The sequence below is a fragment of the Gallinula chloropus genome (genome assembly GCF_964237585.1).
Source record: "Gallinula chloropus genome assembly, chromosome: 1".
Classification (NCBI taxonomy): domain Eukaryota; kingdom Metazoa; phylum Chordata; class Aves; order Gruiformes; family Rallidae; genus Gallinula; species Gallinula chloropus.
The window spans coordinates 27,813,878-27,885,966 of record NC_140085.1 but is presented as its reverse complement, the minus strand read 5'-3'; positions in this window follow the sequence as shown (position 1 = coordinate 27,885,966).

The window sequence follows — 72,089 nt, the reverse complement described above, 5'->3', positions numbered from 1 at the left end:
TGAGAAAAGAAGACTTAGCAGAGACCTTATCATCATGTTCCAGTACAAAAGGTGGCTACAAGGAAGATGAAGACTCCATTTTTAGAAGGTGTCACATGGAAAAGGATAATGGGTAGAAGCTATTCTTGTGGAGATTCTAACTGGACTGTAGAGGAAAAATTTTCACAATGAAAACAACCAGCCATTGAATAATCTCTCCAGAGAACTGTGGATTTATCAACATTAGATACATTTAAGATTTGGCTGGACAGGGTGCTGGACCATCTTGCCTAGATAGTGCTTTTGTGAAGAAAAGTTGGACCAGATGAGGTCCCTTGCAACATGGTATTCTCTGATTCCTTGATTTTAGTTCTCTGGAAATCCTCCATTCCTTCAGGTTTTCAGAGAAAGCTGCTTCAAACAGCTTCCTGTATATTCTAAGGTGAACTAGACCAGTTTCACTTTTGTATAAACATCTGCTTTTTCTGAGTATTTCATATACTGATTGCCCATTGACTTGGATGATCCCTATGGGCACCTTCCAACTCAGTATATTCTATGATTCTATGATAATTTCCTCTTCCATCTAAAGCTTTTTTACATTTCTTGCTGTTGTTAGGCCACTAACATTGAAGACTCCATTAAATGGCACTAAAGGCTTTGACTTTCCTAGCATCATCAGCTATTGTTTCTCCATCTGGCTGAATAATACAGCATTTCTTTCTTTTGTTTTGCTCTTATTACTCCTACTAAACAATTTATTGTTACTCTGCATTTCCTTTGTTAGTATTGGCTCATTTGGTACCTATTAAGAGACTATTACATCATCACACCATAGACAAAAGCCACTATCTTTTTCTTAAGCAAAACATTAGGATGCTAGCAATTGCTATTATTATTAAGAATCTAACTGCACCTCTGGTACTTGTTGATCTCCTTTCTAAGGTCTCCATGCATAGACTGTTGTTTTTCCTCAGAAGGGAACACCATGTCTCTCCTACTCTCATAGACACAGCCCTGGGCTTCAACAGCCCAGCACTAATTGAGATTGTCTCAGCAGGTTTAAGTGCTGTTTTGCACTTCTGTTCTTTCCAGAAGCACTAACATGTTGTTAATAAACTGACCAGACAGCCTTCTTAAAGCCAAGTATTGTTTATTTAGAACCAAGGCTTTTCAGAGAAAATCAATCTTTATGCAATAAGCTGTCTACTCACATGTTTTAACTCAATGGTTGCCTACATATGGTGATCTTGATAGGTCTAGGTTCTCAACAGACTCTCTCAAGATCTGGGCACAGTAATGTATTCCTTTAGCTCAAGGATCAACTTCCTCTCCTTAGGAATAGAGACAAGTATTTTTTACAGAAAAACAGACTTTTACATCATCCTCTTTCACAGAGATGAAAATGCTTTATAAATATTTTCTCATAGCTTTTGATTCACCTGTCCCCAGCCCTGGCATAATGTTTTTCTAATTTTGGGAGATGCGGCACAGAAAGAAGCTGTTGCTATGGATCTGTCCCCCTGCCATCCTTCCCACTAGGTTCATTTGGAAGCAATTTATCCACATCCAGCTGTTGCTTTCCTGTTTGATTTTTTTCCAGTGGCCTTCTACTAAGCAAAATCAATACATTATTTACAGGATATGTATCTCATTGGCTAGATTATATATAAGGGACCTGATATTGCAGCATGGCACTTGTTCAGTTCGTTGTCTTACATTATTTCTAGTATTGTACATATTGAGATTAATTTAATTTCAGTAGGTTTCCTGCTCCAGGGAATGCATTGCTTCTGTTCCAGGAAACTTCTTCACTCTATTGCCAAAAATGGATCCACGTGAGCTAATAAGAGATGGAATCCTACTTTTTTCTTTTTTTTGTTCCCCGTTCTGCTTATGCACTTTTCCAACTGCCTGTTCAGGTACATATGGCTTCTCAAAGGAAGTGAAAAAGGTCACATTGGGATGTTATCAGCCACTGTCTTGAAAAGGGGGAAGACTTCTTCAAAGGTTTAATATCAGTTAGACAACTCTTAAAAGAACATCATTGGAATTTACTCTTCAAAAAGGATCTGTAGAGTACGTGGTGAAAAGGTCATTCAAATGTTTATGATTGTAATGACCCACCACATAAAAAGAAAAAATAAAAGATAAATCAACACATCAAAGCCGATACATCACATCAAATACAGTACTGGAATTGTAGTTGCTGTAGGAAGTCCGTATACAAATGCTGGCTGTACACTGAGACACAATGTGTGAGGCTCTGAGTTTTTATACCTGCTGAGATACTCAGAGGTGGTGTTATGGCTTTGCAAGAACTCCTAGTAGGTGTGGGTATAGGTGCAAGCCCAGAATATGGAGTGGATGATTATTGCTTAAAACTTGCTTTTTGGTTTGGGGGATACCAAAGTCATACAACAAGTGAATGAAAAGATTTATGGTTGGGCTGCCAAATTCATCTAAAAAAATGAAGTTTGAAAAAACTTAAAAATCAGGTTTTAAGCTATTAAGTGAAAGCACAGGGAGAAAATGGGAAGCCCAGAACTGCTTAGGATTCAACTGGGGGTAATGCTAAGGTTTTTGACACTCTTACCAGGCAACCCCTCCCTTTGTGCTGTGTCTTCCTTATAAGCATTAAGAAGGTTTTTTTTTCATTTTATTTTTTGTAGACTATAATCTTGATGCAGTAAATCATTCTCAATGCTCAGACATAACAATGCAGTGCACGTGGATTGTGCAGCCTTCTTGGGCTTCCCCTAATGCATCTCATTTACATAAATGAAGTATTGAAGTATTAAAAGGGACTTCCTGCTGACCGCATGAGGTTAAACAACTGCTACTTGTGAATGGTAATAGGCTATTTAAATATGAGGTGCAGGCAACATATGAAAATGTTAAAGGAAACTATAAATACTGGTCGATACCACTGCTTATCCCTAGTATTTAGGTTAATCTGAAGGTAAGGGCAAATTTATGTGGTAAAATTTGAGGATATTTACAGGTAAAAGCAAATACTGCTGCTGTCTAATAAAGAGTTTGGACCTTGAATTTAGACATATCATTTCCTTTAGTTTAAAAATGTTGCTAGCACTTAACAAGGTAGTGCAAGGTAGTCTTACTATGGATGTGCTTTTCTTTCTTTGTATTTGTATGGGATCTGGATTTCTATGACCCGGAGTGAAATATAATTAAGTGAGCATCACTGTGCAATTTCCTATTCTGTAAACTACAATTTGTGACCAGTAAAACCCTCATGTTTTACAACAGTAGGTCCTAATCTGGGAGGATGAAGGACCCATGCAACTTGTGAGATGTCATTGACAATCTGTCAGTCTAATTAAAGGACATATTAAACATATTTCCTGCTTTCTCTTGATCTAGAAAAGCCAATGGAGCCTACCCAGGAATGATACAGTGATGGCTGGGGACGGTGCAGTGTCTGTTAGACCCTTGTGATACAAGCCATGAGACGATCAGTAACATATGTTCATCTAATAGCTTATACATGGACCAAAAACTTGACTATAAAACTAGACCTGCTCACTTGGTGTTGTTGCAAAGCTCATACATCTAAAGCATTGGTGGCAGCTTTTTATATACAAGCAGCACTTAATATCCCTGGGTGGAATAAAGATCACACAGCAGCTAAGATGCTATTAAAGCTTAAAGAGCAAATATATGTTTGGCTTTAGTTTGCTTTTCTTGCCCTTGTTACTATGATCCCTACAAAGACAACTTTAAAAGATCAGTGTGAGAGTGCCATGGAAAATTTTTGTTTAAACCCCTGATGGGCTGATTTTTCTTACCAATAATCTTACCATTATGAAGCCACGCAGAATACTGTGCCCATTGTGACTGCTGAGGAAATACCTATGATAACTGCTGTTGTCAGAGAAGAAAAAAATCCCACAATTTATGCAGGATCAAAGTTAAGAGAGGTCACAAGTTGAAGTCGGTATGTTTTCAAACAAGCCAGAAAAAAAACACACAACATAATAAGAAAAGTGTAGAAATTTTAAAATGGATGTTTGGATATTGAGATTTAGATGTTCAAAAGTATCTATGTTAGTTTAGCAGTAAATTTTAAGTTTGCTCAATTCAAACCAGCTCTAATAGATCAGGTCAGCTTCATGCACCTTATAATAAGCTCTGTTAGTTCAGCAGAAAATAGCAGTAGTTCAGCTGTTCACTGATCTGAGGCAAACTATAAGTGAATTTGTGTGTTCCTGTAGAAGGGACACCTCTCTCCATCCAGGACCTGTAATAGTGTCAATACAAAACTGCCTCATGGTGGAACAAGACGAAGTGTTCTATGATGAATGAACTTTGTTAAGGTTGAGCACAACTTGTGGGGGCGACAAGGCCTTATTGATACAAGGTATGTAGAGAATTTATTTAAATACCATAGAGATATGAGAAGATTAATAAAACAAAGCCAAGATCATACTTGCAGACATGTCATTCTGATCCTCAGAAGTTAGTTTTCCCGAAGGCCACCCCAATTTTGTGGTGAAGAGGGATATCACTGGCAGGATACCACATGATTCCCTAGATTCGTTCCTCCAGCACTGCTTCAGTGGAAATGGCAGAGAGGGGAGTTATGCTGAACACAGGCATCCTTGGGTCATGGGCAAAACATGTTCATTATGTCTGTGTATAACCCCTAGACAGCAAGCACAAAACTGCATGGATCAATGTTGAGCACTCAGTGGTGGCTCCCTGGTCAAAATTAAATGTTAAGTTCTGCTGAGAAGCTAATAAAGAAACTGTAAGTCCTTGTTTGCTCCAGTCTTAAGGAAGAACCTTGTGAAGGTACAGACACTGACAGTACAAAGGGGAACTAATGTTCGGGTTGGACCTGATGATCTCTCGAGGTCCCTTCCAACCCCTACAATTCTGTGTTTCTGTGAAATACAGTGCCTGTAGGCCTAATGTAATTTTCTCCACATATGACTATGTTCATAAGGTAATAAAGAGATGCTCTGGCTTTTTTTGCTTCCTATTACTTTTATGTCAGTGTTGTTAGAACAATAACAGCCTGGCATGCCTTTGAGGTTGCACGTCATCATACTCTGTTCAGCTGATTGTGGTAAGATATATACATTCGTTTTACAGTGTGATTTGGGGGGGTTATATAAAGAAAAAATAAGAGATAAACTTGCATTTGGATTTGCTTCACCCTCAGAGGATTTATGAGCTTGTGTCCCTGATGGAAATTTGTCCCTAAGAGAGCTAAAGCACAGTTAAAGCTTCAAAATTAAATTTGAAATAGCACTTTTGTGTTCAAAATTCATACCTGGAGTGACTGGATCTTTCATATCCTGCCCAAAAGCAGTATAAGTTCTGAAACAGAAGTGACAATTTCAGCTGACGAAATGAAGAAGAATATGTAATTCTCCTTTGTTTAATTTCTTATAAGCCACTGTTGTGTGTTGAAGCTTATGTATGGCTCAGAAGTAAGCATATGATCCTTGTGGAATGATAGGTTAATGCAAACAGAGGAGATGCTGACTTCCTGCTCAATATTAACTTGTGAATATTGTGCCAACTGTTGCGATGAACATGTCTATAGTGTGAAGGAACGCCTCAGAGCAATGCCCTTATCAGCACACTGAAAAGGTTTCTAGAGCACACTTTTGTCAGTTCCTTGACAAAACTGTCCATCATACAATGCTCTTTTTTGAGATGCACATCTATAAAACTGACAGGAAAGAAAACAAATTGTCTTTATTCCCCTCTGTATGCATGCATATATAGTTCACTGTGTTCCTGGCAACTCTCCCATGCCATTTCCTCTTCTTATTGGTATGTCTGTTTTAGAGACAAGTACTACCCTGTGCTGAGTTGGGTGTTGTTATTTTTATTAAAATTATAAAAAGTATCTTACAATCTCTGATTTTTTTTTTCCCTGCCTTGATCCGAACACCTTGGTGTCTGGAGGCAGTAAGGGCTGGGTTTCTCTCAACAGACTTTGATGAGGTAATATATCACATATATTTCCAAACAGATCTAGTGTCAGGCTTACAGAGGACCTACAGTATAAATCATAACTCAGGATAAATTCCTCCTAGTCTACCAACTGGAGTCTGCAAAGTCTTTGCAGTCTTCTTTCTCATTTGCCCCATGATAGAAATTGTACAAAATTATTAAGCTTCCTTTTCTCTCAAAGGCACAAGAATCACCAGGGAAGTCTAAAATCTCTTTTGTTTCTGAAAACTGATTCTTAAGCTTTTCAGCTTCTGTAGGCAATGGCCACAAGCTGTGATAAACAAAACCTGCCTTTCAGATACTGAGTATTGGCATCCTCAATTCTTCTGCTTTTTGGTCTAACTAGACTATGCAGAAGATAAAGAAAAAAAAGCCCCTAAAAAGTAAAACCTTTTCAGGGCACCTGGTTGTTTTGATCTCAACTGAAAAAATGTCCTTTCTAAATCACAGGAGAAGCAGTGGGTCAGACAGCTTCTGGAAGCAATGGCTGAAAATTCCTGAGAATGTTTACATTATATTTATTTATATGAAATGGGAACTGATAGAAGGGACATAAAGTTTTCTTCCCTACCTTAAACTTGCATTTTGGCAGTGTGGCAGCCTTTGCATGTGGAGATACTTTCATTTCACTTCTCTGTACATTTTTCTGCTTCCTCATTTATAGCTTTATAATGCGTCTCACCTAGGATGACTGATTGAGATAACAATAATCCCATGAGAATGATGTGTACTCTGAACTGCCGCACTGCAGAAAGTATCAAGCTGAGCTAGTTAGAATATTTTAATGATTACATGGTATTATGTTGTTTGCCAAAATCAAAGCTACTTCAGATTCATCAGTTCTGATTAAGTTGAAGAAGGTCAGTGACTGAGGCTTTGGGATCTCTGGTCATTTCTGTTGAGAGAAAATAAGAACAGGAAAGCTTAAAGCCAACATTTCAAATCTGAAAATGGTCTTTTTCATATAGTTTCCTTTTGTTTGAGATCTTTAGGTGGACCTCATCAAGAAACTATTTTTCCTGATACCTCAAAAGCTTCCAACGTTGGATTTGGCATCCTTGCATAATCTTGGTTTTCAAAATCAATGGAAAAGTTCCGTAGACACTAATGGACTCTGAAACAAGCCCTCAGTGGAACAGGGCTGAAGTGCTATATAAAGATTACTTCTCTCTTGTATTTAAAAGCAGTTTTCTCAATTACAGTGCAAAATGAGTCAGTAGGATCGGATGGTTCAACATCAATGAACTATATTGCTCTGAAACCATTGATGAATTGAAATTCAGACTTTGGTGAATCAGTATAGGTTCTGAAAAAGAATTTGTTCAGCACAGAATATTTGAAGTTGTTGCAAAGGGGAAAAGGCTGTGGATTATAAAAGAACATCTCAGTTTTTCTTTTGCATGTTTTCTTCTTTTCTTTCTTTTTTCTCTGTTGTAGCCAGACCTAACAGAAAAAAAATTTGCAAAACACCTGCCCCCATAATTCTTTTTTTAACAAGTAATGGCCATAAGTCATTCTGTCAGAAGATCATAAGAGGAGTTAACTCTCTGTGATGGAGGAAAGCTGTTCTGAATGAACCGCTCAATTTGATGACTAAAATGTAAGCATGGGTGACACACCACTGAGTCCAAAGCAAGTCCAAAGGACAAACTGAAAAGTACTACTTGAGAAGGGAAAGCCTGACATAGGAAAGAGCTTGCTACCCAATGAAGGTGGAGCAGATCCAAGCATTGTGTAGCAGTGACTCTAGTGGAGGGGTTTGCTTGCCCTTGCCAGCCAGCTGGAGCAGGAGAAGTGTGTTTGCAGTGAGGATGTAGGAGACTGGGTGAAGTTGTTGATTGATGTGAGCACTCAGGCCTGAGTTTGGAAGAGTGCCACAGTCAAGGGTCAAATTCTACCCTGTAGAATAGCAGCAGCCTGTGAAAAGAAGGTTCCTAACTTCAGTTACCTTCCCTCACTCCAAACTCAAGGGAGAGCAATGGCATTGGTCCAGGATTATCTTTACAGGATCATTTCCATTAAAACCAAGTGAGAAAATTTTCCCTTCTTAATTCCTAAACTCTTCAGCTCCAGAAAATAGAACTAATCATGAATTTTTCTGGTGTTATTAAATAAGCAAGTATGTGGCTGAATGATACACTGCCTGTCATTTTATCTCTGTTTAAGACAAAATATGCTTTCTAACCCTATGACATCCCTTTGTGTTTTTCATAATTAGAAAAAATGTTGGCATTTAGATTCAGCACAGTTTTGGATATAAAAAAATTGCCCATTTCATGTAAAATATCTAGCTCACTAATTAGTTTCTAAAGTTGGAATCAGGTGTTTATAAGCCATTTAAGCAAAACAAATCAGTATTCTATAGAGACTACTGTTGGCCAGGCTGTTAACTGAGTTAAAGCACTGTTTAATAACTTTGCAAAACTTTAAAGTAGCAATTTTATAAATATCAGAACTTCTGAAAAAACATGATTTGATTTCTATTTAGTACCATCCCTAGGTCTGTTTTCCAGTATCTTTGAATAAACACCTCCTAATTATTTTTTATCCTTTCTTGCAAAGATAGTGTAAAAGTGATGGAAAAAGATGACCCAATAAATTCCTGGAAGGTATTTGAAATAAGCTCATTTATAGTAGAGTGGTCACCTAATCGTAAGGACATTTACCATCAGTGAAAATCGTAGGCATCTTCTATTACCCTTAGCTATCTAAGGCAGCAAGATAGCAGTTGTTGAGTGACACAATCACAATACAGTCTATTGAAGTTGCAGAAAACCCTGTATGTTTGCAGAGCTGGGATGTAGTCAGGCATGTCCTGTTTCATTTGACAACAAACACACAAAGTGAGTGTAAACTAGGCATAAAAAGGAATGGATCTGAAAAATCAGTTCTATACCCTGGACACTTCAGGTTTGTTTTGTCCAGGTGTAAGTAGCTATCTGGGACAAAAGAGAAGCTGATTCTTTAGGTTTGTTTAATAAAATTTGGTGATTTTGGCCTGTAGAGGACAACCATACTTTTTGTAAATGAAAAAAAAAGTCCCAAACTCATTCTTGTTTATATACATATATTGTGTCTATATCTCACAGGCCAAGTTCTCAGGCAGCTACAAGCCTGTGATCTCAGAGAAGTCAATGGGGTTGCTAGATATGTGTGGAGAAAGAACATGAAATTGGTGGCAAAAACTTGTAGTTAATTTGTTAGTTATAACATTCTGAGTCATACCTATACCATCAAAGTCAGAGAAAAAGTAGATTTAGGTGAAACAATATGGCCAGTCTTTTCAGAAGAGGTCAGTCTTTTTTAATATATTCTAAATTAAATTCTCACAATATATATACATTATTGCATGTGATGCGACCTAATAATCATTGACTGAGCTGAAATATCTGAATAATGTATCTGAATAAATTAAAATATAACATTGCTGGTACTAGTTGTTTGGGATGTGGTGAAGCGATGTGGCTAGAAACAATCTTCTTTTGAATTCCCAGATTTCTTCAGGCTTCATTGTCCCTGAAACTGTCAGTCAACCCACATATATGGTCAGATGGAATTCAGCTTGTACCTTGAGAAAAAAGTACAGGAAAGTTCTGCAACATAGAATCATTAAGGTTGGAAAGACCTTAAAGATCATCAATCATAACGTTTCCACTTTTTCCAGGGTTTCACTTCTTTTCACTTTCTACTGAACTGAAATAGGATAGAGAGGGTCTGGTTTCAGTCTTTTTATTTTGGACTTTTTGGTCCTACCTTAGCCGTTGGTCCTAACAGAACTACAAGAGATCTTTCTCATATTTTCGGATTATCGGTGGTGTAGAGGTGAGGACTTCTACCCTGTAACCATGAAAAAATTACTTCAACATGTTGACTCAAAGTTCTGTGGGAATAAAATGGCAGAATTTTCAATTCAGTGGCTAAGCAAAAACATATATATATACACACATATATATTGTTCAAGTCAAGCCAAAATGGAAATACTCTGATTCCGTTTTTTTAACCAAACCAAACCAAACCAAACAAAAAGCATTATATTTAAATTCAAGTTTAATATCGCCTTTCCTTTGGAGAGCACACAACCTTTTCTTGATTTCACAATGAAAATTCTTCTTAGAAGAAAAAAGCGCCTTAAATATTTTGGGATTTTGTTTAAAAACCTCAAAAGTTGCCATGAATAAAGATTTATTTTGCTGTTAAATATATGAATAAAGCTATCCTCTGACAATCTGTTTCAATGAGCAAAATTACTTTTCTCTGAGTTAAAAAGGACATCCCTAGCTGTCTTTTGAAAAGCAGTTTAGTGACTAGGGCTCTATCTTCAATGAACAGTATTGGAGGGATTTGTCCTTGCTGCACTTGCAGATGATTACTACCAGGAATTTCTCTTGAAAGAAATTGTGCACAACAAAGGAAAAGCAAATATATCTGGCCCATCTATTTCCTATTTCAATAACCCAGAACACACACTATTTCCAATTCCACCCGTTTCAAATACCAAAGGTAGATCATGTAACTTTTTATTTTACTGTCCAGTCCTCTGATGGATAGGCTTGCTTTTCTTCATCAGGATTAGCTCCCACATCTTTCACTACACTTGTTCTCCCTTCTTTTCAGAGAAATTTGCTCTTTTCCTTTCCCTAGGTGCATTTACTTCTCCTGGGAGAAATCAGCTTATTTCCTGACACGTAAAACTGCACTGTTCTTATCAGCATTTTTCTCTGTGAACATCCACAGGGAAATATTTTGTTGTAGGACTTTAATTATTCATTAGCTTATGGCCAGTTTATTCGTACAACTTACACTGTTATAATTTCAGCTGATACAATAATAATAAGCCAATACTATTGTGCATAAACCAGCTCGCCCACTAAAAAGGGATGGAAACAGATGCTTAGATTGGATGGCTGGCATATTTCTTATTTTAATTTTATTCCATGGAAAGCCCTGGGTAGACTTATACTCAGTTTAAGTCAAATAATTTATCTTGCTTTAAATTGCATCCCCTCTGCAATTTGATGCCAGGAAACCTATTCAGAAAAGTTCATAATTTGTCTAAAAGAGGAAATTACTTTTCCCCAGTGAGTTTCTGAAGCTTAAAAATATATTCCTGGAACAGACCCAGTAGCATACATACAGCATGAATTTTTCAATGCACTCATTGTAAAACAGCAAACGAGATTCTGTCATCTGTGCAGTGCACTCTACTTTTCTTCAAATCACATGTGAATATGAACTTTTCCATTTTGTTTTTCTGTGTGTTTGTTTAACAGAATCGTGCTTAAGTCTGAGTTTCCCAACATGCTCAGTTTTCACACCTCACAAAATACTCACTAGTGATAATTTTTCTGTCAGACTGTGTCAGTTCCCTTGAGCTTTCCGCTTACATTGCTCTGGTTTTGCAAGTTCCATGCTAAAAGTGTACATATGTATTTACTTTATATATATATATGCATGTGTGTGTGTGTATAAATATAATACATACATAGAAATGTACTGGAGGTTCTTATAAGCATTCCTTATCTTCTATGATAGTGACCTATTTGGCTATGAGGTAGGACTTCATGGTCAAGTCATGGTAATATCTAGATTAGTTTTCTTTCCAGCTTATGAAATACTTTCAGCAAGTTTAGACAAAACACATCTTTGAATGCATCAAACATTTTACTCTCTCATGGACTTCCAGTATATAAGAGGCCATTAGAAAGAAGACAGACTTTGGTTGTTTGCTGTGGGTAAGGGACTGGAAGAAATTGGTCTGACTTTGCAACAAATAGTAATCAGACTAGGTATTAGGAAAATGCTCAAAATAAATAGAGTGAAGCTCTGGAAGAAAGAAATAGAAATATTGCTAAAATTCCCTATTATTTTACAGAACAGGATAAGGATAATTTGTCAGTCGTGGCCCAGATAGATAGACCTGATCTTTTTTCAGGACAAGGAACTCCATGGTACACTGAATTTTTTTCAGAAACACAGTTTTGTGTGAATGGTCTACATTCATATCTATATTCATCTATGCTAACCACCATCAAGTCTCTGGCTTCTGCTTTTATGTAGAAAATTTCTTGTTTAATTGTTAATCATCCATAATTGATAATCCAAATTTAGAGTGTCGATTTGAAGAGTTCACTAGTTTAAGGCACATCACTGTTTGGGAGTTAATTTAAGCCAATTATCCTGTGTTTCTCAGGGAGATATCAACTGCTGAATTTGACGGGGCTTCTCTGGTAGTCCAGCCTGATCAGAACTTCTGAAAATCAAGGTCTAAGTGATACATAAAGGTAATACCTTCCATTAGAGACCTATTTGGTCTTAAATGCCTAGCTGATTTGTCTGCTGCTTTCTGGCTCTTAACAGAAGCCCAGCAGAAGGGACTCTTTCTGTCTTTTTGCCTGACTTTATGAGGCAGGTGAAAGTATGTGACAGAGCGCATTTTGAAAACTGGCATGTATTTTTCATAGGTAAATGAAGCATATTTGTATGCTTCAAAAAATACTAGCATATGACTGAAAAGAAGGAAGAGAAAATCTGGACAGACTGTTCAGGTACATGTTGAACATATAAATTTTATTGTCATCTGTTCAAAGGAGTTAAATGACCTGTACAGCTTATCACAGAGCATTGCATTCCTAGGAATATAAAAATATCATAAGAGAGTTAAATGGAAGAGAGAAGCCACTAGTCTTTTTGAACAAGCTGTTTTATAATTAAAAGTACAGCTCACTTAGGGGAAATACGTTCCTTAATCATTTCACGTCCTCTAATGATGGTCCTTTCTCATCCTTTTAATAATTTCATTTTCTTCCAGGCAAAAAACAATAGAAGAGCTGCATACAATGAAACCCATAATGCAGCCCTCAAGCAAGAAGGTCTCAAAGCACCAAAGAAATCAAAGTGCCTGTTGCAATCTGTGGCAATTCTGCTGTTTACAGCCAGTATGATCACTCAAAGCCTTATATGTCAACAGTATAATGACATGGTGATTAAGCAATAGGGATATTAAAGTTCAACAGATTTATTTGAATATGAACGGTATGAGGGAGTTATACTCCCTCTGATTCCTAAAAATATGGCTTCTCAGGTGATAAGATTAGTGACAAACTGGTTATACTTCATCATTGTACAAAAGTGGATGCCTATTGTTAATACAGCAGTCTGCTACTTCTCATTCACTATAATTCCAGTGATGTGATGTATGCTGTCTCTGCCTGGCATCTTTCTAAAGAGTCATTACTTTACAGGGGACACGATACCACAGAAAAAAAGCTTTCAGTTGTAAGTCAGCTGTCCTGAACCTAATTTCTATGTGATATTATAGAAGATTGAATATGAAAAGACATATTAGTTAATTTCCCAGATAAATAATTTCATTTAGAGAAAAGAGCAGAAGCAAAAGGAAATAAGAAAAAAGTAGGGAAAAGAGTCTTGCCTACCCCTACAATTATGAGGAATACTTACAAAATGCTCATCCAAAACAATTTTTAAAAGCTCCTTTCAATCACAGGTGTGCAGCCTAGATCACAAAATGCTAGGTGTATATTCATCTGACATAAATAGTCTAAGTACTACTTGTGCCAGGGAAGCACATATTTAAAACAGCGTATAGGGGTGGTCTAAAACTTGTTAAGATGTTTTGTGAGAATATCTCAATTTCCTTCACTTTCATAAAAAACCCTAATTTTCATTAAACAAATCTTTTTCTTTTTAACACAAAGCAATGCACAGTAAATATCTAAGTACATGGTCATTTCCTATAAAACTTTATATTTCAACAGAGCGTCTTAAATTTTATTAAATGATCTATAGTACTTGCTGACCACTTGGCTGAGTAATGTCTTTGGCTGTAGCTTTTTTCTCTATAGAATCAAATCCCATGCCTTTTTAAAACTTATATTTAAATATCAGCCAAAGACTCAACTTTTAAAAAATTCTCTTTGATGCTCTATTTTTTTTCCCTTCTGGTTTCTCAAAGTACACCCATAGCATTGAATAACCTCTAATAGGAGCACACGCTATAAAAGTGGAATATATGATGCGACAAGCAAATACTCCATGAGAAAGATAAGCTTATGGCTTGAGTTACACTTCTGTGTAAACAAGCAATTTTTTTCTTGCTCTCTAGCATAAGAGACAGAAGTGTTGCTGCCAGCAGAAGGAATGTTCCCAGAAGTGAGTGGTGTGTGTGGCCAGGTCTGCAGTACTTACAGCTCCAGTTGCTGCTAGTGCAATTTGTCCTGCTTGCGAATAAAGGAACTCAGCAGAGCTGAAAGACTGTAAAGAAAAGGACGTTTCAGAAGTGATTTTGTCATGCTGTGCTTGAAAGTATGTCTAATGGAAATAAGCATATAATTTCCACGTTGGTCACCAAATCAGTGTCTAAGAGGACTACTTCTCCGTTGGACTTCAATGTCTGAATAAAGTGTTTCTTCGTATTGAACCTCACTGGTATTGCATGCATATGATTAACAGATATTGAGGCTCCTGCAGCTCCTTTTCCATTATGTACTTCTCATCCCTGCTCCAACACAACCTTATAAACAGGTTTTCTTTTGCTATTATCAGCTATTTGTGGTTTTCTACATGAGAAGCTCTGTCACTACATTTTATTTGGGTTTTTTAGGCCCCTTAGTGACTTGGTTGCCAAAGATTATGAAGGTAGTGGTGGCAGATGCAACCAGAGTCAGCACTATCACATTATTTTACAGACTCCTAAACAGACGTAAATTATCTGATCAGAAATGGAAATGCAAAAAGTCCTGATGCTCTTCAGAGATATCAGAAACAAGTTAGTGATCGTAGTTTTGATTCAGCCAGATGAAAATGGCTGCCTGAACTGAGGAAGCACTGTGGTAAGGAGAAGGATAAACTTTTGGCAGTCATCCTAAGGCTGTAATTTAATACAGATATGAGTGACTAGAACGCCGTCAAATCACAGAAACTTTTTTAATATTTTCTTCAAAATGTCTTCTCGTACATTCAGTTTAAGTCCAGCAACCCTTTTTCCTCCCAAAGTAAATTAACAAGTTACAGAAGATATTTTAAAATTATATTTTCTTTTTGATCAACTCTGTGACTAAGTTAAAATGAACACGAGAAAGGAAAACCTTTTTAAAACTCTTGTTTCTTGTCCCTACTATAAAAAAAAAAGTAACATTTTGAATTACTTCTCTTCTTGAACAACATACACATATTTTTCTTTAAAATAGAGTTTTGTGACTTAAAGACCAAAAGGGTCTGCTGGAGAAGAGTTCATGACAGTCATGTTCAATGCCACCAGACTGAATAGAGTGTATCTTCTTTTTGCAAGCCCCACTTTTGGTCTGTGGTTTTGATTTTTGTATTAAATTAGTGCTATAATTAAGAAAGCCAACTCACATATAGAATTATAGAATCACAGAATATGCTGATCATTAAGTCCAACTGGCCAGTGTGAAATTGCTCATGGTGTACAGGCAGGTAGGGAGGAATTTAAACAGAAACTAAAGATATTCATGTTATTAATAATACATTTTTCACTTCTTTTTCCAAGGACTGGCAGAACCATAACTGTCTGCATACCTGAACAAGCTGTGTAGGTGCCAAAAGCACAGCAAACTTGCGAACCTAGAGAAAGGATGTAATCATATTTAACACTGCTTCCTGGATATATATTTCCCCCTGAAGAGCTTTCAAGCTGTCAATATCTTTCTAAAAATAAACAAGCCTATAAGCAATGCAGCAGTGCCTTTATAGTTGGTGATGAGAATGGGTGCCCAAAGGCAAGTGAACCCCATAAGCTACTGACACATTGCACTTCTAAATTGGTGAGAGAAGACACCTCCTTACCCTCCAAATTTTGACCCACAGGCAAAAAAGAATCAAATGTACTGTTTTATAAGCAGAAGTGACACTTCAAAGAATTGTGGACAAAACCACAACTCCTGAACAAAATAGTTAAGATGAAAGAATAACAAATTTATTAAAACAATGAGAAAAAAAAGTCTTTAATTAGGTCTGAAATGAATGTTGCATGTGGCAGATGAGATAAATCAGAATGACACATAAAGTACTTGTTGCACAGCAGACAATGACTCCTTCAATTTCAAAATGGTTCAACTCCATTTTAAAACAGAAAATATGACTGTTAGCAGGACTAGCTCCTGCAGAAGGGGATATATATATATTTATATATGTATGCTGTACAGTTTCTGAAACAGTGACATTACCTTTCTAATCTTCATATATGTTAAGACATAGCTGTCAAAAACTTTGTGGGAAAGTCATAAGGCAATTGGTGTGCAAATGAGGTGGGAATTGTCTGACTTCTTAGGATGCAGAGAATAAAATGGCTTTTTCTACCTATTCCTTCCCCCATGCTATTCCCAGAGGTCAGACTCAACCCTTTGATCTTTCAAGATCTTACTGAACGTGTCTCTATTCAAACTTCTAATCTTAATCTCTCTGGGCTGTTCACTGTTATTGCTTCCACTTTTAGAATTCATAAAACACAGCAATTCTCCACTACAGAATTCACCAAATTTTATTGGTTTTAATTTATTTTTGGCTTTAATACTGTAAATGGAGGCACTGTGTAAATAGTCCATAGAAGAACCAATGCCTCTTTGAATTTATTTCAGGCTCTGTCTTTAGACGACTTATTATTTGGAACACAAGAATGCATAAGTAATACCAAACAAAGAGAATTTCTTGTTCTGGTCATCTCAGAACAGTCTCTTCATGGAGGAGGCTACTCCTTGAATAAACTTGTATCTTTAGCCTATTCATCTCAGATGGTCAGCAAAAGATACTTGCTTTCTCCTCAGATGAACTCCACATTGATGGCTTTACACTACAAGTAACAGTTCTAGCTAGAGTTATTCATTTTAGGATAATTATTCTTCTCCTTGTCCAACCACCATTTGTTCAACAGCAGTGACCAGAGTATTTTCAGAAGAGACATCAGTTATGAAGTCTATGTTCTTGTGAGAAAAACCTTGGTGAACCCCTAAGAGTAAAACCAAGAGTTTAATTTCTAGTGTGTGTTGGTTTCTTGTTGCATTTAAAGATCAAGTAAATCTTGTCTACACAATAGAAATGGTATAAACCAGACATATTTATTTGGAATTTATTCATTTGAAATCCATTTTCTCATCTCTAGGTTTGACCTTCTTCTTCTTAAGAGGGTTGGACTTGATGATCAGTGGTTGGACTGGATGATCTCTTGAGATCCCTTCCAACCCCTACAATTCTGTGATTCTGTGATTCTTCATTAGTATAATTCATTTGACCTCAGCTGCACCTTGTTTCTAGGATGGGGTAAGAATGGCAGTTAGGGTTTTTTCCATCTCTTTTGCATGTGGATTAATCACTTTTACAATGACAAGAAAGGAAATGGTAACTAAAGATTCCATCCAATCCATGCAAACTTTTTTTCCAAAATGGAAACCTACATATTTTGCTTGTATAAGATAAAGGTAAGAGAACAGACAGGCAAAGCTGAGGACGAAAGCAAGGCAAAACAACAAGTCAAACTCCAAAGGAAGACAGCAGTGTGGTTACCCACAATGTAAGGAATTAATGAAGAGCAAACAGATGCTGGTACCACCTACCAATTGAAACAGCCTCTAGAAAGCTTAATTTTCAATCTAGTGGCAAATGTAGGTTTGTGCATGCATAAGTGATAAGTCAGATGAAAGTTTGGTTTCTTAGATCTCATGGATGTGATGTGGTTGTAGAGTTGTTAGTTTTAATTTTTCCAAAATTCCAAATATACCTGAATTTGTGTCCTGGTCAGCTCTACTTGAAACACATTCATGACTATCAATTAAGTCTTTGCTTAGCATTGAAATAAATTTTATTGAAACATACTGACATCATATTATATTGTTTGCAGCCTTTAATAAATCATGCATTAAACAGTGGCATTCATGATCTGTGGTCAGACTGCATATGGAAGTGCATTATCAGGACTGCATTTTTACAGTTGCAGTTATTTGAGCTTTTAAGCACAATTTCTTTTGTCACTTTAAGCATTGTTACTTGCTGCTTTTCAGTCCTACTATATCATGGGCTCTTAGAAGTTTTAATCATGAAAACAAGTAAAATTATTCCTCTTCACTTCTTCCTTCAATATTTGGATACAAAATGTTACACTAAGTTTCATATCTATACATGATTTTTCCTTTGTGACAGTCAGGCTGTTCAATTATTTAACAACATGCCTATAAAACTGGGATTTAATGATAACATATTTTCCTCATTTCCAGGAGGATAGTTGTCTTAGTGATGGGAGATTAAATAACAAACAGTCTGTACTGTGAATGGACCATATAGCCTTTGAATCTTTCATGTAGCTGCTAGGATGTATATCACATCTTAAAAGGTTGAAGGACTGAACCGACGTATTGTATCGATTCAAAGGGTTTAACTATGTGCTTGGCTTTTAAAGACAGTTCAATAATATATACCCTTTATAATAAAGGGTATTTTAGCAAGAAAAGCCCTTGGCAGTAGCTTCAATTGGTTTAGAACTGTAAATATTTGATAGATCTTCTGTTGGTGACACCACACAAGAAAAAAAGCTTCTCTGCTTTGAGTCTTCGTGGATTCCTGAAGAGTAAAGCAGAGACACTCAGTTCAGATCCTAAAAGTCAGGCAAAGATGGGACTTAGAACTGAATCTCTCATGCTGCAAGTTATAACCAGGTTTACAGGGCAGGACATTTATCAACAAATGTGGCACCACTGCACAAAATGGACATGGTGCTTCACATGCTGTTTTTACTTTGGCTTAAGCCTATTATGAAATGCAGTGGACCACTTCACTGGGAGCTACACCTGGGAATATCTTGACTGGATACACCACGTCATGCAACTAAGAATATTTGGTTAAAAAGAAGGTAATGAAAGAAAGAAAATCAGGTGACCTGAAAAAAATCTGAACCGACAGTAAGACTGTCAGAGTGTTTGTTTCTGGTTTGGACTAACCAGAATGACATCTCTATGGGAATGTTTTTGCAGAAGTCCAGTCTTCAAAGCCCATGGCAGAAAGGACATAATTACTTTTCTCCGCATTGCAAAAAGTCTGCTTTAAAGGGTCTCATCATGTCTGGTGACTTACTGCATTAGATTTAAGCTGTCTGTTCTTGTGTTCCAAGCTCAGCAAAATCCCACAGTGTCACCTACAGCTCTGATTCAGTTTAATTTCACACCCACTTCTTTGCTGTCTTCATTTATTCTTAAATTTCACTCTCAATGTCCCTTCTTTACCTACGCACTCGTTTTAGCTTAGTTTATTTGTGAATCATTCCTCAGAGGCTGTGTATTCTCCTTTTTTGATTGTGTTTGCAGTCGAATTTATACAAATTCCAATGTCCTGTCCTCTGGGTAGGGATCTATCTTCTAGGAAGCTGTAAAATGCAATGCAGCCATACAGATTTACCTCAAGTGATGACTAATACTAAAGAAATAAAGTAAGATAATTTTAAAATAGCATCATATTGGAACTAGAAGATTAACATCCAAGCTGCATGGCTGACGGAAATAAGTTAATGGCACCCAGAAATCAGTCCTTCTCAGTCTTCCACCTCCCCTCCAGCTCTTTAAATGCATTTGAGCTTGTTTCCAGACATTATGGCAGAAGTTTGTGTTTGAGAAGAAGTCATATGACTGTAGAAAGTGCTGAAGAAGGCAAATGTATGCCCTAGAGATACCAAGCAAGAAATCAAGTGGGCTTAATTTTCACCTTTGTTTCAGGTGCTGGCTTACTTCTGCATGGGTATGTAGAGACTTAGTCTCTATTCATTTCTGCTTACATCTCCTCCAGGGAGAAGGCAAAATATGCTAGGCTGGCAGGAGTAAAATCCCAAGCAGCTATTCTCAGGAATATGATTTCTGCAATCCATTTGTTAAGGCTTCACATTTTAGTCTCTGTAGTCAATTAGCCTATCCACATCTCCTCAATATAAACACCGTATGTTTCCCCAGTCGTTTAATATCTAGACACCATTAACACGTGGTTACTTTGTCCTTAGAAAGGAAAGATCAGCATAAAATGCCCAGAGCTATCTATTTATTTATCGTATCCTAATTTCACTGAATAGGCATAATTCAGAATTTTCCTCTGGGATTAAAAGTAGAGAGGAGAGAATATTCATTTCATGAGAATCAGGTTTTGAAAACTCACATATAAGTGTGTGGCTGACTGATTTGGAACAATGAGATTAACTGAGTGGGGCTGCTAGCTATCTCCCTATTTCAGCATCATAGTTGTGTAACACATTTTCTTTCTTTTTTCTTTTTCTCTTTTTTTTTCTTTTTTATTTTTCCTTTTTCTTCTGTTTTATATTTCCTTTTCCATTTTTCCTTTTGTCTTTTTCCTTTTCCTTTTTTGCTTTTTCCCTTTCCCTTGGTTGGAAAAACAAAACCAGACAAGCATTAATTAACCTGCTTTGAGATCAGTCTGAACAATTGTTTGTGAGGTCTTTCAACTGTGGACAGTTGAGTGTCAGTTCACCACTTGCCCACGTGTGGATTAGGAGCGCAGATAGATTAGGAACACATTATTAGCACAGGTGCACAGATAGAGAATGAGGCTGTACTTATCTTTTGCACATCAGCTAAAAGAACACTCTATTTAACTATTTGGCAACAGACGGCTGTGAATTGTGGTTTGTGAAGCATACCAAAATGATTTCTGTCTTTCATGGATAATTTAGCAGCTGACATGATTATATCTGAAATAGAATTTTGAAGAGATAATTCATTTTTCTCTGCCTACAGTGTAGATATTCTTCCAATGACACCATGAGCTCATACAAGCTATTTTTGGTGGTTCATGTTTAGGGTTTGTTTATTAAAAGAATTGAAAGTTGAGAGAGAAGACGGCTGTCACTGCAATTCTAGCTGTGGGTCTTATCCTCTGCTGTTGTGCCCATGATTTCTGGTCCTAACATGACAGCAGTAAAAAGTGTCAATATCAACGTAACTCCTATTGGGTGAGGAGCTGGTGCTTATAAGGGGCTGGTGCTTATAGGTCGGTGGGTTTTTTTCTTTTTTTTTTCTTTTTTCCCAAGCATGAGTCAGATCTGATAAAAAAGAAAAAAATAAAGTCTATTAAAATGTATATACTTCAGTTTTTTACACAGTGGTGATCAGATAAAACCCATATATGGCCCCTGAGCTTAAATGCATATGCCACTGGGGTCCTGAGACATCTCCCTGAGTAGATGAAGGTCAGGGGCTGTGAGGCAGAGCAGACCTCAAATCTGCCTACGTGTGAGGAAGGGTGAGGCTGCAGTGACCGCACTCACAGCTGCTGCTGAACCACTGCCACATCCAGGTACCAAATTTGTTGATGAATAGTACAAACTACCAGCAAGGAATCAATGACCTCTGGACAGGCCGTTTCCAAGCTTCTCATCCATCAGAGGGACCTTGAGGTGCTTTTTTGCCCAAACATGTCTGGTCCCCATGTGTCAGACACCTCACCAAATACCACTGAAATACTGAACTAATTAATAGTTGCCTACTTTGATACTCATATAATTTTCACTGTTGTGACAAGTGCCAAAGATCTTTCTATGTGTCCAACGACCATGAAAGCCCAGTTTTTTCCTGGATATCTACAGTAGCAGAAGAATTTCTCCTTCAACTTATTGAATACTACCTCTGCGTGAGAAGGCCCAGCAGCCTAGGGAAAGGACACATTTATACAGAGTTCTTGCATGTTTTGAAGCGGGTGAAGCCCATTGCCCAGCTTCTCCATGTGTTAAGGCACAACAGAGCTGAAAAGTCAGGTTTGAATAAGAGACCGGTATGTAACAAGGGAGCAGGGGGAGACCGGGAGTTTGGTTCAGTAATTTCCTAAGGTGAAAGGCTGTTACAAAGTTGTTTGTTCCGTGAACAACATGCTGGGCCAGACTGACACTGCTGTGCTTGGGGCCCTGTGGGTGGAAGTGTGCACTTTTGGCAAGGCTGTCACCTGTTGATGAAAATGATAAGGTTTCCTTAGACCATCATCCCAGTCTAAGTGAATGTTGCCTCTCAATTCTAGATATTTATTGCAAGTGGCAGTCTGGGTGACCTGACAAAGCAAGATTTGGGACTTAATTTTACTATGGTCAACACTTCGAAAACCCCAAGTTCCATTTTCTAAAGAAAGACAACTGGGAGACTTCTGGGTCTCAGTTACACTTAAAAATAGTAGTTTGCTTCATAAACGACATAAGCACTAGAGGTGCTTCCAAGTTGCTGGTTCTGTGAACGTCACATTAGTTTTCTTTTTTAGTTTTCTCTCAGATGAAGAGCTACGTCTGTGGTTCAGAACCACAGGCTAAATACCTACAGAGACAATGCAGGACTTCTTAACAGCTCTTCAAGCGTGAGAAGCTGTCCAATGGGATGAAGTCAGACTGTCATAAATAGATGCTGAGTGCTGTAATGTGACAGATCAGGTCAAACATTTTTATTCTGTCAGTTTGAATGATATTGCAAACCCGAAGTCTCTCGACTGGCTGAGTTTTAATCACTGAGGTAATTTTCTGTACGTGTGTCTTTGCAACACTGCTTTGGAAATTCCATGGCACTGAGCACTATGACAGATTCCATTTATGAGAAAAACCTCTGCCTAATTTAAGAGTGTAGCAGTTTTCCAGAGGCGTAAGGTTTAAGCTTGACTTCACGCTAGCGCCATGCACTGAAAGCATGCAGCCCTGGGAATTAGACAAATTCCATGGGATTTTAGGACCTCACTTATGTCTGACTCCTGAATGGGTCATACAAGCACAGCTATAATCTGTGCTGAATTTCTGCTTTAGCAAGGAGGATTGTGAAAGTTTCCTTGCTATGGTGATGTGGGGTAGTCGGTGACTGCACTACTGTACTTATCATCTCACATGAGAAGTGTGGAGGGGGAGTAAGAGGAACACAGCAACCATTAAAATACACAGGTGAAGTACCTAAATACACTCCTGAGTCAGAAGCGTGTGGTACTTTGTGGACCATGGAAGAATCAATCTTCTAATTCTCACAGAAACCTAGCTTTAAATGACTAGTATTTCTTCATCAGGAAGGTCTTCTTTTCAGATGGCTAAATTAAGTTTCTTTGAGTTCTCTTAATATCTGATTAGAAACAGGTAAGTTGCTGTATTAGAGTTACGACTCAGTACATCAACATGACAGGAATACAGGAGAAAGTACCTTGACACATGGTATGGAACTGCACTAAGAAGCAATGAAAACAGAAGGCTTGGGTTTACTTGCTGGTTATTATTCTTTATTGAGACCCTTATCTATTTTACTTTGAAAAGGGTTTTGTAAGAACAGACGAGTAACTTCTAGGTTTGCAGCCTCTCATTCATTTGCTGCACAGGATAGGCAATGTTGCAGAATGGCTAATGGTCAAGTGGGCTGAGAAGCAAAGTCAAATATTTTAAGGTTCACTGAAGCCTCTGTGCTCTCTTCCATCGGGAAAAATTTGGGGACAGTGTCTCTCTGTCTTGGTTGCACAAAATATAGGTGAAGTGACCATAGAAACACAAATCAGCTGGATCTCATGACTTATTACCAAATTCTACACAGCTTCATCCCACAAACTCAAGTGGATTAGATAGCTATTGACTTTTTCTATCAAGCCTTCAGAAGTTATGGTAAAATTAAAGCTTATGCAATTTTGATGGCTGATAAGTGGTCCATGAAATGTCAGTGAATTGCAGGCACCATAAACTGCTTTTAACACTTATTTTCATTCCAATTTGCATCAATTGCTGTGAGCAGTGAGACTGCTATTATCAAGCTAATGCAAGACCAGTTTTCTCAAACTTTGACAGGTCAATTTCTACCTCAAAAACACTCAGCATTTTTTCTTTTGTTTGTCCTTTTCTGCAAAAAATGGATTTTAATTCCTCATGGTGGACACTAGAATTTCTCAGAGCTCTTGATTCCAATCTTCTAACTTCAATGCAAAAACAAGCTAAAGTAACAGAAAATTATCTTCTCCGCTGCTTGCGTGCCCTAAAAGTCTCTGTGAGTGGAGAAGTAAGTTTGGTCACATTTACAATGGTTCTCCAGGATATGCAGCCTCACTTGGAATAATGGGACATGCTTGACATCAGGGGAATGCTTTCCCTTTTCTCATTACATGGGAAGTAAAGAATGTTTATTATTTGCTGTCATTTGAAAGCAGGTGAACAATTTAAACCGTGCAGCCAGCTCGGTAAGTTTATGGAGCACCTTTTTTTTCTTCAGCAACGTGGACTGAGCTGGGTGTATAGCTGAAGGACTAAAGGGCACTAACAGCGAGCTGTGGGAACTGTCACATGCAGCTGTGGTGAAGCTGTGCCTCTGTAATAAAAAAAAAAAAAAGAAAGAGAGAAAATATTATCATACCCCACGAAATTCCACAGTGCGGGATATGATCCAGCACTGGAAAGATAATCACAAATCAAAGTGAGGAAAACACACTCTTGGAGAGGGAATTGAATGCTTGGAACAAGGCACCTCAGCCAAAGGGGGGGATTTGATGGTGATTGTCTGGAGACTTTCAGGCTGAGGTTTTCAAAGGAGATATTTGACAGAGAACTGGCTTGCCCAACTCACTACCTTCCCTTCCAGAATGGCCTTAGGAGCTGTTAGCAGAAAGGTCCCTCCTGACCCACAGGATGGACATTGCACTATAGAAGAACATAGACTCACAGACGGGTTGGGGATGGAAGGAACCTTTAAAGGTCATCTAGTCCAACCCCAAATGCCCCAATGAACTGAGGGTCTTTTTTCTTTACTCTACCTTGTTCCACCAAATGAATGTCAGAGCCATCTAAACTCTGGCTGTTCTTGAAGATCATACACACAAATGCTCCTTCAAAGAAGTATTCCCATAGTAGCCAGAGAAGAAATGGGTATAATTTCTAAAACTCTTTCTGATTACTCCCCTAGGACATGCCATTTTTTAATATATGGTGAGATATTTCCTCCCTCATTTTCCTAAGCTTGTTTTCTTTTTTTATTAATTGTTTGTCATAATTTAGATCATTATTTTTTAAAATTTTCTCTTTCAAATAAACATTTTACCAATTCATTTAAAGAATACAGTAATGCTCTCATATCTCTTAAGAATTGCCTTCTCAGAAGAAGTCTTTGGACTTCAGAGACCTCTGTTCAAAAGCAAAATAGGGTGGGTTTTTTTGTTTGCTTTGGTTTAATGTCTTATACACATAAGTGCACTGTGCAATACTGTTACAAAGGGTTTCTTCAACCATTGTAAAGGTTATGAGAAGAAAAATACAGAGGGAAAAAACAAAAAAAAACCCCACAACCAAAAGTTAGAGGATATTCTCCAGGTGACAGCTGACTAATCTTTTCCTTTTGCTCTTGTCAGAAATAGGACAAAAGAAAGATTGAATATCATTGACAATCTGGACCAAATGTTTGAACACACTCTAAAAAGCCCAGCACAGTTCTTTTATGATGCTTTTACCTCTGTATTTTTCAGTCATTTCAGGTATCTGCAGGCATCATATAAGCCCTAAGACCCCTTCATTTCTTCTTCCAGTGTTATTGTATTCTGTCACCAGTATTAATACCATAAACCTGGCAGTGAACACAGACACATTTGATGCTTTAGAAATAATGAAATGTCACTCCCATTACAGAACAATGTGGCATTTAATGATTTAATGGGACTATGCAAAGTTTATTTGCATTATTATTCTACTGTAATGATTTTTCCTGGCAGTCAAAGCTGCCAAAAATATCACTGAATGTTAATTCAGATGAACTTTAAAGGCAGCCACATAGGGAGTGACCTGAAATCAAAGCTCTTGGTCCTAGCCTTCAAAGGACGCTACCCTGGAGGGTGTCATTAGAATCTTCCTTTAACCTCACAGGCTTCAAATCTGAGAAGAGGACATGGCAAAAAAGACCCCACACACTGAGCAGGAGCTGTATCATTCTCAGAAGCAAAAATTAGAGTGCCATAATTAGCTGGCAGAGGGAGAAATACCCTTGGATTTAGAGATCATTAACACAGCTAATTAAATATCAGAAAATGTTACATGAAAATATTCTGGGAAAAAATATTCTATTTCCCAGTGATGGCAATTTTAGTAAATTTAACTCATCTTTCAGAGTTAGCTCTACTGAACATTAGCAATTCTAACTGTGTTGATCCTTTAGCTGTTTGAGTGAAGGCTGTCAGAGTGTATTACTACTGAGCTTTATAGCCAGAACGCATTCTCATATACCAAATACAAATCAGCTTATTGGCAGGTATATGATGATTGTGGGTGAAAGATATAAACTAGTGACTCATCTGGTTCTCCAAATACATGTACACTCCAGAGGAGGGGTTCTGACCAGCGGCTTTTATTTAGTGGTCCTGTTTTAGTATTTAATGACTTTTGGTTTTTGGTTTTGTTTTGGTATCTCAAATACCTGTTAATTGAATGAAAAATGAGATTTTAAATAAAGAAAGAAAGAAAGAAGGAAAAAAGGGTTAATATGAGGAAGGGTCAGCATGTTCTGGATGTGGTAATTTTTCTCTGTTATTTTATAAACATTTTGATAGTTCACCTAGCTACAGCTGTTTTATAATCAAATTTTGCTAATGAAAGTTTTTCCCATGTAATTAAAAAAAACCCAAACCAAATCCTAATCCAATTTTTTGAACGACAGTTAAATTTAAATATTATTAAAAGAGGAAAAGAGGAGGGAAGGGAAGGGAAGGGAAGGGAAGGGAAGGGAAGGGAAGGGAAGGGAAGGGAAGGGAAGGGAAGGGAAGGGAAGGGAAGGGAAGGGAAGGGAAGGGAAGGGAAGGGAAGGGAAGGGAAGGGAAGGGAAGGGAAGGGAAGGGAAGGGAAGGGAAGGGAAGGGAAGGGAAGGGAAGGGAAGGGAAGGGAAGGGAAGGGAAGGGAAGGGAAGGGAAGGGAAGGGAAGGGAAGGGAAGGGAAGGGAAGGGAAGGGAAGGGAAGGGAAGGGAAGGGAAGGGAAGGGAAGGGAAGGGAAGGGAAGGGAAGGGAAGGGAAGGGAAGGGAAGGGAAGGGAAGGGAAGGGAAGGGAAGGGAAGGGAAGGGAAGGGAAGGGAAGGGAAGAGAAGAGAAGAGAAGAGAAGAGAAGAGAAGAGAAGAGAAGAGAAGAGAAGAGAAGAGAAGAGAAGAGAAGAGAAGAGAAGAGAAGAGAAGAGAAGAGAAGAGAAGAGAAGAGAAGAGAAGAGAAGAGAAGAGAAGAGAAGAGAAGAGAAGAGAAGAGAAGAGAAGAGAAGAGGAGAATGTTTTATCTTGAAAACTTGGTTTTGTTCAAAGAATAAGCACAGAGTTTTACTCTGCCAATAAGTAACAAAACAATATGCTGTTGTAGTTCTGCTTCAGTCCCATTTGTGATCCCTTGGTCTGTAACACAGATGACACAAAACAGTATTTAAACCATGTGTGAAGATGCCAATCAACATTCAATAAACCCAGTGTAACCAGTTTTCCACTCTCTGGAATAATTGTCTTTTCTTTTTAATACAACACTAGACAGAAAACACAAAACCAGTTTGCGAACAGTTGTGTTTATTCCTTTATCTTAGAAACCAATTAGCACCAGTCCTACCTAAAACCAAACCAAAACACATCCAAACAAACTTCTAAACAAAAGACAAGACTTTGTCTCTCCCTAGCACCTAGAAACTAAACAAATATTAGGAACATGAATCTGGAAATGGCATGCCACGATCATTAGAAAAAAGCACCAAAAATAGAAGAGGGAAAGTGTACATAAAAGCATGCCCTCTGCAATCAGATATCCATGTTCTTTCCTTTTTAGTTAATTTTCTTTTTTTTTTAAAGCAACCTCTCAATACCTTGGTCAGAAGGCTAATTAACCTAACAGCAGGATCCAGGCTGAAATCAGTTCTTTACCCACTGCAGCCATTTGGATCACTGTTTTCTCAGGGCCTGTGGAAAGCAGCTCATACAACTTGAGTCAGCTGCCCCATGTACATGCACGATGACAGCATCTATGAGTACATGCTTGAATGGTATTTTTCTGACTGGGACCATGTTGGACGTTGAATGGGATTTGGAAAAGGAAAGGAAGAAATAATTAACAGTGAGGCCTCTATCTCTTTTTCTGTGTATTTCTGTGTATTGCTGGCTGCAATAGGGAATACACAGAAAATGCAGCAGTGGACATCATGAAAAACTGATTTTATCACCCCCCAGTTGAGTGGGATTTTCTCCTTGTCCCTGCTCAAGTGGTAATGGCAACTGGCTCTAGGCAGTCCATCCCTAGGTGGCTATAATTCTGCTCTGAATCTTTATAGGTATCCACCTGAAACTATTGCTTATCCTAGGGGAGTGGGTTTGTGTTGTTTTGGGTTTTTTTTTTTTGCTTAATCCCTAAAATTAGGGTGCATTTCTTTAAACTAGCTATGGAACTAAGAAATCAGAATCATGAGACCCGTTGAGTCAGCAAATAAGTATTCACACCTTCATATGTGCCTGGGGTATCTACAGTCGCACTCTGTACTGAGAAATCAGTGGCTTTATACAGACACTTGAAATCAGAATTTGCAACTAAAAATGGAGTTGTGAATATTTTAAAATCTTTTTAAAAATATGCTGATTTGAAATAGATTACTACTATTCCGTGGTGTTTAGCATTGCAACAGACATTAAGATTCTTAGCCACGTCACCCCATTTTTGTGCCAGTGAGATTGATGCAATTAAGAGTGGTAAATAAATTTGTAGTGATGTCATTATAGATCAGACCCAACCCCACTGCATGCCTTTTTGTATGTCTAATATATGCAGTTAGCTGACAAACTACGTTGTTACATCAAAGCTGTGTAATTCAGATAAGCAATTGTTTCCTCTACAAGAATGAGATCTTACTATAGAGACTAAGGTTACAGCGTTATCAAAAGACATAGCAAAGAGTCAGATGAATTTGCAGACTCAAGATGGTCACTGAAGTCACTTCATCTAACCTTAGCCATTTAATAATTAGATCTTTGTAGTAGGAGTCAAGGCAACTAGGTATAGCAGATCTGTGCTTCCAAAGACTGATTAATTTCAGCTATTTTAGACACTTTTCTTGAGAGTGGATGTGTTATGCTCTGTAAATGCACTTCTGTATGCCCTGACTATAGCCGGGCCCAGATGACTAGATTGCATTAATCATCTATGTTTTCATAGTTGAATTTAGGTTAAATGATGCCTAAGTGCACATATCTTCAATGTACCGTAATGTTCAGGCAGAGCCTCTAAGAGAATGTCACCTTCAAAAGAATGAGAAAAAATTATTTTCTAAAATAGTCAGAACCTGACTACCTCAAAAAAATGTAAAGCAAAATGAACAGGAACTGCAGCAAATCCTTAAGTGGTTTTCCATCCTATGTTTTGTAATTAAGAACTTTTCCACAGGGCTGCTTGCAAAGAAACAGTGTTGCTATTATGGTTGGAAGCAATGGAAGCAATTTCATTTCAATTTTGAAAAGAAAAAAAAAAGAAAAAGAAACAGTGAATAAATCACAGGTCTATTTAATTAAATGATCCTATCACAGCTCTATTCAACTAAACTTTTTAATCGATGATTTAAAAGAAATTATTTCTTTAAATTGCAAAAGAGAGAGTATGAGAAATTCAGCAATCATGAAGAAGCCCTGAGTATTTTAGAAAATAGAAATCCTCCATATACAAAATATGTCAACATGCCATATAAAATTCACTATTTCTACTTCCAGAGTGTCTCGAGCTTGTAACGAGTCTATTGAGAACATTTTTCCCCCTTAACTGCTAAGAATCATAACACCACACCAAAAAAATGCAAGTTGTTTTCCTTGTGTTTTACTTCTACCGTGAAGAAAGCCTTCTTATTCAGCAAAACAAGGAAAACTAACCCATAAAGCACAGAAATGAAAATCTTCCATGGCGGTGCTTTACTTCTGGGAAACAAATTTAAAGCTAACACACAAACAAAGGCCCTAGCTACCACTGCAGTTGTGTCTCGGTTGGCAACATACATATCACAGTCATCCTCAGTTGTTTTGTTTCGGAGCTCACCAACAGAAAAATGAAAAGACAGGTTATCACAAAATGAGACTTGGTATATCTCCAGTGAGGTCAGTGGTGTTTCTTAAATTTACCATTAGAAAAACTGGCTTGGAAGTAACACCTTTCCTAACCGGCAGGCAAAAGCTTTTATGAAATATTATGAATCCCTTTAATAACCCACTGACTTATATTCTTATTATGCTCTGCAGTGGTATTAACCTCTGGAAGATGCTATAATGTGACCCAAAATTAGAATTTGACAAAGTAAGTGAACTGTAATAGGACTGCTGAAGTACAGTTCCCTGATGCCTAGGTTCTAAACATTTCAAGAGAATGATCAAGTACTGAGTTGCCTTGCCCTTTCCTAGTAATTGAAACCCTCAGAGGGTGGTGGTTGCTAACAGTAGAACTCCCTTTTGCGCAGCCAAGCACAAGGTCCCCGCATCACAAAAGACCCACATTTGCCAAATTTTGAAGACTGAAGTCAACTTAGTGTGGCATAGGGGCTTGTGCTCACCCCTTGTCCAGGAGAAGCAGGCATCATGGGAATGCTCTGACATATTTTCCCCACATTTTTATTTCACTGTAGTTTGGTGGGTATTTTGGCAGTCACAGCTGAAACCTACCGAAGAGCAAAAATCACTTCTGTATTCTGACAAAATTGTAAGTTACGATGGTACTTCAGTTTTGTACAGAAAATGTTCATACCTATTAGAAATGTAAAAAAAGAATTAAAAAAAGGAAGAACTTCTGTTTCAGATAATTTCATCAATGGAGATACCTATTCAGTCATCTGGCAAACATCAGTATATCCTCACATCACACTACTGAGAAACTCATAGATTATCACCTTCATTTTACACAGAGAGTCTGATCTATGTGGATAAAAGCTCAGGTCTGTCAGCAGCTACTTAGTGCCATTTGACATACTACCTGGCCTCCAGTTACTACTCCAGGTGAGTGTGCACCTTTCACAGCTGTATATTATACCAAACCAGTCCCACATACATATTTTTGCACAGATCAAGTGGAACTTGACATCAGTATGCAAACAGCTGAATCAAGCTGTAAGTGAATTTATAACAGATCTCTGACAGAAGTGGGAAATGCATTTCATGATGCATAAGACCAATCCTTGCAAATGTATACATGTTCTTGTCTGTAAATATTCTAAAATTCTCTATTGCTTTCAAAACTGGTGTAGTGTCTCATAATTACTGAAGTAGGGCATGGGATTTTGCTCCAGACTCAAACCTCTCTAGGCGTGTTTGATGATAAATTATATACTCTTCTCAGAGACAATGGGGTGCGCATGAATGCTATCAGTGGAGTCTAAAGCACAACTCAGCTCATGACAAAGCAGTTATTTGATCAGCTGATCTCTTCCCTATATTAGGGTCAGTGAAGCCAAGGCTACCGCCAATCTTCTCATCTTAGATCAGTTCTTTATTATTCGAGACTAAAGTCATCTTATCCATTACCTGCATCACAAATCATCCTTAGCATGCTCCACAAATATCCAGGAAGACAACCTTGGCCTTCTTGCCCTTCCTTCAACCCTGCAAAACCCCATAGTCACTGATGATGTGTTTACCTTCACCAATGTCATTGATGATGAGGGTGTATGGGCTGGAAAAACACATGTCAACTTCTGTATGACATCTCGGATCCAAATCCAAGGCAGGCAGCAAACCTTGGGCTGCAGCAGGTCTGATCAGTGGATGGCTGCCTCTGTCCCCCTCCCTACCCATGGATCAGGTCAGCCTCTCAGATGCCTCCCCCACCAAAACCTTTCCTTCCTCTCCTACTGTGATCTCCCATTCTCCTTCAATGAGTGCATGTCCAGCAGGAGTCAGAAGCTCCCAGCCACCTCCCTATTATCATGAGACCCCCACCCAGCACCCCCAGCAGTGGTCAGTGCAAGGGGTTATATCCTGTGACCTGTCCCCATTATTATGCTGATATGCTGACTCTTGTGGTCTTGTGAAGTTATGCAGTGACTTGGGGCTCACAGCATACCCTGCTCCATGCCAAAGGCCAAAACAACTCCATGATCCCACCCCTGCAGTCCCTGGTGCCCCTGGGTAGGAGGCACAAGGCTGAGCACAACCCCACTCTAACCTGCTTTAGAGGATCACCTGCGTGGCAAGCAACTGCCCGTGCTACCTTTTTTATCTCAGCCATGGTGGGTGTACCAGCTGTGCGGCTTCTTCCTGCAGTGTGTTCCGAGCACGGGCAACCGAGCTGTGGTCTCACACACGTAAGCAGGAAAGCCATATTTTTATGAAGATCACCTTGCAGACTAACAACAGATACATATGGATGTGTGATGTGACCAAGGGGAGTAAACAATGTATAGGATGCACTTCGTTATTTTCTTGGCTTTGGAAAAGTGAAAAATAATCAGCTATTTGGTTTTTCAAACGTGTTATTTTTACTCAGTAGTCATGGCACCTGAAGTTTTGGTTAAGTGATACTTCTCTGCATTGTGCAAAGAAACAAATAAACAGCTATTGCTGCTGTCTTCCTCTGAGTACTCCATCAGGCTGACAGAGACACGGATACATTTGCCGACAAGAAGACTTCCTGCTCTGTTTGGTCTTGGTGTTTTTGTTGTTGTTTCTTTATTCCCTGAATAGCAACCAGTGAACCTCAGAAGTGAAAGACAGGCATATTTATGCCATTTCAGCTACAGCAGAATAAGTAACTAGTTGTGACTTCTGCCTGTTTGTGCCACATTAACATGTAAATCTTCCCACACCTGAGCTCAGAATTGCCCTGGGGCCCTCGGCCTTGGTGTGATAAAATGAACATTCATTAAAAGAAAAGAAGTCAGCCTGTCAGCATCCATCGCTCTTTCTAGTGTGGCTCAGTGCTGTACTGCTTTAGTATACCTGCCTCTGAAGGGGAAGAGTAACCTCTGGGAAATGTGGTACGATGACAGCTTTGTATTTTTTTGTACTTTCATGCAAGGGTGTAAATAAATTACAGAGATATTGTGCATGCCCGCCCTCTAGGCTGTGCTGGGAGATAGCCACTTCACTTCTTCAGCATAACAATCAAACCAAATGAGGGTGACTGCAGCAGTCAAGATATTAACAGTATGTAAGTGAGACAAAGTTTCCAGGGAAAGGAAATACCCACTCCCTGAGATGCTCAGCCAATACTTCATAATGAATAACTCACATGAGACTTTTTGCCACATTTTCATCTTTGTGAGTCACCCCTAAATAGATTGACATTTTCTGTAGTGCATTAGTTAACTAAGCACTAATCTTAGCATTGTGTCTTTATTATTCTTCTTTTGTACCTTATTCACAATCAGTTGATTATGACTGTTTTTCTGTATTTCAATTACTCAGGTAATTTTGCATTTCTAAAATATTGATGGTTTAGGGATACTTGTTAGAAATTTAATCTTTACTTTCAACAAATATTCTTCACTATTTCTGTGCAATTATCAAATATTTTTGCAATGAAATATAGTTGTTAAAAATGTTAATGGAAAAAATACCCAGAAAACATACCTTCACTAAAAATTCTGGACATGGCCTTTGCTGCATATAGAACAGTATTTTAAACGAATATTTGAGCTACAGGGCTTTAAAAGTTTGGAAAGAGCAGACTAGTGGCTGAGAATTACACATCCATTCTTTCTTGCAGCCCTGTTTTGTCCATTTTTATGGTTTGGTGTGGTTAGGACTTTTTCAATTATTATGATTATTTTCCTTATTTTGTCCATTTTTTTTTTTTGTTTGTTATCCTGGCACAACAATATTTATTGCATTTGAAAAGAAATAGACAATTGACCACGTCATATTATTTTAAGTTTGCCCAAATTTTAATTCCAGCTGCAAAAACTTTACAGCCATCAGGTAAAAAACGAAAACCAAACAACAAAAAACTACAAACCCACAAATCCCTCAACAATTACTAGTCCTAGAAATGTTGTGATGCAGATATATTTGAGAATAGAAATTTTAGCTGAAGTTAATAATTTAATCAATGAAGAAAATATGCAATGAAGCATATGGACTCATTTTCTCTGGAAATATTAGTAAAGCATGATTATGAAAGAAGATGGAGAATAAAGGATCATAGAATAAAAGCCATTTTTTCTATTCATTATTCACCTGCAGTAGTTCTCCGACAGAAGGTTTTCAAGAACATTACATACAGGACATTTTCCACAGAATTGTCCAACTATACATGCAGAATGTGCATTTTCAGGTGTAAACTGAATTTGTAGACCAAGCTCACAGCAAATTGCAACTTCATACTGCAACTGTAAACTTTCCTCTTCTACATGGAATTGCCTCTGTCTTCTGGAGCACGATACAAAAATGCTCATTTTAGATGTCTGTGGGAAAACTTCTCCCTGGATGTGTTTTGGAAGAGATCGAATTACAGCTTAGTTAACCTCATAGTTTTTTGCAATCATCTAAGTGCCAAAAAAAAAAAGTAAGAGGATAGGTTTATATGCCTGTGCTTCTAAAAAAGGCTGTCAGCTGCTGCCATCCAAAAAAAAAAAAAAAAGAGAAAGAAAAAAAGATTAAAAAAGTCATAGGAATACAAGAGCAGTAAATGTGTTGTGTTGTCATGACAACTGCCATTTCTAGTCTGGAGAGCTGAGAGAGAAAACATGCATGCACAGAGGAATAGGAGAGAAAACTTCTAAGATGTCCAGGCCAAAATTAGAGGAGAGACAAACTGTCTCAAATGTTTCCAAGGAAAGATAGAAAGCATTTTTTCTATTTATTGATTGATACCAGAAAATGCTAAGAAACCTGCTAGTAAAAAGGAAAAATCACTGTCCTGAAATGTTAAGTACCTGTGGAGTGTTTGAAAGGAAAGACAATGGTGTGTTTAGAAGGAAAACTGAATGCAAGTTCCAGTTGTTAGTGGTTTCTTGAAAGCATAAGAATTTCCATGTTATTTAAGCTTAACTGAGCCACTGACACCATTGACATCATTGTCTAACACTTTTTTGTTCGGATAAATAACTTTCTTATGTTCCCAGAACTTTATTATATGCACAGTTTGGTATGTGCACTCGTCTTTGGTGGCTGGGGCTTTTTCCTTTGCCATGTTTCACTTGGGTGCACTAACAAGGAGATAGAACATTTGATGCCACAGTTCTCAGAGTTAGTCAACGTCATGAATGTTCCTGCCCCATGTCTGCCAGGGAACTCTTCTCAAACTCACAACACTGAGTCATCCTATTGATCACATCTCATACCATGAAAGAATCTTGAAAAGTGAAGATGAAGTCTGAGACATAGGGGATTATTATTTTTTTCCCCTCAGTCATTGGGTGTATTAAAATTATTCATACTTGGGAAACTTAGATTCTAAAGTTCAAGAAAAAGAAGCAGACCCAAAGCTCAAAAATTGGATATATGTCAAACAAGCCATATATCCAACTGCTGAGCCAGATAGTCTTGAAATGAGTAGTAAAGTGAATGCACAGTACAATATCCCATATTTTTGTCCCACTCCCAGAAAAGATATTGGGAAAGTCTTCATTCTGATTGTGCAACTTGCACATTTTACGTGAAATTCCATATGCTTCTTCAAACTGTACCTGTTACTGGTGGGGAAAGGAGAAAGCTGGGTGCCTTAATAATTAAGTAGAGGACCTCTGGAAGCAGGAGGGAGCCAGGAAATCACTGAAACTTGTTTCAGGATCCAGAAGACAATTAGAGCTTTGATAATAATAAAAGATTCATAAGCAGCAAGGTCTATAAAAGGCTTTGCAGATACTTGCAAAGTGAAAGGAAGAAAAAATAAAAACAGATTCATTACTTAATAGAACAGGAAACTAAGTAACAAGTGATGCAAGCCTATGTTCTCAGTGAACTCCCTGATTCAATTTTTACACAAAGACATTCAGATGGAACCAGATGCTTAATGCAGTTATATTAACAGTGCACAGGTGTGCAGATGGAGAAAAAAAAAATTGATAATTTCAATGTATTACAGAATTTATGGTAGGGGGTACTTTTGTGTTTCAAGGCCTGATGAAAAACATTGAGAGAGCTAGTTAAAACCTGAGAGGGCTAGTTAGAACAGACTTTTAAGTCAGCATTTTATTGTTGTTATTGTTGTAAGTAGGGGGTTTATTAAAAAAAAAAATCAGTATAAAGTGGGATGAAGTCTGAGAATTAAGATGATTCAGATTAACTTCACTAAGAGGAAATAGACTTAAATGTTTAAAAATAATAATATGTATGTAGGAAAGATGAAAGAGTAATTAAAAGAGCAAACCCTTTGTTTGAAAAGCAAATCAAATATTCATTTTAGCGTGATTAAAAGCATAAACATAGATGCAGCATTGTCTTAACTTTAGTAAGGCTTCTGATACCAACTCACAGAATTAGGAAATATAGTTTGGGTAAAGAAATATATTTTGGGAAAAATTGCCCTAAAATTGGCACAGTTTGTTGAAAAATTCTGCTTAGATCTAACTGTAATGGGTTTCTGTCAAAACAGGAGGGCAAATGAAATCATTCATAGTCTCTTCTATGCCTGAGTTCAATGCCATTATTTCCACTGATGATCCAGATGATGAAAAGGATAATATACTTATAAAATACACAGATGACTCCACAGAAGAACAAACTAAAAACTTTACAGAAGACAGGATCAGATTCTAAAATAATCTCATTAAAATGGAGAGATAGTCTAAAATCAAGGAGAGAAAATTGTATAAAGGCAAGGGAAAAATCTGCAAGAAGGACTAACAAAATGCATGGTTACAAAACAGAATTCAGGGCGACTCATTTGCAGTGTTGAAGAAAAGGTATGGTGAATTATAATGCATTACAAGCCAAATATGAATAATCAGTGTGAAACTGTTACAAGGACTTCCAAAAATTTTTCATTAAACTTAGATGAGGCTTTGCCTAGAATTATGTCTGTTTTGGAAACATGTTTGAGGAAAGATTAAAAAGAAGAATCAAAAAGAAGATTAAATATGAAGTTAGAAGGAGTGGTATTTTAAACATCTGGTTTAAGGGTAGATTTAGGTTGCTTATTAGGAAAAAAGTTCTTCAATATGAGGGTGCTAAACCACTGGAACAGGTTGCGCAGAGAGGTAGTGGAGGCTCCATCCCTGGAGATATTCAAGGTAGGCTTGATGGGGCACTGAGCAACGTGATCTAGTGAAGATGTCTCTGTTTACTGCAGGGGGGTTGGAGTAGATCACCTCTAAAGGTCCCTTCCAACCTAATACGTTCTATGATTCTAAGTCCAGTAAAAGGAAGATGAAGAGTAGCATGTAACCCATTTTCCAATATGGCTGTTGAACACAGGGAAGAACAAACTGGAACTATTTTCAGAAACATTTTGAATCACAATATAGAAAATATATCTACCCGTTAGCACAGTTAGGCTCTGAGAAAAGGGACTTTGGGAGGTGGAGTCTGGAATCCTGCTCCTTGCAAACCTGCTGCTACTACTGCTACTACTACTAATAGTAATAGTAATAGTAATATCCCCATTCAACACAACCATGTTGCTGTGAACCTGCCATACACGTTGGAGCGGAGAGAAAAACCTGGCCTGGAAGGATCTTCCCTGGGCAGCGAATGTCTGACTCCAGGTTAGCCAAGAGCCTTCTCTGTTTCACAGTTGTTAACAGGAATAATCCAAAGGGGCCTCCTACCAAAGGGTGGGCAGTATTAGTTCTCTGTGTCATCGTGATGGCACTGGGTACAGAATGTCACTTTCTTATTAATGTAGACATTTCTATAATGGGGAACTGCTGAAAAAGGCACAGTAACAATTAGTCAGGTGTTCAGATTTACTGATTTATTGGAATGGATTAAAGCTGTGATTCATGAAGATGCTTAAGCAGTGTGTGAATTGTCCATTTAAGTCATCTCTCAAATTCAGAATGTTTTATTACAACAACAAGTGTAGAATACAATGACTTCCATTAGGATCTGGCACATCCCAAAGCCGATGGTAGAACTATCTTGCCTTTTGTATGCAAAATTGGAGAAGGCAGAATTTCAAAAGTGACATTTAAATAAATTATCATTGTCAGGGAGCTGGGTCAGACTGCCAGGAGTATCTTTATCCACCTACCAGACTTTGTTCCCATGTGCTGTATTCACTTTAATCTTGTAATGCCTGTCAATCACCGCAAAAAAACAGTTACCATGCTGCATCTTTCCCTATTCTTGTTTGTAGAGGTATGTATGTATTCATACCTATCAACTCCACTTTCCTGAACCCCAATTCTATATTGGTTTTTTCCTTCCCACTCAAATTCAAAAAATTTGTGACTTTACAGTGATTAAAAACCCCAATGATTTCTTTGTACAATATAATGACAAGTGTTTTTAAAACTCTGGACAAGAACCAAATTCTTCTCACACATTCCAACTTAAATACACGTTTACACTTCTCCCAATTACTGGGTTTCATTTCTCACTGCTTTAGTTCTTGCTTAATCATTTGCCCATTTTGATTTCACAGTGTTTGACGTCTCCTTTGAACAAGTGTACTGACAACACGCATGGGGAATATATTCTACAGATAGAAGGCCATGTGAAGTGGTTTTAAAAGTAACATGGTTTATGAATGTGGTGCAAAGAACCAAAGCATGAATCTGCTTAAGGAATCGGAAAGGTTTGTTTATGTATTTGAACACAAAATGAAATTCTAACTTCAAACTATATCCTGCGAGATCAATGATAATTATGTTTGCTTTGCAAGGATAAACATCTTGTCTAATTTAACGTGCCTTACCTTTCATCTTTACTGCATGGAGTAGATTGAGGATCCCCGTATATTGGTTTTGTAGGTACCTGCCAACAAATAAAAGAATCAATGCAAAGACACTCTCTGAAGTATTCTGTAACACACAGGACTTACTGATGATTGTGTGTCACAAAATTCAACCCACTTCCTAAATACATAAAAAAAATAGGTTTTTTAATAAATGACAATTAAAAAAAAAAGGAACATCGTTTATTGGTCATGAGGAGGAAGAACAAGAAAGGGTAACAGTTCTCTGATTCACTGTGAATACACATACCTATTAAATAATCATGACGAATGTAAAAAGCAGACACAAAATTTTCACTCAGTTACCAAAATAGAATAAATTGAAGGTTTCTAAAGGATGAAATGAAAGAATAAAGTATTCAGATTTATGGCTCATACAGGATAGAAACACAAACAATCCTTAAAAATAGTTCTTTTTAGCAGGAAAAATACATCAGCATTCAAAAATTAGTATCTGACACTGAGGCATCCTGTGAATGAGTTGACTGTACTTTTCACTGGTCTGATGAATTTTTGATAATTTGAAGATAATTTGAAAGAATTAGAGTGTGACTTGACAGGTCTGTCATTAGGTTTTAGGACATAAATAGCGTGTTGTACATATTTGAGATGTGTAATTATCAAAGTATGGCTAAAATAATATAGAGCAGACCTGTCTCATGCAGCAAAATAAGTGCAGGGATTGACAGCTCCTACGTAGGGAGGCTGGTTGGAAACCAGTCAGGAATTTCAGTGTGGTACAAACCCTGTGTGACTGCTGCCATGCTGCTCTGAGGACCAAGCTACTGCCCATGTCCACTATGAGGGCGAGTTCCCTGGTTTGCTGGTGCTGGCTCAGGGTGGATAGAGTTACTTCATAGCTCAGATGTGCTTCTTGTACATCAAAACATGACTTCTCAAAGGAAGGAAAGTGGTGGTGCACCATTCCATGTGATCTCTCTGTTTCCTATGGGTGAAAAAAAAATAATTCTAGAATGCAAAAATGTGGAAAAAACCTTTTATCACAAAATGCAGGTGAAACCGTGTATGAAATTCTGTTCTGTTTTCTTAACTGGATTATTAGTAAGTAAGTGCTAAGTCAAATTCTCAGGTTTGGTCCTGATTTTCCAATTTCTACAGAAGTTCAGCCCAAAGAAATCAGCAAACTAAACACACTGTCTTAATATGACTTACCATAGTAGCTCCTACCCTCTCCTATGATGGCACTTTTGAGTTTACTAGAAAAACATGCGGATTTAAGACAGCAAAATTAACCTTCTGTGCTTATAGAGATGTAAAGAGTCACAGACTTCATGGATGGCTGAACAAATATAAAAATCTCTTGTTCTCCATCTTTGCTCTGGCAATACAAATTCCTTCAGTACAAATGGATGAGGAAATGTATAATTGTGCATATGTTGACAAAGCCTACAGAATTATGGAGAGTAGTCAAAAAGCTGAGATGGGAGAACTTTTACTTTATTCCGGCCAAAATCAGAAGGCCTGGAAATATAAAATGAAGAGCCATTGCTATAAACATTAATTTTCAGAGATCCATCATCCACAATTCACATAGATTTATTGAGTTCCAGAAATGCAAACAGCTTTTATTGGAATAATTTTTACTTTAAACACTGTTTAATAAATATGTGGAGAAGGCCCAGAAAAGAATTAACAGTCCCACAGTAAAAGCAATAACATCAGAATTCTATAAATTCTCAGTGTGAATGTTCTGTAGGCAGAAAGTACATTTATGACTAGGAGTAGAATGACATCCATTTGGTGCTGTGAAATGTGTTTTTATTTGTTGTTGTAATCTTATGTGGGAAGTAGGTACCCAAAATTACCGAATTATGCATATATATTATCACATCATACATATAATTTGAGGAGGGTATCTCATATTATATGTATTATATTATATTCTCATATATATTTTCATATAATTTTTGATGATGAGTAATTGTATAGTATGTTCTATGACCAAAAAAAAAGGCCTTGAAGATATTTTTTGTAATAAATAATTAGCTACATTGCCTTTTATTTAAGATTACAAATCTTAGGTGCAAGTTAATGTTTGATAATATAAAAACACTGGCGAGAACTATATTTACAAACTTGATTAGTGTAAATTAATATTGAGTTTACATGTAGAGTTTTAGTAAATAAAGGGCAGCATTGCTTTGAGATATCAGAAGGTCCTGGAGCACAAAATACAATGCTGGGTGGATTTTTTTGTTTTTTAGAATTATTTTTGCAACTTTGTGTAAATGTTAAATCCTAGGCTAAAAAGCCATTCACTTAATGAACTCTGGATCATTTTTCATAAACAACATAGTAATTGATGGTCTAGTCAAAGAAGAACAGAAATATAATGCATGGTAATCAAACACTATGTTATCAGCTAAAACAGTTCACTCCGTGAATTCTGTACTTGATTTAAAAAAAAAATCTCTATATAAAGTTTGCTCACTGCTTGCAGCTTAATGTAGGTTTTTTTTCTATATCAGAAGTCTTTACACCCTAGTATGATACACACACACAAAAAACTTAAAAGAGGGAATTTTGCACTGGTCCTTCAGTTAGTTTCATGAGTGGGATAAGAAGAATTCTTCCAATACATATTACATGACAGTGGATTCTCATTTCATTCTTCCCTAGAGCCAGAAATCTATTGAAGTCTGTGGAGTTATGTCAGTTTATATTAGTTGTGATTTTAATGTAGACGTTATGGTTTTAATGTAGAGACTTCTTACTGTAAGATGCATAGTGATCCTGAATACATTAGCATGTGCTGGGTGCTAAAATTTAAGCCTTTTTTAAGGTACTGAGGGTTAGACAACCAAAAGTTGAAGAAGAAAAAGCCAATTTAATAATGCACTGAACTGTAGTCTGTCCATCAAAAGTTTTGTGTTAAGGGTCATTCATCTTGTTTTGTGAAAGGAAAGTCGAAGGAGCCACAGGAGAAATCTAACAGAATTTAAGTATACTGCATTTCCATTAAGTAGTTCAGCACCAGCTTCTTGTCCAAAAAAAGAGCAGTGTGAAATGAGAAGCTCTGATTTTTCATGTAAGGAAATATTGTATGATTTGTTTCCATTATTGTTCCAATTCAGGCAGTCTTCATTAGGTAGCAGCCCCATTGATATCTGGGGGGAATTATATAATAACTCCTTTGTATGCCTTCTCTTAAATGTTAAAAGTAATTATCCTGTCCCTTCACAAAGCATTCTGCCATTATTCAGAAGACATCTCAAGAAGTCATGGCCTTATCATAGAATGAACTATGCTTTTTCAACAGCATAGCTATTATCTATGAGAAAAAAAGGTATAATTTGTCCTTTTGCCTAGGGTTTGTCAGCATATATTGCACAGCATAAACTCTGAGGGAGTAACTTAATTTGTACCACCCCATTTTGCCTTAAAAAAAAGAAGAGAAAGAAAGAGATGGGGTAAAATCTATATAACCTAAAACTACTCACTCACTCAGGCCTAGAGTGCATTCAAATCCCTCGTAAGTTAACATCTTCATACAAGACAAAGGTTTTCTTGTTATTAATATTTATATTCTGTTTCAATACAATTTTCTATGCTGATCTGATCTCAGTAGAGTTCTCTGCTTGGTCCACAGGAGTTCTTATACTTTGTTTCAATTTATTTTAAATTTATATGATTCTGAAACTTGCAGTCCAGCCTAAATACCAGTTTTCAATAGGGGAGAAAAAAAAGAGCCTAAGTTTATTATTCTTATATTAAAACTGCATTATTTTATTACTACTGCAATTATATTAATAACAATAAAATCTCTCCAAATTCTTGCAGTAATCTAAAGCATATTAAATTGGTTGTATGTATGTGCATGCGTTAGATCTGTAGTTTTCAACCAGAAGCCCTAGGGCACTCATGGAACTGTACACCGCTAATAAGTTACTCTTTCCAGGCAATGGAAAAATGAAAGAGCTTTAAGAGCAGGCTTAATTTTGCTAAATAATGGAAACCTCTGCAGATCCAGTAGACTTTTTTAAGGCGTCTACATACCAGTACTACAGCAGAATTTTGTAAGCATCAAAATGATGTCTGTATTTCTCAGCCTTAGAATTCTGGCATGTTTTCTGAAAGCTGACCTCTGCCACTGTTTTGAATGCCTAAAACACATTGTTTGTTAGACCCTATGCCTGACTTGTCGCATTATCTTAAAACAATTTATAGATCATCCCTGAAACAATGACAGGATAAATGGTAACATGTACATGGGCTTTCTTCCATTCTTGTGAGACACTGCATCATAGGTGTAGGAGACTGGTGGAGTTGATGCTCTGACCTCTGACACATGGGCCATACACCTGATAGAGGTTTTCATTACTAGGACTGACAGTGCAGTCCCCAGAGGAAATGGACAGTCCGTACGTCCATTTACAAGGTTGACAGAAAGGATCTTCTGCTGTGTTGTACTGTGAAATGGTCACCTATCTGCATAAAGCCAGGTTTGATGAAGAACACAGCCTGATAAATTTTTCACCTGCCTAAACTGTCATTCAGAAGTGCATATCAGGAACAGGGAGGTAGAGGTGAGCTCCAGAAGGCGTTGTTCGCTGGATATGGTGTATGGAAATGGGACCATGAAGTCCACATATAGTCCATAACAAGATTCCCTCCACACTGCATGACCATCATCAGTATGGATATCTAATACTGCCTTCCTGAGCTGTACTCTGCCTCCCTGTTCCTAAGTGGTCCTCAAAACTACTGCAGGTTCAGCACTGTAAAGGAGGGAGATTTTAGCTGGAGGTTAAGAAAATGTAGACACCTTCTACCATGGCAGGTAGCAGCTAGGCTCATTCTCCAGTGCTCAATAGATCACTTTCTGAGGTTTTCAAGAAACCTAGCTGAGAAGCATCAGTGTGGAATGACATCCAGTAATGATCTGATCTTCACTGTGCATCTGTAACACCCTTATTAGCTTTCACAAATAACTTCCATTTCTCTCACCAAAAGGTTTAGCAATAACTCTTTCTCTGATGAAAACTCAAGGTAAAAATCCATGGGAGTCATTTCAATTTTGAGACCAAAGTTCTGTCAGCTTTCTTGTGACAAGGAGGAGCATCAGCATCATTTACTACATGGAAGTAAAAGGCAAAAAGAATGCATGCAGCACTTGACCTCCGAGCTGAGCTTGGGCAGCCTCCCAATGTCCAGATTTCAAAGGCAAAGACTCTTCAAACTGTTTCATAAACTCAACAGCTATGTGTTGAATAAAAATGAGCATTCATACTCATTACAAATAAAAAGACAAATCTGAAGGAATTTAGGCACCAGGAAAAAACTAACAGTTAAGACAGTATTAGACTGTCCAGGAAGGTTGTGGAGAGGGCTGTCAGACTAGATAAGAGCACAGATGGATATTGCACAGTTCATGTCAGGAAGGTGGATTACATATCTTATCTTTCATTCTTATTCTGTGTGATATTTTTAGTATGATTTCAACCCACACAATGCTTGCATTTTCTAAACAGCTGCTTAACAAATTGCTCTGAAAGAAGCTGCATACCCACAGGACTGCAGATCAGATACTGTCACAGCAAGCGCTTTCCACTATTTTACTTAAACCTTGATTTTCCCAAGAAAAAATAGTCCCCAGAAGCATTTTTTCTAACAGATTATAATCTTATAGGTATAAATTATAAAAAACTTGCCACAGTTGCTCCTAAAATGCCCACAGACATTGTGCGAGATACTTTCTGTGATTGTTGGTGAAATGTTCTGTCACTAAAGAAAAGCAGAGCAATAAAATCTGTATATAGCAAGCAAAGCTTTTACTTGCTAGATTTTAAGCACGGAAGCGTGATATCAAAACATGTTACTTTCTGATCGATAGAAAAATTCCTCAGGGACTACGATTACACTCAGTCTACAGCTCATTTTGTTTTCTATCTACAGGCAGCATAAAAAGTAAGACAGAGCCTGGGTTAACATGACCTGCATTAAACCAGGTGCAAAAAGACCATTGGTTCTCCATTTACCCAGTGAAAAAAACAAAACCAGTGTTAGCAATTGAAAAATCACATTCTGGAATGTTTCGAGGTTATTTACTTAGAAGGAAACACAAGAGTGTAACTTTTATGAAGGGGCTTGGTAAAATGCTTTGCCAAAATTTTTGGTCCATATTCACATATAGAAAAGATGGTTCCAGATCAGGAGCCTTCAAGAGTGGAACAGGAAAAGGGACATTCTGGTTTTTTAAAGCATGTCAGAATTTTCATCGGGTACAGGAGAGTCCTGAAGTAGAAAAGCAAACTTCCCTAGGCTCCTTCATGTCCACTACTGTCTGGATGTCTCTTTGCCTGGTCATAACCACGAGGAGTCTGATAATCATCCATTGTTAATAATGGCTGCCAAGAGTCACAGTTTTTAATCCAGATTATGTTCTTTAAAGTATTGCAAAATCCCCCCCCGCCTTTTTTTTTTTTGGTATGTGTGTCTAGATTCTTCTCTAACACAGTTGACTTGATGTCTGAAATTTAAAAGGTTGGTTTTTTCTGATTTCTTTCCTCTTCTCAGCGATTGGGTTATATGTCATTTTGACTAGAACTAAATCATCAAAGCTCATATTTCAGCATTTTTATCTTCTGTTAGCTTCATTCCTCCATGTGTTGACAGAAATTTCTACATTTTTAAGATTAGAGTCTAATCTTTATACTCCTGAAACTGATCATCCTGAAAACAGTTGTCAAACATCATTTCACTTTTCCGGTAGTCTGGCAGCAGGTATTTGGATGTTACCAACTACCCCAGCAGTGTTTTTGCAACTGTTGACTCAACACTCAGTATTTGCTGTTTTAAATACCTCAGTGACAGGAACACTTTCAAAACTTTCAGAGGCAGCTTAAATGAACTGATGTTTACCAAATTCAGTGGCTACATTCCCAATACAGTGACTACAGCTGGGCCAGTCAGTATATGCATGATGTAGAAATGAGACCGTTGCTCATTTACCTTCAATTTTCATGCCACTGTAGTATTTGTTCTCTCCCCCCTTTGGAGTTTCCCCAAAGCACTCCTGGCTTTGAATGAAGTGTGATTTATTGTATTGTGTAGAAGAACATCACATGACAGTTCAAGATGGTTGGAAATAAATAATAAATTACAAATTTTGAAAGCTAATTTTTTAAACATTTTGCACTTGAAAAGAACTTCTAAAGTGCTTCATTATTAAAGTATTTAACAAGCATACAAACAAAATATGGTGTGCCTGGTAAACAAAAATGGTAACGTTGCTAATTATGCCTGCCTACCAGGGAATGGGCTTTAGTACATCCTCAATAATTTCAGAAGGGCCTCCTCTGCTTAAATAACTTCTAGCTGAAGGAAGAATAGACAGTCAAGCAGACAGAGAGCAAAGAAAGGTTTTAAGTAGACAGAATCCTTAGCAATGAGTTCATTTAAGGTGTGACAGAACAGAGAGACCTATATGGAAGAGAACAGGGAGAAAATTTTGTATGTAGGTGCTATGCTGAGCAGTCATAAAAATGCACAGAGTAATCCAAGGTTCCTTAGCGTATTATCTTTAAGGATAAAACCTTCATGTGGTAACAGCATGGCTTATTCTGTTCTCATGCAAACCAATTTTTCAACAGCAAAAATCCTTCCACTGTAATAGAATTAATGAGGTTGTGTTCATAACAGCAGAGTGTTGAGAGAAGCAAGGAACCCTTTAACAAAAGTAGCAGCAGTCTGCTGCATGATGTGGTAAGAGCACTGGGTTTAAAATATAAACACTCTGGATTGACTGCAGGTGTATTAGTTAAGCATTAGCAATACTGATTTTGTTTCATTAGATTAGTGTCACTGAAACAGAAGGTCTACGGAATATAATTGTGCAGTAAAGTCTGGGCTTTCTCCAAAGTCTTACCTAGAATAAAATTAGAATTTTGCTACCATCTGCAGCCATGTTTTTCCTCCTCTGTAGAACACTGCGGATACAGATGTTGGATAGAGGCAGAAAGGGTAATAATTCACTGCAGTGAATCATGATGGAGTACTGTCGGAGACTTTGACAGTCAATGAGAGATCAGAGGAAAACCAAGTCAATGATCCCGGAATCCTTCTCTGAAAAGGCTGAATTAAGAATTGTGTTGTCTGTTTGTTGATCTTTAAGAAAGTCACAATTATTTCCATCAATCAACCAGATTCTGAATGCTAAATTTTGCTGTCATACCACTATTTGTCCTTACTTGGTATAGAAGGGGCTAATTCTTGTTACATATTTTAGCCACATAAATCTCTTGTCAAAATGACAGCTACAGAAATGCTTTCTCACATGTTTTGATCCCCAAGGATTTGAGCCCAGAGCTGTCCTTCTGTTCTTCTACTCCCACCCAGCTGAAGACAGACCAAAGAAAAAGAAAGGACTTCTGATGGAACTAAATGATCTGTTAATACACATGGGAAAACACTCACCCACGCCATGACATGAAGAGTACATTTTTTTAACGTAAGAAAAATGTAGCCAAACCAACCTGCTCAGTGCTGTGGGAGGCTAAAGGAAAGGCTTTTTAGCAATTCAATATGATTTAGAAAATATCCAAAGCCTGCTTTAAATGCTTTAAGGTTTTGCTGCAGTAACAGAGTGTTCCAGAGATAGAGGATCTGTTCCCATATGGAGCACTCAATTGTTTAGCTGCAAAAGCCTTCCCTTGGTTGAACTCTTACAATCTCACCTCTACTGTGATGGCATTGTCATTCTGAGCACTGTAGTTAAAGGTGTGATAGGGTGGTACCATTCCTAGTGGTAAGAAGCAACTTCCCTTAAGGTGCCACATCAGACACAGGCTCCATTTAGAGGTACAGTGAATTGGTTGATCTAAGTTTAAAGATTCTTAATTAGCATAACCTATACACAGACTTTTTGTGGATACACCATCAGTCATCTTCCCTTAGGAAAGTAGAATTTACTCCTTCCTGATTCAGGATATCAGTGTAAGTTAATCAAGGTCAATAGGTACACGATGCTTCAAGATGTTGAGAGGACGAACTGGTGCTCGGTTTTACAAAGGTCAGCAGTAGCCTTTCAGGAAATAAAAATTCACTCCAAACTTGTTTCTCACACTGGATATCATCTAACTTTTCTCAAACATTAACTGTCTTACTCTGTTAATGCTGTTAAAAAATATGTGTAAAATATTTTGTTATTAATAAGATCAGAAAGTTTTTATAATGTAATAGATAAAATTGAATGAGATGTCAAATTGTGATGGGGAGGTTGGTATTAACATCTCTATTGGATCTTCTCCCTTGTCAGCACAGTAATATATTTGACTTCTTTCAATGACAACTAAAAATAACTGATTTAAGATGTCCTGAGTCTTCACACCTATGAAAACAGGTTAAGAAGAGACAGAACAGGTCAGTCATTCAAAAATACAATCAGGTGTTTCACAGAACAGTCTGTTTCCATTACCAGGCTCCTTAGGAATATTTCCTGCCATAGGCATGAAAGAAAATCATCAGAAAGAGACAGAAAAGATAAGCTGAGGTAAAAACATGGGTGAAGAACTACTCTTCTATGGCAGGATTTCCAGCAGGCTTATAGTTCTGGCACTGCGACACCAAGGCAGAAAATGGGTTTCCACTCAAGATCTGAAAAATATTTCTATCTTATGAAAATCTGGGTACAGAATACCAACTCTCTAGACAATTATATTTTCTTTTATTTTGAAATGAAGAACATTCATATTTAGATTATGACCAGCACACCGTGTTTGTCTGGTTCACTGCAATCACTGATTCTAAAATCCAGTTTTCTTCTCTCTGCTGTAGCTTGCCAGTTTGAAAGGAAAGCTGCCCCTGTTGCGTGGCTTGAAGGTAATTCCTGAGAAAGGTCTGTTTGTGTTTCCTCATTCTAATAAGTGGTATGCAATGGGAAGGTGGTGTTAGCAATGGCCGATCTGGTTTTTGTTTTCCAAAGAATATAATCTAATGAAAGTTTTTAGTAACCCTTTTAACTGTTTATACAGATTTTTAATTCATTTTTGCAAAGACTTCTTAGTAGAAGAGGTTCTTCCTCTGTGTGAGACCAAAACTCAGACTGGTCCTTGATCTGTTTTATTTCAATGACTGAATCTGCTGGACAGAGAAGAATTTGCAGGTTTAAATACTTAAAACTAGAGATGAACTATCACCAAGAAATTATAGCAACTTCTAGAAGACAAAAGGTTCAAGTTTTGAGAAAACGTTTTAATTATGATTAACACCTTGCCAGTGTCAGTTAAAGGTTACAAGACTAATATTTCTTGTAGTCACAAGGCAATATTCCCATGCTTAACTTTAGCCATGTAAGTTAGGTTACCTGAATAAGGAGTCTAGTCTCCTCAAGCTGCCCTGGAGCAAGGAGCATGAATGTAGCTGAACCTTGAGGGGTAATTCAGAGTTGAGGCATTACAGAGAGAAACTGAAATCAGGTGTCTAAATCAAGCAGAGTGAACATGCCACATTCTTGTGACTTGCTGGTGAGTAGATGGGGAGCAGGATGTAGTACTGTAACTCTGGCTTTCCTCAGAGTGAGTGTAGCAAGGTTTGCAGAGCTCTGTCCTTGCACTCAGCGGGCAGCAACCGCCGCTGCTGCAGTTGATGCTACTGCTTAGTGCAGTGCACTGCAGGGGTTTGAAGCCTGCTGTAGGTGACAGGGCACTGTAAGAGCTGCTCCCAGCGACTCCAGGACTGAAATGACTATGGATTATTTATGCCAGACCTATTTAAATACCTGGCAGAAGATTTAAAAAAAAAAAAAAACAAACCAAAAAAAAACCCCTCAACACAAAACAACAAAAAGTACAAAGTGAGAGAAAATTGCCAGTTCTGTAAAGAATCTTAAAATTTAATAAAATAAAAATAAAAAAAGCTAAGAAAGTGCTTCAAGGGGATCCAGTCATAAAACAGTATTATACTGGAAGTCTGAAGATTTTAATATTACATGAATTATAAATTATGAAATGTAACAGTCAAAAGATTTCCAGACGTTTCCCTGCTGAGGTATAATCTTCTATCACTCATTGTCACCTTGAGTTTACATCACCCTCTGAACCACAGAATTGGCTTCAGCCCACAGCAGTTAATGCGTTAAGTGCTTTTTTTACCTCAAGATTCAGCACAGTTGTAAGCAAAATGTAACAGTGAAAATGTGGTTTAAGTGAGACACATTTTAGCTGTAGCTGATCTCAACACAGCTTCAGCATTTCACCCATCTTACAACAAAAACATTCATTAAACAACAGCAAGAAACTCTTAATTTTTATGGCTATCAGCAAATTTTTACCGCTTGCAAAATAACTTGATTAACAGAGTAAAAGTAAAGCAAGTGTACACTTCTGATTTCTTTTGGTTTAGAACACAGCTTGTGTTAAATGAGTTCTTCAGCATGGTGACAGTTTCTATCATTGAGGGATCACCTTATGCTTCTTTTGGGTCCTCTCCTTCTGTTTCATTTACTTCAACAGAACTTTTGCTATAAATTTTTATCCTAATAAGTAGAGTCTAACAAACCCTTGTTTGCTCATCTAATGTAAATGCAATTGGTCTTTTGATCTGTCCTACTAGCCATTGTATAAATGACAGAAATGTACAGTGATGATTTTAAGTCTGAAATTTCCTGTCTCCCTTGGACAATAAATATGCCAAAATGTTGAAGTAATTTAGATCAAATAATCTAAACAATATTTTAATAGCCACCTACTCACTTACAGACAAATGAGTTCCATTTCCTTCTCTTCTTCCCCTCTCCATCTACTTCAAAGTAAAATAAAGTGGTAGTGCAGCCAATTATTTTCTGTATTTGCCTTTCTTTAATGAGTCCTATCTTTATTGATCCTCCTGAGAGCAGGGTACCATTTAGTCTGGGTAGTAGCCTATTTCATGGACTACCTTATGGTCTGATGTTTAATAGGAGTTCAATTAGAGGGACAGAGGCAATTTAAAAATCACATGTTTATGGCTCAAAACTTCAACCTCTTTTTGCGACTATGTTTGTAATGGTTTAGTTACCATGATGCTGAAAGCAGGCAGAAAATCATGTGAATTCTGCTTCTGTTTCTCTCTCAGCACGTCCAATTCCTCAGTAAGTTCCTTTCCCTCCTGGGTGGACGGAAACCTCCAGCAGATGCCGTGTGAATGTGTAGTATGGTTTGAACTTCAGTTGGAGCCTCCCTTGTGTTATACAGCTGCTCCTATACCTACAACTACCGCCACTACAATTTTATTCTTGTTAACAATCGCTTCACAGAACAGCACATAGAGAAAAGAAGTTCAGGGAAAAAGCCTAAATGTATAAGTTCTTTTGAGTCGAGTTACTGTGTGTGTTTTAAGCACCAAACATTTCAGGATTTACCCTGGTAGAGAGAGTTGCAGGATGGCCCTTAAGCACTCCATCTGGGCATAAATACATTTCAAACACATTAAAGAGGAAAACAACACTGTGGTACAACTACACCTAAATGTTACACCTATACCTATGTTTCAAAACAAGTGCCATCTACTTCAGCTTATCAGATCGGGTTGTATTCCGTTCCAAATCCCCAAAGGGAAAATGTGTTTTGTCTGAGGGGAGATGAAAATCTTTTAAACAATACAAACATGTAATAAAAAAAAATTGACTCACTGAGTGACAGAGTAATATTCTACTTCTTGTAGAAGCAACTGAGGTAATGAGGAAAAGACACTTTTAGTTCCTGTAGGCTTTTAGTCTTTATATGTCACTAGATGATGAAGTATACTCTTTTTTCCTGTATTTTAAATTAAGGTTGACTCCTCATCCATCTGATAACATATAGGATCTTGCACTGTTGTATCACTAAGATGAGAAACAGAAATAGCAAGCCTGGTACTTTCTAGTCTTAAACACACTTGTTTCCTCAAATGTGGCAGTAGCACAGCACAAGCTACCATGTCCAGATATTGCCACAGCTCCAGACTGCTGGAGCATGGATTTTGGAAAAGGAAGAACTGTCTTCAGCCCCTTTTCCATACTCACACAGTACCAATGGCACCACACAGCCTGTATGGAGTAAGTCAGAAGTTCATTGTCAGTTATCTACACTTGTCATCTGCATACCTCACATCTAATTATTTAGCTCATAGGTTAGGAATGAGTGTATCTCCTACTCTGGATATATCAAAACTGGTCTAGAAACAATCCTGTGCAACTGCTCTAGGGAACCCTGCTTTAGCAGGGGGGTTGGACTAGATGGTCTCCAGAGGTTCTTTCCAACCCCTGTTGTTATGTGATATACTCAGCTTAAGGCAAGCTATCGTTGGATGTATACTTGGGGTGTCACTGCAGCTATTTGTATACCATAACATTCACGGGTTTTCCTCTAGTTTAGCATTGTTACAGACTTTGATCAGTTCTACAATTGTTTAAGTGTCCATAGCTACTTGTTGGTGCCCATAAGGGTCAGCATGCGCAAAGTTGCTGTGATTCAAGATGCTGCTGTGATTCAACACACTGCTATTTTTTACAGACACTGCCCATAGCTATCTAGTATGACACAATTTCTTCAGAAATAGCAGAAATCATAGTGCTTGCTTTATGAAAGTACAACTGAAAATCTTCATGATAAGTTTTAGAATCGTTAAACACTAAAGAGCGTTTTCTGATGCTGCCTGAGCATCCCAGCCTCTTCAGAGAGCTCTACTTTGCTAATCTAGACTCTGTAATGTATTTATTTTTTATTTAAATGAAAATTATAAAAATCATTCACCCAATGTACTAATTAAATAATTTTTATGGTTTCTCAGACTCCATTTGAATTTTGTTTAGCTATCAGAAGGTTGTCTGCTTATCTGCTTCTACATCTGGTTTGGTCAGACCATATAGAGACATTCAGAAGAAACCAGAAGTATTTTGTTGGATTAGTCACACAATTACTTCTGCAAAAGAAAGCTAAGAGTCATTCCTGCTTTGTGCAGCTTCATTAGTCTGAAACAAACATGCTTTGTTAAAGAGCAGGGCAAATAAAAAGGGCATTTCTAGTTTCATATCCTTTTGGGAAAGTTCTGTTGGTTAGTGGAAAGACGGAGCAGAAAGGTTTTCTACACCAGAAAGTCCTATTGTTTGACCCAGGCTAATGTGTTTTGATCTTTGAATTGCCAGATTTTTTTACTGTATTGGAGTGAAATTACAATTGCAAAGACTTTGAATGAAATCCCTTGGAAGAGTGAGATAAAATGCAAAATTCAGGGAAATTACTAATATGCATAATTAAATACAAAATGCTTAGAGAATAATAAAATAGAGAATAAATACTGCTGCTTCTTTCTCTTTCTTCTCTCCTTTTTTTTTTTTAAACAGTCCTTTGTTCAGAAAAAAGCGTGAGAAAAAAGAATCAACAATATAGAAGAAATTGGACTGTCTGATCTGCACTGTTATCTCTGGAAAGCACTTTACGTAGAGGAAATGATCCAAAGATGTCAAATTATCTGCATTTTTTCACAGCTGTCAGTGATCTTTAGATAAGACCTCAATGTTATGCACACAGCCTTACCTGACACCATACGGATTTTAAGTAGTAAGACTCCAGGTAGAAATCCAGTTGAAATTACCATCAAAACTGTCATTTACTTCTGGGGAAAAATCTGAAATTTTAAATGAGGATGGTATAAACAAAAAAAAAATAAAGTTTTATAAATATATTCAGACATACCTGTAGCTGACTCTTCTTTCAGAACTAACACTCAGGTATTCCCTTTAATCACTTTTTTGCAATGTCTCCAATAATACATTTCTATCATTCCTGCTTAACTAATTACAGCTGTCACCAACATCGAGAGAGTACAATTGGTAAACAGCAGAGAGATAATAACAGGCTTTCTGGGCAGTCTTCAGGAGGTCTGGTGTGACTGCTTTCAAACATCTGGGTGAGCAATTAAACAGAAAGCAAGCTAAAACTGATCAAGGTTGTGTCCTTGTCAACCCTCTTGTTTTATTTTACCTCTAAAAAAATCAAAGAATGGGAGGTGCCAGGGTTTTGGGATGCCTTAGGAGGGGATGAATCAAGGTCAGCCTCCCACTGGCTAAGCTCTCACTGAGGGTTCCATCAACAGCCCTACACACAGCAAGAGGGAAGACAGGACCAAGGGCCACTCAGAAGGCAGAGGTGGATACTGCTGCTCCATGGCAGAGCTCTGGGAAGGGCTGTGATGACCCCTGAGGCCAAAGGTTCAGGCGAGGAGGGGCAGGTGAGTCTGTAGTTATGGCCTTTTGATACCTTCAGGGCTCTGGTAGGGGCTATGAAAGCCTCCTCACAGGATGTGTCCTACACTAAATTGCAATGTAGTGAACAAAGAAGATGCTAAGGCCAATTACAGAACTTTGCCTGACATCCTTACAAGAATCCCTACTTAATGTGGAATAGAACTTGGAACTTGGCAGGGGGGCCTTCAGTGTCAAAAGGAACTTCTGGGAAAACTGTCTAATTTCACTGTAAAATGGCACTTAGTCATGCAGACCTGACTTCCCCACGTTCCTGCCACTATTGATAAAAAATTCAGTTGCGTACAGATACATGTAAAACTGTGTGATGTTCAAGGACATCAAGGCAGATGGTGGCGAGAAAGGTACAGCATGGGCAGAGGGGTCCAGGGCAGCAGGACAGGGAGAAACACAGCCTAGATGAGAGCCTGTACTGTGAGGGATAAAAGAGATCTGATGAGTATAGGGCAAGGTCACCTGGAACATCAGTGGCCTCTTGTGTCCAAATCTGGGCTGACAATCCTTTGACAACTCTTGCCACAGAGGGCAAGCACAACTGTCCTATATGACCTGCCTCAAAGAAGGTGGTACTGCAGCTTCCCAGCCATACGAGCTTTGCCATCTTCTGTGGTGGCAGAATTGTTGTAGCCATCCAGGGGTGTTGGCTGCTTCAGGGGACAGACAGAAATGATGAAGTCATGAAGCTGTGATGGTTTTCCTCATGTTAATGTTGCGTACAGTACCAAGAAGTCAACACTTGCCCTCAAGCTGTGCTGTTCTCTATGCTTGCTATCCCGGAGTAGGATGCTTGGTTATGCCAAACAAAACAGGTGTGACCTCTATTCCAACAGCATAAGAAATGATACTGTTGGAATAGAGGTCATAGAGGGATGTTGTTCGGACTTGCAGAGATGGGATGAGGAAAGCCAAGGAGCAGATGGAACTGAACTTGGCAAGGGATTCAACTTTTAAAAGAGCAGATAATGGCAGGACAAGGGGGAATGGACTAAAGCTAAAGGAGGGAAGGTTTAGATTAGATATTAGGGGGAAGTTTTTTATAGAAAGAGTGGTGAGGTGCTGGAACAGGCTGCCCAGAGAGGTAGTGGATTCCCCGTCCCTGGAGGTGTTCAAGGCCGGGTTGGATGGGGCCCTGGTCAGCCTTGTGTAGATCCAGGCCTGGAGGTTGGTGTCCCTGCCTGTGGCAGGGGGGTTGGAGCTCTATGATCCTTGGGGTCCCTTCCAACCCAGACCATTCTATGATTCTATGAAACCCCATGTGGGTTACGGACTTCAGGGGTAGGGATAACAATGATGCTTTCCAGGTATTAAGAAAAATAACTTTAAACATCCCCCCCCAAATAATCCAGAATGAGTCCACTGGCAAGGCTGAAGGGTATACAGGAGACAAAGGAAAATGGCATACACACAACCTAATTGTGTTTTCACTTAATCCCCTGGGTGGTGGATCCCAGACATCAGTATATATACCTGATAGCTGAATATCCTAGCAGGACAGGCTGGAATTTTCTTTTGAATAAAAGGAAACTAGTTCAGGAAGGAAGCGTAGCTCTGTGCGTCATCCTCTGGAGACAAAAGCTGTGTTTAAAAAATATCTTCCTAGACCAGGTGTAGAAAGACAAGAGATTGTAGTCAAATCACTATGGAAAATTATGATTTTATGGTTTTTTAAAGTTTAGATTATTTTATGCATTTTTAAGAGTATAATGTTTAGCAGAATTTAATTTTATTATTTTGGGAAAAAATATCCTTCAGAGAACCAGCTGCCACTTTCACATTTTATGTTTTAGGAGTAAAAGAAAAAAGTGTATATGTATATGTATATGTATATGTATATGTATATGTATATGTATATGTATATGTATATGTATATGTATATGTATATGTATATGTATATGTATATACATACATTCTGAAATGGTACATGTTACCTAGAGACACTAAAAAAGACAGTAATTAATCTACTGGAGTGAAACAGGGTTGTGAGCCAAGGGTCATTTTAATTTCAAAACACTGTTTTTGAAAAAAAAACCCACCAAAATAATTATTCTCTATATAGAAATATGACTTGCAATTTTCTTTCATGCAGTTTCATACTAAAATATTTAACATCTCTAAGAACACTAAGATCCAGAAAAAACATTTCACCTGTCTCCAAATTATTTTTTTGCCTTACCTATTAACAAAAAAAATCTGTTTTTAATTTCCCTGCCTCAGGGAAATCCTTCAGCATTGACAGAAAAAAACCCAAATGAAGCATTGGTAGAACTTAATTCTAAATGAAATTTGAGGTTATTTTCATCCTACCTCCCTAAGAGTTGTTTTGAGCTTTACATTGGTGGATTTTACATGCATTTTAAAGACAGAAAATCCAGTATAAGTGATATAAATCATTACAACTTGATAGTAAACATGGGGTCAAAAAAGGATGCCACAAATAGTTCTGAGAAAACAAAGTATTAGAAGCTAAAAAAGTATCTAAAATGTTCTTCAGTTTAAAGGGGTCATGATTCTGGCAAGCGATTGTCCTCATTTAAGAATTCACCAAAGTCATTCATTTACAGTTACTAATCTCTCCTGTAGTTCAAGACTTAATTCATATCTACTTAAGGTATAATTCCTCACAAAATTTCATAATTAATTCATGCACACATTATTCTCTTTCATTTATCATACTTGAAGCTAATTATTTTATGTTTCTGTAAGGCCCTTAAAGGAACGGCTAATGCGAAAGAATTGTGGGGTTTTTGCAATGAATCAGATAAATTAAAGTGGTAATTTAATTAAAGTTTTGGGCCAGATTTTCATCTCAATTACGTCATGGTGCATGGCAGTTTTGTATAACCGAGCAGATAAATGAAATCACAACCTGGTCTTCAACAGCAGCACCTCAGTATTTTAAGTAATACCTTCTAGCACTCTGCATCTACAAATGCTTATTGATGTTACAAGGACAGCCAACTGTGGTAGCTTTAACATATCAACCAACTTCAATATAGTACTTCTTTGAGGATTAGAAAGAAATCCTCCTTTGTTGCATTTTTTTCAGGTGCTTTTATTTTTAAATGTCGTCCTGAACTAGTGATGCCAGAAATCACATAACTTTGCTTTTCCAGATGAATCAGACTAGAAAACATTGGTGAAATATCTATGACAATGTCCTATAAGGAAGAATTTGGTATTACCTACTCTTTGAAGTTAACCAATAGGCAGAACTGGCCAACAGTGAACATTCAATTCAGTGGCTGAGACATAAGAGTATCTTGTGTTGAAAGGAAGTTTATGATTTAAAAATTGTAGAGAAATGAAAGCAAAAAAGGTTATATCAACCTGGAACAGTTTGATCCAACTGAAATGTTTTGATTTATTAAATTTTTTAAAGTGCTTTTTCTCTTTATATGAAAACTGGTGTTTCAAGAAGAAAAATCAGTCTTTGATGCACTAGCCAAGCTTGCCCTAAACAAAAATATTTTTAAAAGATTGACATTGAATATTTGAATTAGTATTTCAAACAAATACCTTTATAGTTCTTAAACTAAGAAAAGAACTCTTCCTTTGTTTTTGTCACTTGATATGCCTTCCAAAAAGTTTTGAAAGTTTTGTTGGGTAATTTAATTTGTAAAAGGACCTTTAATTTTCATCTCCACTACCAATGTCATTTTTTTTTTCTTAAAATTTACCTGTTTTGTTTAAAACATTTACATGTTTTGTTTAAAAATGAACCCAAGGATTTGCACAAAACAACTAGCTTTTGTTGTTTTGAAATATGTTTTTGTCTGTCCTGACTACAGAGAAAAATTGAATAAATGAATTATAAATTCTCCACAAGTAGAATAAGAAGAGGATAGACGTTGACTCCATTGTCTTTTCAATCTCAGATCTAGAAATCACTGCCTGTAACTTTGGAGATTTGACTCACAGTTCAAACATTTGCAGCTGACCCCGAGTTGCAGCATCTGGAAAATAGTACTCAGTGGCAGTAGACGTACCATGGCAGTCTGTAAGGACAATTCTTCTATTCTTCCAAAAACTCAGAGAAAAGATTTCCGCTGAACAGAAGTCTTCTCAATTTTTGTTTAAAATGTATTGCTTAGCGATCTCTCTGACATCACTTTCACTTTTCAGACGAATTTCTAGGTCAGGCTTAAAGACAGGGAAGAGATTTTGGAAAACTTTGCTTTGTTTCAGACACGTATCAACACGTCTGAGGACCTGGTGTTTGAGTATATGAACAACTTCTAGTGCATGCTACGCTAGTTAGAAACCGTGTCAATCTTCCAGGCTGATTTATTGAGTAAGGCCCTCGGCTGCATGCTGGCCCTATTTGCATGCATAAAAAGGCTAAAGCAGCACGCAGAGGCTTCCAAAAGCCATTATTTATTCAGGACTGTCACCTCTGCAGCACCGGCAGTGGGGGAGATAAGCTTGCAGGAGTGCCTCTCATGCTCTGCTCCAGAGCTTGTGCCAGAGAAGGAGGTGTGCAGCAGGAAAAAGCCTTAGCTTAGGGTGCCGGCACTGTTTAAATGGAGTTGTGGTGAGCTCATGGATACAACAGAAAAGTCAGGGAGGCCTGAATGTCTGGGTAAAGAGGAAGAGAAAGGTGGAAACTCTCTAGCTACTAGAGCAACCCAGAAGTGACAGTGCAGTAATGATGGACAATCATCTTCACCACTCCACTTCGGTGCTGGGGACTTGAATGGATACATCACACTCATTCTTCTGGGGTATGGAGAAGAATTTTATCTTCTTTTTTTTTTTTTTTCCCAGAGGACATGGACTTTAATATACATGCAGCTGCAGAAGAAAACACAGGGCTAGAACACCAGCAAAGCAGCCCGGATCTGTTTTTTTTCTCCAGTGAGAGTTTTTCTGACTCATGACATCTTCATAAAACACATGCTACAATTAAAAAATTATTATCAGTGGTATTTAAAAAAAAAAAAAACAAAAAAAACCCAAAAAAGCCCCAAACTAAAAGAGATGGCAGCTATGTGTGTTTGTAATACCTTTCTATCATATATCTATATTCTAGTTTCATACTGAGGAGAACTTACAGATTCACCAAGGAATCAATTCACATCATATGCTGCAAATTAAATTCTCTTTGAAATACATCAGTGGTATAAATGCTAAATGTTTCTTTTCTGTCCTAACTTGTATTAATTCCTTATAATGCATACTGGATTCACTAATTGACTAGTATTTCTTGTGGAAAAAGTATTTATACAACTTCTGCATATCTTCCAAGAACTAATTACGTGGATACATGTAAGTCTTTCTTAGAAAACACATGGTTTAAAGGAAGCTCCTCTTCTTTTCGGGATACAAAAGGTACATGAGTTATAATTGCTTCGTTCCGAATTGTTCAGTCAGCTTAAAAAGTAGTATAAAATATGAAGGGGAAACCTTTCTGTTAATTAGTTATGATTAAGGACTTTTTGCTTAGTTTCTAATTTCAGCAGATTTAAATGGATAGTATCTCCTACATAAATATTTTACTTATCTATTTAGTGCCATTTTAGCTTTGTTAGCATAACATTGCTACATAAAGAAGAAGTAATTTCCTTCATGATTATCCTGTTAAAAGCCCATTTCTCATGGGAACCCATCATCAAAGGTCCTTAATTTTGACCAAGGCAAGCAGCACTCAGCAAGAAGATTTTAACAGGCCCTTGCAGGTATGAATATTGTCTGACCATGTAAAGCTTCTCCTGGGGACCAGGAGGTTCACCTCTGTCACAGCAGACAGGCTGCCCCGAAAACACTAAGCACTTAGTTCTGACATGGAGGGAGCACAAACCCCTCCATCTGGGCAGAATTTCAGACAGCAGGAGGAACTGGAGCAGGAATTTTGGAGGATGGAAGCTGCCTTCCCTTCCTTGTTGTGTCAACTTCCACAGCAGCTGCCCAGAAGCTATGCAGGACAACTACAGCACGAGGAGGGATGCATGAGTGTGGACTCCAAAAAAACATAATTTGAAGTGAAACCTTGGTGATAAAAGTCATAAAGCTTGGTACTCCATGGCCAATTTTACTATTTTGCTAGATAAAAATAAATAAAAAAGCCATTGTTTAGATGTGACTGTTGTGTCAAATTCTATGTAAAAATGGATATTCTTCTTGAGGTTAAATATCGTCATGTTAAATTTGTCATATCAGAGTGAAAATAAGAATTGCAGCTTTTCCATCTTAACTCTTACAAAAGGATGCAGGCTTCCTGGAAGCATGACACTGTCTTTAGGAACACATAAAATTGTCTAGGGCTTATTGATATTATTTGGATTGTAGTTAGGATTAATTTAATATTCTTTAGGGACCATGGGGTGAGAGAGAAGGGGCTGAGTCTGGCCCAGTCTGATGGATAACGTGGGGATAGAGAGATATATGATTTCTATGTTTCCCCAACAGAAAAAAAATCAGCTCAGGAATCTTCTTTCACAGACACAGGAATACCCCCACATCTGTGACACAGCAAATGTGACAAGACTGTGGATCACACAGATGCAGTGCAGTTTAACCTTTTCTAATTTCCCTCCTCAAACTTTCAGTGAAGGGGAAAAGCAAACAAGACCTATTACGGCTGCAATAAGAAAACATCATGAATCTCAGGGTACGACCCAGCTTAGATTTTATGTAATGGCAGTGTCTCATTAGGTGAAGGAAAAAATTTATGATCTTTTCTTTGGTTTTAAAATCCCCAGTTCTATGAAGCTTTAGACTGGCTATATTTCAATTTGCATAGGAGAGGCTACTATGGTAACCCTCTTTGTGTTGCTAGGGCAACCATTTAATAATAATTAGTTCCTTTAAAACTAATTCACCTTTAATGGAGCATTAAAGATTACACACAACACTTCCAAGAGGTGTGAACTTTCTGTGGGAAGGAGTCATGCTACCATTTACAACATATCAGAAAGGCAACCTTTTTTCCTTTTTGCTAATTTTAAACAGAGAAGCATGATTACTCCTCCTGCCTCATCCACATATATTTATGTGCCTTGCAGTCTCCACAATGTTTTTGCGCTTGGAAAAGATGCGCTCAATATTATAAAATTTCAACAGGTCCACATCAGTCCAGGTCTCTCAAATTACTGAGAGTCTTCATGTCCTTATGGCCTTCTACTCTAGCAGAAAACTGCGTGCAGGAAACCTGTTTTGGTAACATCCTCAGTAAGAAACAATGAGGTTTGTTACTGTGAATGGACACGTGCTATGCTGCACCATGTATTGGAGGTGCCCTGGGTCAGATATGGCCATGAAATCACAGCAGGAGATGGTGTGTAGGGGGACTATGGCTGGGCAGGGCTGCGGGAAGCTGGAGCTGACCTGCTGTGGCATCACTGGGGCAGTGGCTGACAGCCCTGGGAGCTGAAATGGGATCATGTGCAGGGTTGGGGAAGCCCCTCAGTTCTGTGACTGAACCAGTCACTTTGAAGCAGCTTTCAAACTCAGGAAAATTCAAATTCAGGTCTAAGCTGCGCATCTCAGAGGTGAACTTCATAACAAGGGAAATTTCACCCTGCATATATTCAGTTAAACGTCAATCCAACAGTTGTGAAACTTGAACCTGAATCTTCCTCCTTAATTTACACACCAGGAATACAACTTTTAATGAACAATATTCCCTATTTGCCTCACTGTTCAACAGGGTTTGGAAGTTAAGAGTGAGAAAACCTTTGCAGTGATTACTTAGCAATACTTATCACCGCAGTATAGTAGCCAACATTTAACGAATACACTTAGAACCCTGAACTTTCCTCTTGGTGCACTGGAACCATAATACCTCCCTTTAAGAGACTTACCTGAACTATCCTTTTTAATAACCAGGGGACCTCACTGCAAAACCGATAAGGGCTTTACACTGCCCTGCCCTCCCCTTCCCACAGATCTTGTGTGCAAGGCGGTTATCATTACTCGCTTTCAGGGGTGAAACTCAGTCCCCATGCTGGGGCTCTGTTACCTGCAGAAAGTCAGATATTTCAGAGCGCCCTGACATTTTGTTTCAGATAACCCCAAAAATCGTGCATAGAATTTCAGATTTCAGTTTTGTCTGCTTTGTGATGTGAGATTCTGTTTGGAGCAAACTCAAATGATGCCCAGCACTGCATGAGAGTGCTTAAAAGCAACATTTCTCCCTCCTCAGCCACACTCAAGACCACAGACAAGGAGAGGAGAGCAGTGCAGAGGAAATGGCACTGAAAGGAGAAGTACAGCTGAGACACAGCCATTTCTTTTATGTGTCTTGGACACTGCTAAGCCCTTCCCAGCCACAGGGACACTACACAGGTAAGCAGACTTCCATTCCCCACAAGCCAAAATGGCTAAAACCCATATAAATCTGTCCTTGTTGTAACACAAGGCTGACAGAATTAGCCTGACGGTCTGCTTTTTGATGCCTGTGGCTATTACTGAAGACATTCCTTTGAAATATAACCAGAATAATAGTGAGAATGCAACAATTTCCTAATATCATTGATTTATCTGGCTTTTAATCTATCATAAAATATTGGGTAACATCTGGTAAAGAACACTATTTTTTTTCTTTCCCCTCCAGCACTACTTTTAAAGCTGCATGGATGAATCTGTCTGACATGGGGCTGTAAAAGGAAAGCAGATGGCACACTTATCACCCAAAAACCAATCCCACAACCTTGTCCTTTACAAGTGTCTCTGGTGAGGAGGCAACTTGCTAATGACAGCAATTAGCATCATGGAAATACCAGGAAGGCCAGAACTTTGCAGAGAGCATTTCTGATAAATTCAGGGATTGATGTTTTTGAAGTCATCCGGACAGGTAGAAACCATTAGTGTCTAATGTTAATTCATCACAACTAATCAGGTCCTGTGGGTTTTTACTTTGGTGTAACAGTAGCTTGGTAGTAAATGCTAAATGAAGGAAGAAAAAAACAGAGATCTTTGGGTTTTGCCATAATACAGGAGTCCCATAATTTTGCTTATTACTGTCACGCTATACGGATGCTCAACATCAAACTGTCCCACGTATAACGTGGCTGGGTGAAAGTCACTTTGCCTTTCAAGTAACTTTTTCCACAAAAGGATAGAAGAAACAGTTTTCAACAATTTAGCTGAATGAACCTTATGCACAGCAACTAATTTCAATATTGGTCTAGCCTCTAATTTTATTCTGTAATTGCAGGACTCCTCCTTGAGAAGGGTGCAGTGATAGGAACAGAGGTGCCTGGTAAGAGCAGGACAGGGCTTGCAAGCATAGCCATTTGTAGAAGGCTAATTCGTGATTGTCCTTGCAGCAACCTACATAAAAATCACTTTTCTTCATCTTGTTGCATTAAGATCACTGATCAACAAAATGAAGAAGATGCAACATTTGCAAATAAGTTTCATTATAAACTAATTTTTTTGCACAACTCACATTTTGATCAAAAAACTGGTAAACTGCTTTTTTTTCCCACTGAGAATGAGGAATTCTGTCCATTCCCTAGCGAAACATCTCTCTCTTTCAGTGCATTTCTCAGCCTCAGTGACTTACCACCCTTGTAGGTGATGTGGAAAGAAGTATGATTAAATCTTGCTTTGACAAATGACCCTGGGTTTTGCCCTGGTAGCTCTCAATGGGATAAATTTAGAAAAATCATAATTTTAAAGATTGTCTCAAATTCTTAGCGGTTTGAATGGTGAAAGGCCCTAATAAGCTTCAAGAAGGATTCCAGTCTATTGCTGAGAACTCATCTTCCTCTCAAAACTGAATAAAAGTTGATCTCTGTGCAGCTTTATTACACATAAACTCTACAACACTCACTCAGAAAAATATTTGTCCAATGAAATTTAAACGTATCAGGGAAATATGTTGTGAATTCAACTGCAAATGTTTGTGTTGGAATTTTCATCTGCAAGTTACCTTTATAGCAATTTAAGAGCCTTCACAGATTCATTTTAACCTGAAAACCTGGTGTTTATTTCACTAAAGCACATATTTTACAGTTGCATTGTTCCCCATTTCTGAAAGTGTGGCTAAGGGAAAATGGATACTTAGACACAAAGTAGCAAACAGGTATATGTACAGACACAAACATATCCGTGCATATATGTATTTTCCATTTCTATTCAGTTATTTGGGTCTTGGGGCAGGTCAGCAGCCTGTGGTGGTACTAAAGTATTGCCTCATTCATGTTTCTGACAGAAATTCATCAGCAGGCAGAGAGGCTCTGGGATTATCAAGTACCTGGGCAGATAAACCAGGGACTGCAACTGAACTTCTGTTTGATCCCTCACAGTGATCCCTCTGGTCAGAAAAGTGCTACATTAGCAAGGCAACATCTGGCATCTCACACTGTCACATTTGTTCAGAAGATCAATGGAAGACCTCTGTTCACAGGGCAGTCAATCCGTTACTTTTTATAAGCAATAAATTCACTTAGCAAAGCATGAAGAGCAGGAATACAATAGACATTCATTCACTTTGATCACAGCCAGATCTTGACATTTAGTTTCTACTGTAAGGACAATGAATCTGAATGGTTTGATGTTTTTCCCCTCCTGAGCTATAACACTAAAAATCAATGTTATTAAATGCATGAATAAAAATCAGTCTGATTTCAAAAATATGAAAATCTAGCCATGTCTCTGGACTTGTTAAGCCATGCTTAATGCAGCTTTCATCTTGTTCACTGGTTGGATGGGCTCTTTAAAAGGCTGTTTTCTACCAATAATCTAATTAACAAATTAAGCACCTTTATAAACATTACAGTGGCCTATAGCTAGTCAGTAAAACTGACAATATTGTTGTTTACCTTCAGTCAACACAGTTTGCAAATCAAGACTACTGCAGTTATGAACAGTAGGACATAGTTACCATTGTGGTAAAACAGCAAGAAACTCAAATTGACACGAGATGAGAGAGGAGACGCAAAAAAAAAAAGATAAAATCCATTCTCTGTGCTTGTCTTTTTCTCCTCCTCTTGAAAGAATACCTCATAATTTAAACACCATCCCCTTAATTCCTGAAGTGGCACTACCATTTAACTTCGACATGGCTAAAACAAGCCAGCTATAGCTACCTATCTTTTCAGACAAGTGCCTGCCCTCTTAATAAAGAGATGGTCCTAGTTTAGTAACCACACATAGTTCTGACACAATGAGAAAGAGATGTTATTTTCCATTATTATCTTGAGGTTAATTCTGGTGCCTTAAGTACAAAACATTCAGAATAAGAATATTATTTCCAGAAAGCTTATTTTTTTAAAAGGAGTACTCGCTCAGAACATGATGCCAGTTTCCTCATGGTCTGTGGAATGTTTGGGTTGGGTTTTTTTTTCCTCTTTCCTATAAGAAGGATTTCATGAACAGCAAATAACTTTAATGGAATATTAAAACCTATTCTTTGTCTTTAGCTTTTGTTTTATGAGGATTTGTGGTTTTGCAAATCCATGTATTTCAGCTGTAAATTAAAATGATACCAATAGCAACCTAATAGCAACTCAAGGATCTTTTGCATTCACCATTTGAGACTGCTCACAATTCTAAATGAACATACTCTCAACAGGAAAATGCCTCTCCCAGAGCTATACCATAGAATTTTAAAGAGTATCTACAAGCATCTCAGACTTCCCCAAAGACTCTTTAATTTATCGTTCCAGATTTAAAGGCAGTCTACATAGTCTAGCCAGTTTCCCGTTTGCAGTTGCTTACTCCCAGAGACACTCTGTACTTCCCCACAACTCCAGTTCAGAAAAGGTCAGGGCATGTCTTCTATTTTAATTTATTGTCTAGCCAAACTCTTGCAATCCCTTCATGTCCCTGTCCCTCTCCCTCCCTTTGCAGAATGCTCTCTCAGCCTTCCCATGGTGTCCTGGTTCTAGCCAGGCCAGAGTCAACCTCCTCAAGCAGCCAGCCCAGGTGAGCTGAGTTAGCTGGGACTGTTTTCCACACCACCTGACATCACTTCCCCATAAAACAGGCTCGCTGGGGAGGGGTGATGTTGGGTCCTTCCAGAGTGGTCTGAGTGTGGCTGGTGCCCTTTTATTGGGCTGGTGCTCAGTGTTATCTGTTATTGTTAGGGTGGTAAAGTACTCTGTGTTATCACCTTGTGTGAGTGAAATTTGCTGTGGCTATTATTGTTCCCCTTTCTTGGTGCTTTTGTCAGTAAACCGTCTTTATCCCAGCTAATGAGGGCTCTCTCTATTTCTCCTCTGTCAGTGAGTGGCATGTGGTGCTTGGCTGCTGCTTGAGGCTGAACCAGTACACAAAGTCAAGCTTAATCTCACCTCTCCTGTTTTGTAGTCCCAAAGTCTCATAGGACAAAGACCCCATGTGCTTCATTTTCTTCATTCTCAGCTTTCTGCATAGTATTTACTGTACTATACTTTTATTTTCTTTTTCTCAGGTGTTTGAGCTCAGTTCTCTCCCCTACTGCCCAGTTCACTGTGCACAGGCTGCACACCTTTTATTTCTTCTCTCCTTGATTTCCAACCCTGGACCTAAAGTAGCTTCTTAACAAGCTGCTTACTGGGAACTCTTCAGCCAAAAAAGCTCCACATTACCAATTGACCCTATTTATACTGAAGTCTTTAGCTCAGCTGTAGCTCTTTAATTAAGTCTCTTGTAGCTGAGAAACTGAGTATTTATATAGTAACCCTTTGTGGCTGGCAAATACTAATGAACACTGCTGACTTTAAGAATAATGAATGTAACTGGCTCATAGATGATCTTCAGTTTAATTGTCTATCTACAGTTTAAATACTTGTGTGTTTTCTATATCTTCATCCTGAGGACAGGCTGAGAGAGTTGGGGTTGCTTAATCTAGAGAAGAGAAGGCTCTGGGAAGACCCTACAGCCTTTCAGTACCTGAAGGGGCCTAGAGGAAAAACAGGGAGGTACTCTTTATCAGGGAGTGTAGTGATAGCAGATTTAAACTGAAAAAGGGTAGATTTAGATTACGTACTAGGAAGAATTTCTTTATGCTGAGGTTGGTGAGGCCCTGGCACAGACTGCTCAGAGAAGCTGTGGCTGCCCCCTCCCTATGAGTATTCAAGGCCAGGCTGGACGGGGCTTTGGGCAACCAGGGCTAGCGGAGGGTGTCCCTGCCCATGGCAGAGGGTTTGGAATAGGATGATTTTTAAGGTCTCTTCCAACCCAAACCTGTCTCTCATTCTGTGATTCTTTCTTTTTTATTTCTCTCCTCAGATCAATAGCCTATGGCTCATTAGCACTCTAAAATGTAGAAGCTACTATGTCCAGCCCAATCAGTGGTCTAATTAAGTTGCAAATGCTCAGATTTGTGACTATGGCCTCGCTTCAGTCAGCAGTGAGAATATAGCCATAGAACTCTGGGAATCTCATCTAGCATAAAGAGGAACAGTAAATCTCACAAAACCTTATAGCAGCTTGATTCGAGGCATGTATTGTGAATGGGTTTCAAAATCATGATGTAAACAGTTTGCCTTTCAAGTACTGCATGGTTGATTAGCCCATAGTTTTCCAACATATGGTGTCAGACTATGAATATTTTGTATACATATAAATATATATCTAATAAAATATATACAATGAATTCCAGACTCTGTCCCAACTGTCTGCCACAGTTGCAGTTCATGTTTCTGCTTTGATTCCAAGAACATCTGGCAGAAACTGTTAGTCAGCAGCTTGTGAGGTAGGTAACACTAAAAACCAGATCAATCAACAATTGAAGCAAAGTTCACCTAACAGCAGGAGTGACTTTAAGGCTGCAACTGCCAGACAGGTTTCTGATGACCCCTCTCTTTGTAAGGGATATATTGCTGAAGTGACTGCATTAGGTTTTGTTCAAGAACAAGAACCTAGTGATGCTGTGCTCAGGATTTTTCAGTGTCAAAACATTTAATCTTGAATAAGAATCAACATAGTCTCTTGGAGATGAATCCAGGAAAGTTTTGATTAAATGTTATTTTGAGAACTGCAGCTAATTATTAAACTTGAAATAAGCCTAATGTAATTCACGGAGTATCATATTTAGTTTAGTCTGGACAGGTACTCCTATCGCCCTTTCTTCTCATGTCGTGCATCTTTCGTCAAATCTGATTTAAATGTTAAGACAACCCCCCACGTGGAGATTCATGGATTTGCATTGGAAATTGCCAGAAGAAAATATAGATGAAAGTGACTGATTGAATGGCTAAGGTAAAAATGGACGGGGAAAAAAGAGCTGTGAAGCCACTGAACTGTAAAAGGAAAGAAAACAAGTATCAGGTTTGCTGGTAGAAAACAGTGTTCAAATCCGAGATGAGTAAGTGGTACTGAATGTTTCTTTTTCCATCTCTGTGTACTGTGCTGGTACACTAGAGACAGCAGATATTAAAACAACCTAGTTTCCAGATGTGCTGAGCTTATTTCACAATCAAGTCCTGAAGTAAGAACCGAATGATACCAACTAAGGAAAACATCAGATATTGACAAAAAGCATTTTGTCTTGTCCTCTATAGTTCCAGCTAGAGATATAAGGAGTTATAACCCCAGGACTACTTCCCCTCTGTTTCCTGGTAAATCTCATTGCTCTATTTAACTGGAAGAAAGGAATACTGAGTGAAATAGGTAGCAGAAAGAGATCAGTCAGAAAAAGAAATTTTCCAGGCATAAGAAACTAAAAGGCGGGTAAGAGAGCAATAGAATAAATTAAAATAACATTTCATAAACATGGAAATAAATGGTTTTTATCTTGTGAAGGAGTACGCAATAATATGTGACATTGCACATAATGAATTCCAAGCAGAATGCAAAATGCTTTAGAATGGGTGAGGACTAATTTTCTAAGTGACTTATTTGTCTCCAATGTTCTCTTTTATTCAGTTTATTGTTACAGCAGAGGTTCTATTGCTGCTTTGAAATATAGATCAGTTATAGTGAAATGGCATTGTTTTGTATGAGCAGGGATTCACTTCCTTTTATTTTTGCCTGCTTTTTGTTCTTCTGTTATGAAAATGAGCTTTGCTACTTTATGTATTTTCTAATTCAGTTACTGCATTGCTAAAATATTGTTGCTAGGTTGTTCGGGTTGGTTTTTTTTTTCTCCCAACCTTCACCACCTTGGCTATTTCATGTAAAAAATAAATGGCCAGATTCTATTCTTCAGATTATGCTGAACCTTCAATTTCCTGTTTGCAGTATCCTTTCCATGATACAAATTCCTGGTATTGCTAAATGAAGAGAACGAGACATCTTTACCATATGGCACTGTCTAATAGCAAGAAAGAGTTCTTAGCAATCTTCTACTGGCTTGTTTTCAAAGGGTTTGGAGCTGCGATAATGTTGTGGCCTCCTGGTTTTGCCCAGCCCCTGGCAACTTTCTCTTGCCACAGTCCTCCCTGCTGTGTTTGTCCAGATATTGAGGAGACAGCTCTTTCCTGAAAATTGATAGGGTCAAAAATGGGGACATATTTTGCCCCACTTAGTGGTCCTGGTCAAGTTTTAGGATGTGCATAATAGCAGCCTAGCAGAGTTGGAAGAAGTTCTCTGCTTGTGAGAAGAAGAGAGTGGAGAAAGATGTCAGAGCAGCCTTGATTCAGGACATCCAGTACTTACCATGCTTCAGAAACTGACTTTCCCTTTCCTCCTGCTATTGAAATGTATCAAGTCACTTGATTTTTATTTTTTTTTATAGTCTCCACAGATGCAAACCATCTATTCCTTCTATGCAAAATAAATCCCATCAGAGATAGCTGTCAGGGTTTAAGACATTGAGGAAAGCATCAGAAGGAGCTGCAGTTCTCTTAAAACAGAAAAGATGTCAAGGTATATAAGCCTTCCTCTGACCCCTCTTAAAAACATATTGACTTACTGCCATAGGTAGTGGACGTGGTTGTGTTTATTTGGCAAAAAGACCTTTCAGGTACGGAGCTTGTACAAATGATGTCACAGCACCTACCAGTAGTGACTGTCATGTGTCAAGACATTATTTCACGTGACTGGTATAATTTCTTCAGGTATATTTAAGCATTTTTACAGTACTCAGTGGCATTTTGGAGACTATTTGAAACCAGTGCAATAGAATTTATAATTCCTGTGCACCATAGTTCTGACATGGAAATGAGATACTAATACAAATCTATCTGTTGATAGGAAAAAAGGCATTTTTCTGAAGTGAATCCAAATGTAATCCTTATATCAAAACTAAGCATGGGTTGTAAGACAGGGGGAAAACCCAAAAATCTTAAAAATAAATTGAACATTTAAATGAAGTTCTGCTAACATTATAAAGTGGTTTTACAGTTTAAGAACAACATTTTTAAAAATCATCTTCATAGTTTACTGGTTCCCATAGAAGCAATGCAACTAAAACACCTTTTTGTTGTAACTGAGCTGAAGTTTGTGACAAGGCACTTTATAAACACTTAAGCAATACAGATTTGCTTGCAACATGTATGTAACATTATAGCCTGAGAGAAACCAATGGATTTAAAGCTGTACTTGCTACCTGTGGAGTAGGTGTTACTTATGTAACTGATTTTCATCTAAATGAAAGGCTGACGGAGAAAAATAGATTGGGAGCCATTCTCAAACTGTATTGCAAAAGCATCTTCTCCTGGTTGACCTCTTGTCCTCCTTCATGGCACACTTTATCTTCCCATGCAGAGAGATTTTTTTTTTCTTTTTTTGGCTATCCAGGAAATAGTAGTGGAAGAATTAGTAAGATACTATCAGCAAAGCTTTTTTAAGTCTGAAAGCATTTTATTAAGTATTCTTTTGATTAGGAGGCTGAGGAGCTTCCATGTCAACCTTCAGCTAAAAAAATCCATGTTAGAGCAATAACAGCCACAAAATTACTTCATTCCTTAACTTTCTGCTGAGGACAACCTCTTGTTAAAATTACCTAGAAGAAGATTTTAAAAAGATAAATTGTACTTCCACACTTGGAAAATGGTTTTACAGATTTACTCACAGGGGCCAATAATGGATACCTATGTCCCTTTTTCAAAGGATTCCATAGCATGTCTGAGAGGTAGAGTAGACTCCATCTCTTTTTAGGCTACTACAAACATGCACAACAATTATTCCTGTGTATTTGGAGTGAATAACTTTGTTAGTATAATTGCAATATAATATCTGCTGTCCTTCAGAACAGCCTCTAGAAAGCTCGGTGATACTGGCTCTTTCTCACTATTTAAATATATTGCAGTGTCAGTAAGTTCAGTTGTAAAGATCTCAAGGGTGGGGATAAAAAAGTTAAACTGTTGCCGGAACCCATTTTTTCCCCTTTCTTCTTTACCTTCTCTTAGTGCTAAAAGGTTCCTGTAAAAAGAAAGGTCTTGATCTGAACTCTGGGTGTATCTGGGGTTTTTGATTTATTGTAACACCTCAGGCAAGGACAGTCCCACAACCAGAGATCTCCAGACAATTTCAGAAGGAATAAAGCATTCCTTGCCATTGTAGCATCTCAGGTAAAAAAGGGCTAGCAATTATTTTAATAAGCTTTTTACTCTTTTGGTGACAAAGGTGAGGGACCATCAGTGCAGAGTGAGATCAGGATGTCACATAGCTCAGTACCTACTGCAGACCTAATTTCCTCTGACTGCTTCCTTGACGTGGCTAGCAGAAAGAAAGCTGCATAATCACATGTGAAGTATTGCAAGCCAGCATTTCACACTGTCAGCCAGACACATTACATCTGATCTTTTTTTAGCAATGTTTAATATTGCTGGGGCTCTATGTAATTTTGAGGTTTTGAAACTGATGCCGAATAGATTGCTTCTGGACCTTTTTCATAAGTACATAATTTTACCATCACTGCACGCAACTGTTAGTGTTTCATCAGCTACACATACAAAAAAACTTTTCATAGTTGACTAACAATACATCCAATATGTCTCAGTGGTGTTGGTTATATTAAAGCCATCTACCTGGTATAGCATAGTCTAATATGACAGGGCTATGGAGAGAAAAAAAATAATCAGGGTTCTTGCTAGATGAAGGGTGCATGCAAGTATTAAAGATTATTCTAGCAAACATCATTGCCAAACAAACAACTAGTTCTGATGCTGAAAAGGTCACTGGCAAATAGAACGGTCTTTAAATGATTATGCAATTCCTCATATGGGTTTTAATACCAATTTAGTGAGCACTGCCTC